Below are 72,089 nucleotides of genomic sequence, written 5' to 3'. Positions count from 1 at the left end.
ATCGTTTGGAATTTTTAATATAATCATTTTTATATATTTGTTGTTTGAAGAGCCTAGTCGCTAGCATTCGCAGGAGCCGCCGATGAAGCTCGACAGGAAGTAACATGTGAGGACGCCGGGATTTAATGAAACAACCATCCGAGGGTTGTTCGGACTTTAAGTAAACAACCCTAATCATATTCTTATTGCTCTGCTGTAAAACGGACCCGGCGTCCTCATATGAGGACGATATTTTTGAATTCCATTTTCAAAGACCGTGACTAATCTTTATTTAGGTCATCCTGGCCCCGGGTAGCTTGGAGAAATTAAAAGAGCGCCGAGAACCCGGCCCCTCAGGACGTTAAAGTCAGACGTCGATGATGAAAGGTCTTGCAAAATTAAGACGTTTCTCCCCGAGATGATGAATAAGTTGTCTGGTCGATTATTTCCAGAACCGGCCGCTGCTCGTGGCCAGAGCGGCCAGCCAGCATCAACCCAGCCGCGAGGCGTTCACGTCTGCGGGATTGCTGGCGGTAAATTCACCGTGAGTCAAAAAAAAAAAAGAAAAAACTTTATCTCCGGGCCTGAAAATATATCAAAAACCGCTGGACGTGCAGTTGGACGAAGACGACGGTCTAATAAAGACATCTTTGTTTCGCCCAAGTTTCGCCCCGGCAGCACCCCCTGGATGCAGGATTGGATGATTTGAACCGCCGAGGAAGACCGCCGCTTTTAAAATCCCCAAATTATAATTTTCACTCGCCGATTTTGCGTCTTCGGCTATAAAAAAAAACATAATTCTTCAGATGATTTTGAAAAATTTTAAGTCTATTCGACGCTTCTTTATTTTGGAGGGGCCCTCATTCCATTTCAAATACGCATTTTAACCGGATCCACTTCCACCAGCTGTTGCGAGATACCAGAAGCGGGGCGTGAGATAGTTGGGGAATTTCGCCTGTATGATCGATTAAAAGAAAAAAAAAACGTTATAAAATTCCGGCGACGAAAACAAACGACAGATTGTTTGTGTTTTCGTCTGGCAGCGGCCAGACATCCTTCGATCGTGCGCGGGGAGCCAAGTTCAAGTCAGATGTTGGAGTCAAATACCTCGGTTTTGTTTTGTTTTTTTTTCGTGAGTAGGCGAGAGCAATTTGGCTTCGGTTTTCAGTTTTTTGATGAGAAGATAATCAAATTTTTGCAGGTGGAGGTGGAGAAAACGGCGCATTCATCTTCCCCCGTATCAAAAAGGTGTCTGTTTTTATGATGTGATATGGAGAAATGATAAAAAGCAGGCTGGGGAGGCTTCGGGGCCCCAGCTGGGCAGACAAAAATAGAACCGTAGGCAACAAAAAAAAAAAAAAAAGGACAATTCTTTTTTACATCACATTGTGAACAGCAAAAGGCCAAAGACGGACCCCTGAGGAACCCCTGGCTCTGCCAGCAAAGAGCAGGTAATCGTATAGATGTCAGTTATTTTAGTGGTTTTAGTAACAGTCTGCGCTACGTTCATTTTTCAACTGAGGCTCGGTTGCCACAGCAACAGAGGCCCCCGTGTGCATGACAACAGTTTTTGGATGAAAACGCAAAACTAGCGTTGCATTGCAGCTGCATGGAAACAAATTCCAAGCCTTAGTTTCTGCTCCCATGTAGACTGAGGTGGACCATAATAACAATGGTGCAGAGAAAGGAAGTGCAACCAATTAACTTCTGGCCTGGGGACGTGCACTACGGCGTTCATGGGGATCTTTTTCAAAACATTAATACATTCAACTTTCGGAAAACAGCGTCTGAAAACCAAATTTGGCGTAGTTTGACCCGAGCATCCCCGCGAGGTACTTTGCCCAAAGCCGTTCCCCGGTCAAAAAGGGATGTACGGTATCATCCAGCCGGCAATTTCTGGGTCAAGCAAGAGCAGGAAGCACAAGGAGGATCCTACTCAGGAGCCACTTCGAATGATCCCTTGCAAAAGTCATTCATTTCAGACACTTGAAAACTCGTTCTTTTGCCCATGTGACCGACATTTCATGGGTTGAGAGTTGGAGCTGAAATGAACGCGACCATTTTATTTAACCGCCACCGCTAGTTTAGAGGCGGGCGCTGGAGTTGGCGCCGGCGTTGGCGCCGTTGCCGTCCAAGAAGAGTCAGGGAACAAGGAACACGGTGCTTTCTTTTACTGAGAATTTAACTTTAAGGCTCACCAGGGGTTTGACAACAAACCTGCTCTTTATTATCCACAAAAGGCGAGTTTGGACATTTATTTCTCAGAGTAACACAAAGAGACAATTTATCTACGACTAAAAACAACATGCAGCTGTTTGGACGTTCCCCGATCCGCTCCACCAACAAAGTCATATATCAACGGATTAAAATTACTCCCTTTAATTCCTAGGCATTACACAACATGCATCAGACGTGTTTGCCACGTTCGCGCCGCTGGAATTGCTTCAGTTTTCCACAACCATGACATTTTAAGTCCGGCAGCGTCGAAAAGAGTGACGCGAGAGTTGAAACAGCAATAAGTCCAAATCTACTTTGGATGACATACAGTGTTTTGTTAGATACTTTATTGGATCGCTTTTCTTTCCTTGGAACATCTGATATCGCCGGTTCTGTCGAGCCAAATGATTTTAATTTCAGTTTTGGGCATTTTTTTCTTTTTTAAACTGGATTTTAGATTTGGGGATTAGCAGTGTGTCATCCGCAAAGATGAGTTGCCTCGTCCTGGACTGTCAATAAAAAAAAAAAAAAAAAATCTCCATTTCTCAGTTTCAACTTGCTCAGACATTTTTAGGTTCTAGATTTTCGTTATTGGACTTCTGATTGGTTTGATCCGCATCTTATTTCGTGAACAGCTGTGAGGTGTCCTTTCAAACTCTTTTCACTTCCCTATTCCGCTCCCTCTCTCCTTCGCCTATGTTTCGCAGAGACATTCAAACTACTCAATCTCACCCACACCTACAGGTAAATTCAGTAACTTCACTAAACATGATGATTACCGTATTTTCCGAACTACAAGTTTTTTTTTTTTTTCGTAGTTTTCCCGAGGGTGCGACTTATACTTATGAAATAATTAAGCTCTCTTGCTCTGATGTGTGTGTGTCTTTAATATAACAGCGATCGTCACACACACACACACACGCCAACCAATCAAAATTCAGCGGGGGCGGGTCATGGCAGAAGTGCGTAGTGAAAAAAGAAGCTACCAGCGACTTCTGTACCAATGAAAATTGATCATTTCAACATTCGCGGTAACTTCTAAAAACAACTGAGAAGGGCTGAACAAAAATGGCACCGAAAAGAAAATCAAATTCTGCAGGTTACAAGCTGGAAGTAGTGAAATATGCAGCTGAAAACGGCAATCGAGCAGCAGAAAGACAGTTTGAAGTTAGTGAGAAGCGGAAAGCGGAGGTTACTCTTACTGAAATGAAGAAAACTAAAATAGCTAATCGCGGGCTAAAAGCTAGCTGGCCACAGCTTAAGTAACTAGTTCACACGTGGGTGCTTGAACAACATGCTGCTGGGAGAGGCTTGTAAACAGTACAGTTGCGTCTCTACACCCAGGTAGTTGCCAAGGAGATGAATATAAATGACTTTGCGGAAGGACCTTCCTGGTGTTACCTCTTCTTGCAACGCAATCGCCTCTCTATCAGAGCAAGAACGCCATCCTGTCGGGATTCAGAAAGGCTGGAATGATTGGAACTGCAACTGACGATGTCTCTGACGTAAGCAATGTACTAGTAGATGAGGAAGCGGCACATTGTCTACCTTTGGAGTTGGCGGAGTCGTTCAGAAGTGACACCGAAGATTTTGTTGGATTTAGAGATTAAGAGTGATACTGATTGTTTGGTTGTAGCATGTGCTATATGCTATCATTATTTGAATGACTCTTACCGCAATATGTTACGTTAGCATAGCCTAGCAGGTACGTTCTCAGTTCGTTGTTTATGCGTCATATAGGCTTTACTTGTTCAGCCTGTTGTTCTGTATTCTATTTTCATTATAAGTTGCCTTTCAAGATGATATGCTTGGTGTTGGATTTTATTAAATAAAATCTCTCCTACAAAAATGCAACTTATACTCCAGTGCGACTTATATATGTTTTTTTTTGTTCTTTATAAGCATTTTTGGCTGGTGCGACTTGTACTCCGGAACGACATATAGTCCGGGAAAAATACGGTATTTGGACTCCGGCATGTTATCTCTACCCGAACCCGTCGTGGTTTGATCCCAGCCTTCAGGAAGCTTCCGGGTTGTTTTCCTAGCTCTCCCTGCGGTTCAAAAATGGACTTCCCAGGTCAAGTTTAGAAACGTATCAACACCTCCATCTTGGGGGTTCTTGCGTTCACCAGATCTTGCGCACTAGCTTGATAAATGACGGTTCGTACGTCTTCCAAACACCTCCCAAACCCAAGCCCTAATTCGCCCGAGGGGTGCCGTGGTCTCCGCAGGCCGCCGTCAGATGTTTTTCGCCGTCCACGACGACCCTTCACTCCCGGGGAATCTGGGTGAAATTGAAGCGACACGATGCGGGGCTGTCAGGCGCATCTCAGCGGGCGTCTCTTTTCGGCAAAGAAAGAAAAAGAAGAAGGAAAAAAAAAAAAATCAAGGTTTGCAGCTTCTAGGAAGCGAAAGACGAGCGGGCCCGTCCCCTGGGAGCGATCCGTCTTGCGCCGACTGTCTTGTGAAGCGCTTTTTAGTATCAGGTGCGTCATCTTGAGAAGACATTCTGACATTCCAGGTCTGATGGCCCTTGAGATTCCCACGTTACAAAGGCCGGGTCGGTGGAACCAGGTGGCCGGGGCATGATGGCCGCACGCTGCGTAGAACTAAAAGGTTTTGCATGTCCCTGTGGGCGTTTCTTCTTTCTTTTTTTTTTTTTTTCGATATCCGTCAAAGATACTTTTCACCTCCGGCCCGATCCCTCGCCGACCCGCTCGCCGTCACACGTTGAGGCCAATTCTTTAACTTTATAAAGAACACGTGAACCCCGTTACCCCCCCCCCCTTAAGTTTGCGGTTAGCGGTTCCGCTTGACGCCATTCATAAAAGTCGCATCTCGGTTTAACCGATGAGCTATTATTTGGGTTTTTCTCATTTTGTCCAATCTGACAGTTTTTTTCATTTAAAAAAAAAACAAAAAAAAACAAAAAGCAGAAAACAGTGCAGAACGCAGCAGATTTGGGTTGAAGAAATGCCCTTAAAAATCGTGAAAACCATCGCATTTCCTCTGATCATTTCAGTTGGTTGTTCAGCAAGATGACCCATAACAGCACTATAAAGAATTTCAATAGTCTCTTATTTATGTATTTTTAATTTGTCACCTCACTGTAACACCTCAGCTGGACTGTACACGAAAATTCGTCCTTTGGCTCTGTTCATAAACCGAAATGTTTGCGAACCGAATCAATGTGTCCCATTGAAATCAATTTGAAATCCCATTGATCCGTCCTCCAAACCCAAAAAACACACTGCGCTCTTTTGAATCTTTTTTATGTGTTTACTTGTGGCAGAAATAAAGAGGGATTAAAGATAATCTTAATTATTACTTTGTTGCTGGTGTTTTTTTTTTCTTTTTGTGCCAGTACTTGTACTCACCGTTTCTTTCATCAAATCAGCAAAAGTGAAGCCTTCTTGCTAAAGTGTCCCTTGCTAACGCTACCTCCAAGCAAGTTCTCTTTCATAAATCCAAACTAAAAATCATTTTTCTATTTTTTTTAAGACTTTAGACCATTGCTCTGTTAACATCGTCTCCCCCTTTAGATATGTCAGCCATATTTTGCACATCTTTGTCCTTCAGGATAGCACAGATGGTTGACTTAGCCATGTTGTATTGCTTGCAGAGATCAGTTCCACGAACACTTTTAGCTATTAATTCCTTCTTCGGATCAACTGAAATTCCTAACTTCTTCTTCACATCACTATCACTATCATGATAAGAGCTAACTTACTGAAGAAATGACAAAAAAAGCATTATAACGGTAGAAGACAACAATGAACGATGTAAACAATAGGTGGTAGCATGCATGGCTACGGCTATGCTATGCTACGTCACATGGAAAGCCCAAGAGTTTGCATGTTTGTGTGTCAGTATTATCTTTTGTATGATTATGTTTTTATTATATTATATTTATTATTTCAGCATTCTTTATTATTATTAGAAGTAGTAGTGGTAGTAGTAATAATATTTTCACTTAAACTAAGTCCACTGCCGCTGTCGTAGGTGTGAATGAGAGGGTGAATGGTTGGATGTTTCTGGATATGACAGGTGACCATGTGATTGACAGGTGGAGGAAAGTCGGTTAAAAGAATTAACACTATTTAAGAAGCTTAAAAACACTTTTAGAGTGGACGACGGACAGGGTGGAATGATGTGGTTCGGCCACTAAGTTAATAACAGCGTATTTCTGTGTCCTCGCTTCTCGAACCGCTTCATTGGATTGCCGGGTAAAATCGACCTAAAATCGTGAAATTTTAATCCAGGTTGAAAGAGGGAGAGAGAGATGAGCCCACCGACGTGCACGCTTGAGTTCCTATCGCTCCGGAGGTTTACTCAGACGTCGGCATTCCCCCCCCAGAGGTTCTCGGTGGAAACTCGATATTTCCCCCGCGCGTCCCGGAAGGAATCGGAACTCTGTGATTTATTCATTTTCACAATTTGACACCGAGGCAAATATCAGACTTCTTCTGAATCAAACGTTTCCTGGCATTGAATATTTTGTCAGAAATATTTGTGGGTTTATTTGTGTTTGATTTTTTTCTTTTTTTTTTCCAAGTAAATTAACCTCATATTTCATTAAATGTAAAATGATGGCTTCGGAAAAATACTTGAGGTAACATTTGAAAATAAATGAATAAATAAATAATCATCACATGAAATGGCCCATAAAATTGTGGACATTAAAATTGGGGCCGAAACATTTGGTTTTCTTTAAAAAATTGTGAAAATATAGGGAAAAAAAAATCAAATATGGAAGAGAAATTAATACCTTATCTAAATTTAAGTAACTAACTAATTATTTCCATTTTTAAAATATTATCCATCTCATTTGGAATCAAATGTTAATGCAACATTTTGCATTTATGCGGTGTAAAAAAAACAAACAAACAACAGTACTTCAGATTTGATGAATCTACTTCTCTATTCGCAGTAATAAGGCGCCAATCCCGCCTCCAAACGCAGTTTCCAGATCCTGCAATAAAGTAAAAAACCTGTTATCTCTCTGTTAGCCTCCTGCCTGTTTCTCGTTTTCCACCATTGGAGATCGTAATTGTCCACGTTTTGTTCTCCGAGGTATTTCAACATGACTTATGGCTTGATCCTGAGACCCACACACACACACACACACACACACACACACTAAACACACCCTTCCTCCAGTCCATATGTTTCGACTTGGTTACAGTGTGAGTGTGCTAAGATACTTGTTAAAATGTGGTATGCAGTTGCTGCACTTGCTGGGACTCTTCTCGAGCCGTCTGATGTTTTCGTTCCTCATGTCTGGGGGGGGGGGGGGGGGGGGGGGGGGGCGAGGCGGTGGAGGTGTGTGTGTGTGTGTGTGTGTGTGTGGGGGGGGGTCGTGACACCCTTCTCATGAGGTGTTCAGCTTCCAGAGCCTTCAGATGGGAGGTAAAAGCTCCTCCAGAAGGGGGCACCACAGAGGACCCCCATTTACCCTTTACAACCCCCACCCCACCTCACCCTGGACCATTAGCACCAGTGGCTACAAAATATAACAACATATACTGGAATCATATGTAAAGGGTGTCTTCCTGCTAGCTCCAGGCTCTTACGCTATCTGCATCCAGCATGGAAGAGAACATCAGAACTTGGAGCTCAGAGGAGGATCTCCAGCCCATAGGACGACAGCCATACATGTTGCCCTCGTGTTGTTTGCATAAAGTCTAAAATGTAAAAATTATTTGGCAGGCTATATCTTTACTGATATATCCTTTACTGTCCATCATGAACTTTTATAAAATATTTTTTTAATATCTGAAAATTTTTAAAATCTCTAGTGGCATTGTACTTTATTGTAGTATACACTTATCTACCTATTTTCGATTGTCATCTGACTGAAATACCTCATCTCTGGATAGTATTTCATAATTTTCAGTATTATAATTTCATTTTTATCATTGCTATTATTATTATTATTATGCCCCCCCCCCCGCCGTGTCTGGGTGGTTCTCCATTTTCCTCTCACAGTCCAAAAACATGCAGCAGGTTCGGGAAAAATTGCCCCAAATGAGTGAATGAATGGTTGTTTGTCTATAAATGTGGCCCTGCTGGCGATCCGTCCAGGGTGTAACCCGCCTCTCACCCAATGGCAGCTGGGATAGACTCCAGCATCCAATGGCAGACGATGAATGGATTGACAGATTGGTGATTTTCACTTAAACTTAATCAATTGCCTCTATTATGTAAAAATGGAGCCAATCCCGACCACCATTAGGATTAGGGGCTGGCCGCATATGGATACATTCAACCGTTCACTCTCTCAAAAACACCAATGGATGATTTCATTTTTAATGAACTCTGTTTTATGGACCGAATATCAAGAACATGGAGAACTCAGGTAGGAGCAAAAAGAAGACATCAAATCGGAGCTTCAACCGGAAGCCCGGGAACCGGGAGAGCCATAAAAGCCAAATACTTCTAAATATATTTCATTGAGAGCCATTTGGTATTTTTAACGCCCCCCCCACAAAAAAAAAAAAAAGATGAAATGAATGTAAATATGTATATGGTTTTGGGATGGCTATTTGGTAGAGTGGTCACTTCTGACTTCTGACTACTGGTACTTTGGATCTTCAGTGACTGAATTGCACTTTTTGTAAGTTGCTTTGGATAAAATCGTCTGCCAAATAACTGTAATGTAATGTAATGTAACGTATAATAGATTAAATATGTCTTACTTTTAATGCAACCTCTGGTGCTGCATGGATCTGTTCGAAGCGACGCTTTATATTTGACCGTTTCATCAATGCCATTTTATCTTTGGATATTAGACATACCGCAGATCCAAATGCAAATTCATCTGTCCACGGTAAAAATTGTCTTTTTTTTCTTTTCACCATCTTTTCCGGGACAAGGGTTGAGCAGGTCAACTAGTTGGCGACACGGGCGACATGTGAAATTTATCCTCAAAACTAATTTTTGTTTACTTTAAAATGACACGGTATTATGAAGAAATATCAAAAGTATCTTAAAATCAGTTCCAAACTGATTTTTTTTTTAACTCAAAATTGTCTGCCATCACCGAAAAGAATCATAAATGGCTCGCGAGCCGTAGGTTTCTGACCGCTGCCCTAGAATTTCTGCAAATGTCCGAACTTTTCGGCGAAGAGTTTTGTCTGGAGGTCGTGATCACATGACCCACAGGGTGCGACGGCCCGAAAGTGAGGTTCAGTCTTGGCAAAAGGGTGCGAGTGCAGAGTGTCCCGCTGGGTTGTCTTGGCGAACCATCGCCGCCGCCGCCGCCCCGGTTCTAATCGTCCGGGCTTAACTGTCCCTGGCCCTACAGGGTGCGAGGAAAAAATCTACTGGCTCCGCCCGCTGCGTTCGACGGAGGCAAACCGACACCCAGGGCGAATCGCGTTGTAACATAAAAAACAAAAAAACAGAATTTACGATCCATCACCGGCGTTTTTTCCCACCTTCGCTCCTGCTCCACATTGTAGCCTAACAGAGTCGTTATTTCACGTCGGCGTTTCTCATGACTCCCGTAAAGCAAGAGAGAGAGAGAGAGCGTGAAGGCCAAATGCAAGTCGGCTCGAGATGGAAACTGAAGAACTCATCAAGCTCATTCATCTTGTCGGATGTGAGAGGCTCCAGAAAGCCAAGCGCGCAAAATGTCACAGCGGCTAATCCTCCCCATCACACCCTATGAATCATATCGGATAGCAGGTTAGCGTCACGGAGTGCAGCTGCCGCTCCGACGCCATGACGAGCCCGCGATGCGTTTGAGAAAAAAAAAAAACAAAAACGAGGGAAATCCGTCCGTTCTACGGCGCTGCGCCGAAAGAATCGGGCATTTCGGCGTCGGCCGCGGCGGGAGGAAGGGTCGAGTTGGGTGAAAGATGATATTAGCTCGGCGCAGAAACCTGCAGAAACGCGTTAAAAAAAAAAAAGTGGAAGCAAAGTCAGCAAAACAGCGCGAGCAAAAAAGGGCTTCACTGACGGGCACTTAACGAATGACAGGAGACGAAAGAATCGGAGGACGCTTGGTTTTTTTGGACGAGCCGTAATACACACTTGTGGGGTTTTTTTTCCGACGAGAAGGGGAAAGCTGGAGGCGCGATCCTTAGCATCTTCATTTCTGTTCCTGTCAGAGGAGCATGTTTTCCTCCAGAAAACACCTGTTAATCAAAACACGAGGGAAGACGGGAGCGCGTGAAGGAATACGAAATAGAAAAGAAAAAGAAACGATTAAAGCGTTTCCAGTCGAAAATGTTTTTATCGCCTGATTCGATGGCGAGGGCGCAGGCGGCGACCGGACAGGAAGTCAGAGGCGCAAATGGTGTAGCAGACGGTTGATTTTCAAAATAAACGACACATATATGAATTGCATGATTTCTTGTTCATTTTGATCAAGTTACTTTATATCCCATTTAGTTATAACGGCCAACATGTGATGTTGGCTGGGCTGCAAACACACCGCCGTGCTCCGTGTTAGTTTTTTTTTTTTTTCATTTTTAAGTCAATCAATTAGATAATGTTAATGTTTCGATAATGGACAATTACTAGTATTTTTTTTTTCAACTGTCTGTGATTTTTTAATATTTCAGTATTTTTTGTGTTTCTTTATCTCTGTTTTTAAATATTCTACCTATTTTAATTTTTCATCCCACTGTGATACCTCATCTCTAAATAGCGTTTCATAATTTTCAGTATGATAATTTTGCATTTATTATTACTATTGTTGTAATTCTTAGTGGGAGCATTTTCACTTAAACTAAATCCATTGCCTCAATCGTATAGGGCATGGTGCACTGTGTGACACCTGACAATGTCTCATCCAGGTAAAACATTTAATAACAGCTAATTTAAAGTCATGAATTGTTATGTATGACATATTTTTGATATGGGTAACATAAAAAGGGTTATAAGGGTTGAATTTAAAGGGAAAATCTTTTCTATTATTCTCAGTATGTATTATATATATATATATATATATATATATATACACACATACAGTTTTTATATTCATTGTTTTCCTCCGAATTTTTGTTATTTTGTTAATCGTAATAATCGTAACAACACATTATTATTATTGTCATATATGGCATTATTAAGTTATATTGTATTATGTTTATTATTAATATACCAACCAATGCTACTGCAGGTCATAATAAAAGCACCAATTAGGATAATGATCATTATTATTATTATTGTTATTATTATTATTATTATTATTATTATGAGAGGGGGCCGACAAAGCAAAATTACTTTCAGTATTCCTATAAATTTGTGTATTAAAATTGAAATTGAAGGGCTTGCATGATCACGAAAGGAATATTCAACCTTGAAAAAAATGAGTTTTCCAGCGGTCGGGATTGCTGCTTATTACCGCTTTATAAAGCACTGCTTATTACCGCTTTATAAAGCGGTAATAAGCAGGTGAGCCGGAGTTGTGGGACGGCAGGGAAACAAATTAAGGAGCCGTGACGTTCTGCAAAACGAGCATCAGAGGAGAGTAAAGATGTAAGACCAAGTGGCCTAAATGTAACACAGGTGGCACCGCGCGCACACACACACACACACACCCTCCTGGGGCTCATAGTAGCAGCCCATATCTAATCAATCCGCTGCTGTCATTCAGGAGATTCCACAGCGGGAGGAGGAAAGGGGGTGGATGGAAGGGGGGGTGCGAAACGACACCTTGAGCAAAGAGGAAAAAGAGCCTCTGATGTGTTTCACCTCCCTCACAGCAGTTGTTCGGAGCTTTCAAAACACACACGCACACACACACACACACACACACACACACCACTACTACCCCTGACCACATGGTGACCTCCCTCCAGTCACCTGCTGCTGGGACCGTGCCTAACCTGCCCTCCCAACCGGAAAATCTGCCGCCCTTTTTTTTTTGTTTTCCCCGTCAACGTGCACCTCCCGGCCCCGACGCATACCTGAAAGTTTCCTGCTTTGTTATTGTTTCTTTTCTGGCCGCTGAGATTGTTAACCGCTTTAAAAATATTGTTGTTCGGAGCTGGAAGAAATCATGCAAGGGATAGAAAAAAAAAACAAAAAAAAAAAAAAGGACATTTCCAAATTCAGAGACAAGGGGTCAGGTCTGCATATATCTGAATCATGTTTTCTTTCTTTCCCTATTTTCTTTTTTTTTTTTAAGCATTTTTTTAAAGACTCCCCCCCAGCCCTTCCCCCACCTCCTTTGACTTGGGACCAATCCTCCAAAAACCGCTAGTGGCTACTTTAGCCGCTAATAGCAAAGCCGTGCGGCTCGGGGGCCCCGGAGTGGCAATTCCCATGAAATCTCCCGATATTTTTTTCCATTTGTTCACCGTCCGCGATTGGTTCCGGTCGGCCCGATCAAAGGCGGCGGGGTCGGGCGGTTGCATGTGAACCGGCGTCCGCTTGCACTGACGTCCACAAACCAGAGTGAAATATGAAATATCGAGTTTCCTCTGGATGCGTGGACTTGTAAAAAGGAATCTCGGGGACGGGAGGGTTTTCACACCGGGTAATGTGAAACATTTGGTGCGGATTGTAGGCCTCGGTGGGCGGAAGGCAAGAGCCAGAATCCGTATGACGGCGAAAAAAGAAAAAAAAAACAGGAGCAGGCGGGAAGTTGGAACAACTGCAGGCGCGGAGACTTCATCAGTCTTCCTGGTGAACTTGGGGAGAGAAGAAGAAGAGGCGGCGGCGGCGGCGGCGGCAGTTCTCCGGCACGTCAGATTCGGGAATAAGACGTGGACTTGGACTCCGGGTGACAGTTACATCGCGGGGGCGGCGAGCGATCTGTAAATAGATCCGCGGTCGGCGTCCCCGCCTCGCTCCCCGGCCTGATCTCTTCTCCAGAAGACGATTTTTTTTTTCCCACGTTTTCTTGAAACTCAGCAGAACCCTCAATAAATAAAGCATAAATTACACGTCCTATTTCATCTTCATCCCGCTGAGCTTCCACATCTTCCTCCCCTCCAAGCTGCATGTCCACCTCCTATTTAACTTTATTTGAACGACAAATAAAGCATCATGTTATTGTTTTTATTTGTGCTAATCCAGGAAGAACCATGTTCTGTCACATTAGCAAAATGGAATACCCGGAAACCACGTGTCTTTATGATGATATATATTCATGCATTCATGCAGATATTTATTCATGCATTTATGTACTGATTCATCCATTTATTCATTCCGTCATTCACTATTTTTATTGTCTATCTTGCGCTCAGTGACCGAAGCCTATCCCAGCTGGAGTTGGCCGAGAGGCGGGGCTACATATATTTATATATATACATGTGTTTCCTACCTGAGGCTATCAGACTTTTTAATTCCTCTCCCTTCAGCCGCAGGGAATCTTAAAATCTAAAAAAAAAAACTGTAAATTGTAATAATTTATCTGTATATATGTTCATAACTGTGAAATATTTCATAACAGCTACATGTATATTTTTTTCATACCCTTGTGCACTCCTTATCTTTCACTTGTTACTTCAGACACTTTATAGTTTGTTTGTATTTCTTATTCTCCCTTTTTCTCTTATTTTTTACTGTTTATATAATTTTTCAACTATTATTTATTATTGTTATATTTTTCTTGTAACTCTGGCACAACAATTTCCTTCAGCATAAATAAATTTGTTCTCATTCTCAATCTTACATGCAATCATGCACACACATACATATGTATATATATCTATATACACCCATATCTAATTATAATAATAATAATAATAATAATACATAGGTTTTCTATAGCGCTTTTCATGATACTCAAAGACGCTTTACAAGTGAGAGACATTGATTATTATAATTATACATTATTTACTATTATAGCAAATATTTTGTATTTTCTGTAAATAAGGACACAGCTCATTAAAAAACTTAAATCTTATCTTCTCAAATATTCATTACATCTTAATGCAAACTATATATAGTACAATTAAATAAGTATAATAACGTATAATAATAAGTATATATATTTACCAACTATTTTTATTCTTTACTCTTTGTTTATTACATATTACAGCTTCATCTCTGACAATTACAGGTAAATTAGTTAAATCAATTGCAAATCAGTTCACTAACGGGCTCGTCTGGGATGTGTTTAAGTTGAATTTCCGGAGGTTTATATTAAATTTTTCGATTTTTAACGAACCAAACATGCATTTAACACAATTTTTCCATATGTAAGATAATAATAAATATTAACAATAATGAGATTTTCTTTACAGCGGTCTAGAAGTTGGGGTGGAAGGGGAGGGAGGGAAGGGCGTTGTAGAACAAAGGGCGGGTGAACAAACAGGAGAATCCCAACCAAATGGGCCACTTCATCATTCCGCTGCAAGATCGGCAGTAAATGTGGTGTCGGGTTCCTGCCGGGCTCCCCAGTCAAGGAAGACAGAGCGCAAAGCAGGCCATCTCCACTGTGTGTGTGTGTGTGTGTGTGTGTGTGGATGCACGAGGATTTTTTTTTTTTTTTTTTAACAAGAAATTACATATTGTGTATTTAAACAGAAGAGCAGACTGTGCTGACTGAGACAGGTGCTAGGGTGAGGTTGGAAGGGGTCGCCGACCCCTGGAGGCCGGACGGGTCACCAGAAAGCTGTGTAAGCAAATAAATAGCCGTCCGTTAAGGAGGCCGGGACAGCGGTCGCCGAGGGAGAGGCTTTATCTGTTTAGCAGACGTCCTCTCGCTCCTGAGGTGTTGCGGGGCGATGGGCCGCCGCCGCCTCCTCGCCACCAACAACTTTAAAACCCCTAATGACTTCCCGTTGTTTTTTTTCCATCCGCAGGGGGTTTGCAATAATCATTTTTGAACTGACTTGCTTCACACTAAATGCTACAATGCAATCGCTACATGTAACTTGCACACTAAGCCACAGATTATCGCTGAATTTAATTCGGCGTCAGACTTTTAAACCAACAGGCTTTGAATGACTCTTCCGATAACTCGTCTGGAGGTTCCCGCCGTCTGCCGCGCCGAATCCCCATAAATGTCTCCTGCTTTGTCACAGATGATGCTCTCGGTCACGGTATCTCACCAACAACTTCTCTATCTCTCCCCGGACAAGCCGACAACACACACACACACACACACACCTCGCTCATGTCTCTTCGTGACTTTTCGGACGCCACTTTTTCGGACATGTCGATGTCAAACGCTAAGCCCGCTGGCTCATAACTCAGATCTCAGCTCGTATCATAAAGCAAAAAACAAAAAAAAAAGATTGAACGACGGCTCATATCTCGGAAAAATTGATGCGCCGGTAAGTCAAGGTTCCGCGGTATTTTGTTTTTTCAACCTGGACGACAGGCATAGTTCCTCATCTTGATTCACGAGCAGCGGGAAACAGAATAAACGCGACGCAGACCCGCTAACCCAGCCATCGGCAAAAAAGCAACCAAAAAGGAGATGTCGGTTAACTTGACAGCGTAATAAATGAATTCATATTCTTTTTTAAAACATAAAACGACAACTCGCGTATCAGCGAAGAATCGGCGCGGGCCTCGCAACCCCAGGCCCGCCTCGGTGTCACATTTTGCCAAAAGGCAAGTTTGCCGTGACATCATTGGCAGTAAAAACTAGGCTAATGGCATGGAGCTAATCCGTTGCTATGGTTTCGCCTCGTAGGAAGTCATTAAAAACACCGCTGGCGTGCAAACGTGTAACATTATATCCTTCGCAGGCTAAAGATATTGTAAGTCGCTCCCGGGGCCGGGCCGAGCGCCGCCCGTGCGGACTGGACGTTTTATTTTCCGCCGAAATGGGAGCATAAGGTTTCATGATTTCATCTTTTATGGAGGATCCAGAGCCAGAGAGTCTTCCTCCCAGATCCTGACTCAGACGCCGATCGCGTCCCATCGGGTGTGTGTAAATAGAGCGTGTGAAAACACACACGCGATAAAAACTATTTTAAACCTGGGAAGAAGGCTATTATATTCAAAACCTATTCAAAGTGTGTGTGTTTTTTTTTTTTTTTTTGGATGAATTGCAACACTTGTTGGATGGTAACAGGAAATTTCCTCCCTGCGTTTATTACAGTCCCAAGTATCGCTTTTACGACTTCCTTTCTTCTGTAATAACTACTCCGGCTCCCGGACACCTGTTTTTACGAGATTTTTTTTAAATACGTGTAGAAAAAAAAAAACAAATGAGCGGGAAAACGAGAACGTCTTGAAAATTGGGTCAAAATGTTCAACACTGGTTATAAACGCAGCCTGTTCCAGCCAATCACAACACAGCGTCACCACACAAACATGGCCTCTCACACCAAAAGCATCAACTTGCACACAATGGTTGAACAAATGAATGTTTTTAAAGTATTTTCAAAGTTCTCTAAATGTCATTAACCTTCACGGTCACAGCTGTGCAGGAGCCAATCCCAGGCGGTGGGAGGCGGGGTTTAAAAGCTCACTGAGCAATCGAGCTACGAAATTTACCTTACGGACAGTTTCAAATTTTCGACGACCGCTTTTAGGGACAGCGGGAGGAAGACAGGACTCTTTCCTACGCTAACGAACGTTTTGTCTCCCACCTTATTGGTCGGAGTCCTCCTCGGGTTCGCCCCGGCTCCTCGGATGATCGTTGCATCCTCGCCCGGATGACAAATGTTCGCTAATGACAGCTGCACCTCGGGCCCCAGTGCCTCATCTGAATAGGGCCCCGAGACACAACGGCTGCATTTGTATCGAAAAAGACCTTCTCGAAACCAGAGAGCTGCGGATCAGATGTGTGATTACACCCCTGGGGCTTTCCAATTTTAATCTCTAACTTCGGTTGGATTGTTCAAATGTCTTAATCACATCTTGTGTCAATGTTATTTTTAACCAGCCTGTCGGTTTTGCTTGTGTTTCTGGCTCGTCGTCCCTTGAGGGAAAAAAAAAAAAAAAAAAAAAAAAAATTAGAATTACGATGGATGCTTTTTCCTTTTTTTTTTTTTTTTTTTCCTCTGAGTTTCTTACAGCCTCTGTGGATTTATGGCGGTTGTCATCGCGTACCGTCCCGGGCAAATGTCCTCAAAGTCAAATCAATGAGAGAAAAAAAAAAAAAAAAACAACTTTCCAGGTCTTTAACCAGCTGCGTGCAAAGCAGACGGCGCGGCGTTTTCCAGCTGGTTGCTGCATCTCGTGGGGGGGTGGGGTTGGAGGGGGCTACTTTCCCAACCCTGGGACGGCGCTCTTGAAGGGGCCGCGCGCACGCCGCTCATTTCCTCCACATCATTTAGCGCCTCCGTTGCACCTGGGGTCACCAGACATGGGCTTCTCAGTTACGCAGGTCCGGGCTTGGGTCGCAGCGCTCCGCCGCCGGCCTCTCAAACGCCTGGGATTTAGTTATACGAGGACTGTCAGCATCCCCGTGATTTAGGTTGTGTACGTATATTTTTACGTGCCTGTACATCTGGGCTACACAAAAAAAAAAAAAAAAAAAAAAAAGGCCTTCGGGTTTACATCCCGGGTCTTAATTTCAGGGAGCGCAAGCTTCAATGTGAGATGTATTAGCATATCGGTTTGAGATAAAAGTGCGAGTCCTGCTCCCGCTGAGGACCATGAGATGATCCCACCGTCCAAAAACAGTCGGATGGAAAAACACGAGCGAGGTATGAGTGTTTTCGACTTGTCCGAGAAGAGATTGAGAAGTTGCTGGTGAGCTAGCGTGAAAATCATCTGAGATGGATTGATTTATGGGGGATTTGGTGCAGCAGACAACGGTAACGTCAACAGATGAGACATTCGAAGCCTCATAGATTATTATTGAAAAGCGAGGACCTGCATTCACTCCGTCCCTAAATTAAGTTTAGTAAAATTTAACAGTGTGTAGCTAGTAAGTGATGGAAAGGGAAAAGAAAAGGAAATTCCAACCTCCTCCACTTCTCTGGGCATCTTTGTCCAACCTTTACATTACACATAACAGAAACCAGTTTCTTTAATCCATTTGTTACTTATAAAGTATGTTTTTCAAACCGATTTAACTTGTAAGTCAAGGTATTGCTGTAACTTTTTTTTACCCCAACCTGTTTGTTTTGCCTGGCATATGCAAAATCATCGCTCTCTACCTAAGACAGGCCAAACGGATTTCCCCAGGCAAAACCAAACGTTGGGAGAACATTAGCCGACGTGCTATGAGCCAAAATAACCAGGTGACAAAAACAGGCTCACACGATGAGCGGCTCACCCACGGCTTCTGGAAGCTTAAGATCCTGAGGTTTTAAAGCGACAGAGGTTCGGATCTCTCTGCAACCACAAAGATAAGAGACGTGCAGCCGAAGCCCGGTCCTTTTTAAACTAAACCGCTCTTCTCGATTGGGAGTCAGGTGGGCAATAGCGTTAGGTTGAAATTAAAAAAAAAAAAAAAAAAAAAAGAGAAATCGTGCTTCGCCAGTACCTCCTAAATCATCATCATCATCATCGGTTTCCTAGCGTTCGGCAGTTTCTGCTTTTCTGCCCACCAATCGTCGTTTCTGGAGGAAAAGACCCGACCGATTCATCGCTCCATCCGACGGCAGAGGCGATCAGTCTCAGAAGGCACTTGCAGTCACTTGCAAATTAATTTCTCTTTTTGATGCTTGTAAAAATTGCATTTCTTTGCAAATGCGACTATTTATGCATCCGGTGGGATCTTAACGCAAATATTCATTCATTAGCAATACAGCTAATTCTGCACCAAGGGTTGCAATGGTGCTGGAGCCGATCCCGACTGTCACTGGCCAAGTGGCAGGATTCACCCCGGACCCATCGCCAGATCGTCACGGAGACACGGATAGAGACACACAACCATCAACTCTGTCATTCACACGCTATATCGATTTTTCATTTTCATTGTGGGAGGAAACCAGAGAAACCGGAGAAAACCAAAGCAGATGTAGGGAGAACATGGAGACTCCACGCAGAAAGGCACCCTTGTTGGAAGTGACCCGTGGACCTTCTCGCTTTGTAATAATAATAATAATAATAATACATACGATTTGTATAGCGCTTTTCACGGTACACAAAGACGCTTTGTAGCCCAAACGCTAACCGCTGCACCAGCCAATCTTGTATATTTCTAATAAAATCATATTAACTGTCCTCCATCGGGTCCATCAGATACATTCGTTTTGTAAATAATAATCAAACCGGTTCCACACACACCAGCTCGCCACCGCCCATAATATGACACATGGTGTTTGAAACACCAACACACTTACAGCCTTTTGTTGTTGTTGTTTTTATTTCCCAACATGAAAAGAAAATGCCCGCGTCACGGAAAACACGTCCAAATGTAGCCGAAGTCAGGTCGGCGCCCGCCATCGCTAGGGATGAACTAGGATGAGGCCTTGCGAGAAGAAAGAGGCAGGATGGGGTCATGGCTAAACCCCCGCCATGGTCCTCCTGGTTCCACATCGCCGTGGTAACACAAGACGGTGGGAGAGTCCAGAAGTATTTGCGTGCGAGGAGTCAAAACGATCACGCGTTTCCATTAGCGTAGCCACAATCTGGCAGCGACCTCGCTCCCTCTTTTTATTTTTATTCTTCTCGCTCTCTCCTCCTACCACCTGCGGCGAGATTACCTCGCATGAAACGGATCACACAACCATTTGTCTCACATGTCAATAAAATATTTCCGCTTCGTATTTGGCGGGGAGGCAGGGGTAGAGGGGAAATGGTGGTGGTGGGGGCAGGAGGGCGGTATCTTTTCCAGAATCCTCTGAGTCAAAACCCCCCTGATTGGAAAGCTGTCTTATCTGCGACCTTAAATCAAATTTTTTTTACGTTTCAGTTTCCCCACAAGTTTCCTTCTCAGACGTCGGATGTTTGCTTTGTTCGGCAGACGGAAGAAAACAATGTGGTCGTGATGTTTCGAAGGCCCGCAGTTCCCCGACTGGCCAGCAGGGGGCGCTCGACCACGCAGGAGCTCGGGCTGGCCCTTGAAACATTCGCTGTATGGAAATAGCAGCTTGTCAAAAGGAAAGTATTTGTTCTCATGATCCGGCTCCCTCTGAGATTTTGGACAGAAATTGCTAACATAAAATGTAATTTTTAGTAGTCTATTTAAAAAAAAAAAAAAAAGGCAAGTTTGGCTTCTGAAGCGCCGTAACTGGCGGCGGAACTGGAACACTGAGTTTGTTAGCCGTCCAGACCAGACATTAGCTTCTGTCTTCCCTTCTTGTGTGGATTATTTTCCACCAGATGAGGGCGGCCAGAAGAATTCTCATTCCTTCAATTTAAGATAAGATAAACTTTATTGATCCCAATAGGGGAAATTCCTCTGTCACAGCAGCGTAACAGTTATAATGTCAAAAAAGGAAAATGAATATGAATATGAATATAAATAGAGAGACAGAAGATAGCAAGACATCCACGAATAAATACACAGCAGCAACAACAGCAACGACATCTGGGATAATAATGGATGAGAATAATAATGGGCAAACATAAAAGAACAGTGGGGGTGAAAACACACAACCAGAACTAAATGACAATATAAATAGAGTGACAATAGCAATGAATAAACTAAATAAACAAAAATATGCAGGATGTGTGCGGGCTGGGATCAACAAGGATAAGACAGAGTTAGGGCATGACGTAAATGGATGAGGTAGTGAGATTGTAGAAGCAGCACGGGTAAGTTCACGCCGGTCAGAGTTGTTTGCCATCAAGACTGCTGATGTACGATCTAATGGCCGTGGGCACAAAGGAGCATCTGAAGCATTCAGTTCTGCATCGGGGTGGGATGAACCGTTGGAAAGAGCTGCCCGTCAGCCACAGGTCGTCGTGCAGGGGGTGGGAAGGATCCTCCAGGATAGCTCCCAGTTTGTCCCTCAGCTTCCCCACTGTCACCGATTAAAGATGGACCAGGTTCAGTCCTACCACCGAGCGGGCTTTCCTCATTATCTTGTTGAGCCTATTGACCTAACCGATCCTGGCACCGCCCCACCGGCACACTATACTGAAGAAGAGTACGCTGGCTACCATCGACTGTTAGAAGGTCTTGAGGAGCCCACAACAGACACCAGACATCCTCAGCCTCCTCAGGAGGAACATCCTGCATTGGATGGTCCGTCGGGATGAGGCACATTTTCTACCTCAGACCGCCTTGCAAATGACGCCGCATACCGCCAAATCTTTTGTCTGACTTAGCCGATAACAACCGAACCGTCCTCTCATTTATCGGGAAGTCGTTGCTACATGGCTAACCCCACTAGCTTGCTCATGGTCAATGGTCTAAGCACGCTAGCTCTATAATGGTAAATAGTCTAAGCATGCTAATAGTGGTAGCTTGCTAATACTAAATGGTATAAGCACATCAGTGCACTAACAGTAAATGGTCTAAATGTTCTAGCTCGCTTATGCTAAGCGGTCCAAGCATGCAAGCACTCTAATGCTAAATGGTTGAATGGCCACCGATGTGCGACTCCTTTTCCCGATTTTTATTCCTTCGCACGTGGATCAGAGAGAGCGTCGCGGGCGTGAGACCCGCGTTTGCGGAGAGGACGCCTGACACACCGAGCCGTATTTATCTGTCAGCGTTGGCAGAGGCTGAAATTGACCCTCGCCGTTTCCACGGCACATCTGAGATTCGGGGCCTCTGCCTCTGCCGGGTGATTTATTGACAGAAATGATGATTCTTTACTATGCTGATTTCACTACTTGGATCATCCAATCCCCGCTCCCCCCCCCCTCCGTTTTCCCCTGGAAAGGCCATCCTTTATTTCAGAGTTTTTTTTACAACCTGGATCCCGCTCCCTCGGTTTGTGTTGGCCGTCACTTCGGTTATCCTCCGCGATGCGATTTATTTAAAACAGATAAAGATGGAAGACAGAACGTCAGAGGTATCATCCATCGCCATCCTTTCCATCGAGACTTTTTTTTTCCATCTTTTTTGTTGCAAATGTTTTAATGTAGTTGTAATGTATGTTCCCAGTACAATAACTTGTACGCTGTGACGGGTTCCCGGGAATCATTTCCACACGTGTTATTTGTCTGAATCAGCGAGTCAGTCCGCTCATAAATACTGTGTATATTTTTCTAAAAAGAGGACTTTTGTATCCGGTTTTGCGATCTGGAGCATTTCAATCCAAACAGCACACGAATGGAAAAGTTCCACTAATAGACGTAAATCTGATTTTTACTTTTTTTTTCAAGTCGGTAGCAAAATCTGAAAGCAAAGAAGAAATGACATTTTTCGATGTATTAATCTTATAGGGGAAAAAAAAAAACTCCACTGAAATGAGGAACTGAAGCGTATAGCAGTGATTGATGGCTCAGTCGATCATCAGACACAACTCATCGGCGACTAGTTAGTTAGCTCTCTGGCAGTTTTGAAAAGAAATAGACTCATCCAGGGGATGATATGATGGGATGTCTGGCGTTTTTAATGGGAAGGGCATGTGTGTGCGAGAAATCCCCACGGGTTTTATTGGATCCTCTCGGCGCAAACTGCCTCTAAATACCTTCCATTACCGGCGACAAATTGTTTTCTATTAAAATCGTGTCATTTGTCAAAGCTGGGGGAAAGTGCAGAAGATGGATTTTTTTTCTTCTGCTCCGGCGGGAAGGCAATGAAAACCCCGTGTGTCCCGTCCCGTTCGGATACTGTATCGCACACATGGAAGGAATCAGCGCCGCCGACAGATATTGAGGACACATGTTGCGCCTGCAACACGTGCGTCCGAACGACCGGCCCCTCGGCTTCCAGGGGCCCCCAAATGATTCGGAGCACTGGCACCAGGAATCAGGTTATTTTTTAATCATCCGAAGTTTTGGTAGGAGCCTCTCAGTTGGATTCAAGATTTTTTGTTGTCATGTACTGTACGTTGTTAGGATGTTGCTCAGTGTAATGAGCATGTCACATGTCCCTACCCGTCCCCTCCGATCTGCCACCTCTCGGCGACCGTCCACCCCATCACTCAGAGCCCCCGGCTGCCGATCCAACCGGTTTCGGTTCTTATCGGTCTTGGCTCCACAGTGGTGGAACGAACTCCCGAAAAAGGTCAGAACAGCGGGGTCGCTGCCCATCTTTCGCCGTGAGCTGAAAACATACCTCTTCACCAAGCACTATCCCACTAATCGCACTTAGCCCCCAATCCCCCCCAGAAAGAAAAAAAAAAAGGATAAAAATGAATGTATGTATGCATATAGTTCTGAGATGGCTATTTGGTAGAGGGTCACCTCTGACTTCGGATCTTCGGTGACTGAACTGCACTTTCTGTAAGTCGCTTTGGATAAAAGCGTCTGCCAGATGACTGTAATGTAATGTAATGAGCAAAGTGATTAGCATTAGCCTAGCTGATTCAACAAAACATACTCAACAGTGACGGTACCTTTAGTCACATAAAATGAAAATGTTTATTTTTCATTTTAGCATCAACCGATTCCTAATATCGTCACTTTGCCGCGATGGTTAGCGCCACCAACTCACGGCAAGACGGTCTCCACTGCGATTCCGACGAGGGTGCTTCTCTGTTTCTGGTAACACCTCAAGATGTCCTACCACAGTCCAAAATCATGCTGGAGGTTCATCAGAGATCCTAAATTGCCCAAACATGTGAGTGAGAGGTTAAATTAATGTGTTGTCCACAAAATATATGGGTGTTATATGAACAGTTGTATACCTCCACACCGCATATTAATGATTTTATGTCTCCATATGACATGTCAATGAGTGAGTGAATGGTTGCTTGTCTCTATAAGCGCCCCTGCGATCGACTGATCCAGGGCGAACCCTGCCTTTTCGCCCAATGACACCACAGATGGACAATAAATAAATGAATGAGTTTATGCCCAACAGAATCCCCTTTTCCGTCCTCTGGCGTGTCCTCGCCGACACATGGCACTGAGACCTTTACTTCTTCTCCCCCTTCCTTGTCTTTAACATAGATAATGGGTTCTGGAGCTGGAACCCTCCCGCTCCCCAACCCGCCCAACCTCACATCTGCGCGCCTGCGGAAATACCGAAATCCTGCATGCCTCTTTGATTGTTACATTCAAGATATCATGTGCGCTACCAGCTTGGCTGCTGCAAACCATTAGGGCGCCGGTAACTGGTGGCTTGTAAAACGCATTTGGAGATCCCGGGGAGGCGACCGAAGGGCACAGGATGGGGATTCCACATGGTTATCCAAGGAGACGATAAACAAAGGGAGAAGGTGATACAGTCGTACAGTGATATATCGTGCACATGTGGGATCTTGGAAGTGAAAAGACAAAAGGTTTGCAGGGGCCAGAGGGACGAGTTGGGGGTGGGGTTATCTGATTTATTCCGCACCTCAGGGTTTTTTGTATCCGAGAACAAGATCGGTTCAGTGGATCACATCGCCCGACATCCTTCATAGATTATCGTCCCCGCGTCGAGCCACGCCTCCTTTTATCGCAAAAAACCAATGAGACGGACCGTCGAGGCCTCTTGTTAAACCCCCTTCTCGCCCCCCTGAGCGGGAAAAAACACAAGAAATAAAAACTACACCAAAAAAAAAAAAAAAAACTCCAGCAGAGATTAATGCACTGCTCCGATCTAGATTCCAGATCCCGTTTGTTTTCTTTATGGCTCAGTGAGAAAAAAAAAAAAATCCTTTTTTTTTTTTTTTTTTTTTTTTACTGTCGGAGCCCGTTTGCACGGAAACGGCCGGGTCGTAGTCGCCGGGACTGACGGCAGCTGGCCCGGGCCAGGGCAGCAGATCTGGGCAGGTCATCAGCGGGCCCGGCCCACATCAAGGAGCTGGAGCTCTTCAAATCCTCTGTTAACTTTTATGGCCGGTGTTTATGCAAGGTCATGCACATTGACTTACACCTCTCTTTTATGTCGGGGTTGAAGGGACACATGTGTCAGATGAAATGTATCTTGTTTTCCCGCTTGCTCGGGTCTCTGCACGATTAAATTCCATTACTCTCGCTGTGTTTTGCATTTTTTTTTTTTTTTTTTTTTTATTATTCCAAAGTCCCCCCCCCCCTTCGGTCTGGTCCCAGACATTTGTGCTCCATCTCTGTTCTGAACGTCAGTCCAGTCAAAATATTTTTTCAGCCGTGACGAGCGGCGACATGTTTATGAAAGTTCGTTAAGGTTTGCTAGTGTCATCTGGTTTAGGAGAGGAATCACGGGGAATTAAACTCGGAGATAAACTGAGAAGTTTTATTTACTCCTTTAAAAAAAAAAACAAAAAAAAACACATAAATGTAATACCTTTTTGTGAAGTCGAGTCATGTCATGGGGAAAGCATAAATAAGTGTATACTTCTGTAAGAATAATATGCACATTAGAAAAAAGTGCTATGCGAGTTTTGTAGTTGATTGAACATGTTCAAGATAAAATCCAAATAAATAATAAAAACAAAGACCGGTGTATAACCGATATTGACCAATCCTGTGTTCCTTGTTTTTTGGATGTGTGCCGTCTCACGTTGATGTTCTTTCCAAGGTGGAAAAACACCTTTTACAAGGGCTGAGAAATGTTTGTAAAATTTTAAGGCTGTTTCACATGGGAGGGATAAGCGCTTACAACCGCTTTAACGTTAAAGGAAACAGGTAAGCGTCATTTAACCATCAGAAACCTTCTTTCACCTATTCCCTTCAGGGGTCACCCCCACCAACATCTCTCCTCTGCATCCTCTTCTTTTGCACCATCTATCTTCTTGTCTTCTTCCATCAAACCTCTGTTTTGGTCTTCCTCCTGCCTGCCAGCTTCAACCTCATCTCACTGTCCCTCCTCTATACATATCCGAAATAATCTCAGCTTGACTTTATCTCCAGAAAATCTTGCATGTGGCTGACTCATCACTGATCCTATCCATCCTCGTCACTCCCAAAGAGAACCTCAACATCTTCATCATTTTCTCCTCAGTGCCACTGTTGTCTTGTCCAAACCAGACAACACAGCTGGTCCCACTGCCATCTTCTACACCAACCAATAGAAATTGATTCCCCTTTGAATTTACGATGGTGGACAAAGTCAAGTATTACAGGAGTACAAGTGTTGATCCTTACCAGGATGTACATTGAGTCATAGGATGGAAGGGCAGTACCACAGGAAGATTGGGACGGGAAGCTATATGGACCTCGGCGTGGAGCCTTGAGGTGCTCCACATGTACAATATGAGAGGATAGGATAGAAATGTATGTTGGTTCTTGGATTCAGACTCTGTTCTCGGTGGCACGAGATCGGTCGATGCTTAGAATGCAAAGCTAGGTACTGTAAATACTATAATAACAATACTCTACATAAATCTGTATTTACCAGAGTGAAGAGACAGAGGTAGATATTTGTTGCCTTGGAGTCGAGCCCACTGCCAGAGGTCTTGAAACGGCCGTGAATAATACAAAAACATAAATATCTTAAGATGTTTGATCATAAACTAACTATTAAAGTTGGTCAGAAGATCAAAAAAAAAAAAAAAACAGAACCATCATGGACGCTTGCAGTAGCTGTTTTTTTACTGTACACCTGAGAAGGGGATATGATGGGCCCTGTGATATGCTACTCCCCTTCAGGGAATTATTATCATTATTTTGACTTAAATTACAGAAATATCCTTCGGTTTTAGTTTGGTTCCCCTCCCCGCTTCAGACAAAGGCCTTGCAGAATGAGCTTAACCGGCCAACTTTTCACCAGAGAATCAAAGAATGAATTATTCAGCTGAAGTTTATTGGCTGCCGACAGAAAATCCTGGAAGTGTAAAGGGAATTTGAAAGAATAATTCAACTGTTTTTCTTTCCCCTCTATATAAACATATTCCCTCCAGCTCCTTGACCTCCTGTAAAACCAATCAAAGCGGCAGCGGCGAGCGGTGATTTGTGTTCATTTTCAGTGTTTACACAGCGGCTCGTGGACAGGGCTTGAATCGGCCGCCGGGGCGGACGCTGGCTCAGAAAGGAGGACGGCGTCCCATTTCCTTGCAGGGGCCGCCAGCCGCTGACATGACACACACACACACACACACACACACACACACGGAGGGGGTTAGTGATACACAAAGCTGCCTAAGCAGAGGACGGTGGGAAAAGAAAACTCCCGGGCCAAAGGGTTAATCAGGGACGGGGTTACTTAAAGCGTTGTGTTGCCTCATAAGCAAACGACAGCCGTGTGTTCCCACCGTACCTCTTCATCCTCTATTTAGTCCGAGTGCCAAAGTTCCACTGCTTCTCCTTTTTTTTTTTTTTTTTTTTTTTTTTTTGCGTCCACTGCCCTCCTTCGTCTCCAGCCGGCTTGGATCCAGATTTTTATTCTGCCCAGGACGCAAGTTATTATTTATTAGTAGGTCCGATCTGATCGGCCGGACTTCACTTTCAAGTTTTTATCCTTTGCCCCACTGAGGCGGCAGAAAATGCGGCGTCATCGCCAGAGAGACGCAGAGTTGGAAGGACGGGACGTGAAGCAGAACTTAAATATCAACGTCTTTTGAGACACTTTGTCCAAAAACAGCCCGCCGACAGAGTACAAACTATTAATCTAGCTGTCGCCATTGTTGCTGCACACAAGCTAAATTCTGACGGTGCGGCTGCGGTTCCCCACGATGTTCCCCACCCGGTCCGATTTTCTCCAGGATTTACAGCTGACCAGAGTCGACACCAGTCGGCGCTAGTTGGGGACAGTGAGTATGGCTAGTCGGCGCAAAAACCTGTCGGCGTGTGAGGGGACGCGACCCAACCAAACTCCGCCGTCGATCAGTCAATCATATTTGATTTTCTGAGCCGACTCAATTGCAAAGTGAAAAAGGTAAGGCAAGGCATATGAACTGGAAGAAGACGGAGACGACAGGAATTAGCGGGGATTTCAAAACGACAATGCCAACAAGTAAGTCAAGTCAGATTTTACTTCTATGGTGCAATCACAAAAGAAATGTCTCATTACACTTTCCATGTGGAGCGGAAACATTTGACACATCCAAACTCAATGCGGGCGGCCTTCTGTCTCAAGGGAGAGGACCGACAAAGCCAAACTGAACTACAATAATGGCGGACAGCAACAGTTGTTTGTTTCCCGGGATGTCAGATGTCTTCAGTTGTCTGTGGAGGTTCTCAGTCATGGTGAAGTTTTTTTTTGCAATCTTCTTGTTCCGGTAACGGGACTTTAATTTCTTCACTTGAAGATGTTTCACCCTCATCTGAGAGGCTTCTTCAGAACCGCAGAAGCCTCTCAGATGAGGGGTTAATCGTAATTTCGACGTCTTTTCAGTTGGTCTGAAAAATCATGTGGTCTGTGACCCCTCATCGTTCTGATCCCCAGTCTTTCAGTCGAAGCCAGCGTATTACTTTAACCCCAAGTCTTTTCAACGCTGATAACCGTAGTTAGAGTTGTCACGCGTGTCTCCAGCTATATTTTGCCTCCACAGGAATAACTTGGCGTCTTTCCTTTCCATTTGCCCATCTGCAGGCCTTGGGGTGACACCTTAGTCTAGTCAATTCCTGTTCTTCAGGTTCTGCAGCTTGGTCATAAAAAAAAAAAAAATTCCAACCATCTTTCACAAAGCTTTAACCCAACAAATCGGTTTGTTCTTAGATTTGTCTAAGGCTTGGAGACCCGTTAACTAACATAGCTAACTAGCATGTTTTTTGGTCAGATCACTGGTCCTGAAACTGTTGTCCAGAAACCACTGATGCAGCCTTCCCCCATTGTCCCTCGATGAGATTGGGCGTCGGGATCTGTCACCAGAGACACACACCGGCAGCAGATGCGCCATCTGCAGTGATCGGATAACTCAGAGCGTATTGTCGCGCGAACCTGACCGCGCCGCGGCAAGAAGCCCTCGCGAAGATAGCTGCGTCTGAAGGCGAGTCTGTCAGGACGCCTGCTGGGCACATCAGGGTGTCTGCCTGGAAACTATGTGGGATGAGAGGAAGGAGGAGGAGGAGGAATCCCCGCCTTTCTCTCACACATGTGTTTCCATCACTTCAGAGGGCACTCGCCATTTCCTTGACGCCATCTTCCCCCCAAAATCACCACAACGCCAACCCGAACCCAGATATTCGCCCTGAAACAACTTCTTTTCCTTTTTCTTCTTCTTTTTTTCTCAGAGGCAGAAAGAGGACAGCTATTCCCACGGCACAGAAAGTTCCCAGTAACACACGCACTCACACACACTCACACAAACACACACACACACACACCTGTTTTTCTCTGATCCTCGGTAGAAGAAAAGACATCTCCTATCATCTCCAGACTGTGGGTGATGAAGTGCCGGTTGACTCATAGCTCTTTCCCCGAGCTTCTCTCCCAGGAGGTCTTATAAAACTGTTCAGCAAATACTGTGATTTAATCCCCCCAATAATACAAATATATATGTATATATACTTATAGAGTAAAAAAAATCTACATTTATTCGGTCCAAAACAGACTTACTTGATATTCCATCTCAATCAGAGGAGAAAACAAGTGCGAGATTTTATTTTTGTGAATCATAATCAGATTAGGATTTTTTTATTTTTTTATTTTTTTACCATATGCTATGTCTCTGACTTATTACAGCGTTTTAAGTAAATAATTGTATGCTTTTGTTTTGTTGTTAGGTTTTCAAATGTACGACTGAATGTCCTCATAGAAAATCCACCATTTTGCCCTTGCTTATACCCCAATGCTATGCATTTATTTGTTTGTTTACTCATTTTTTACTTATTTACATGTTGTGGCCCCTTGACATACTCTGTTATTTTATGTTTAAGTTCCCCTTCGTTTTTACAATTGAAAAAAAAAAAAAAGCCCCAAAAAAAAGATAATTAATACAATTACCAAAAAAAGAAAATTAGATTCCCAATTTCTTTCAAACAACTTGAGTCTATCAGGAGCTTAGATTCAATTTGTTTTTGACCTTAGGGAGTGTTAAACTGGGTTTAGTGATAACTATAACTAAATAATAACTGTTTAAAATTAAATAATCTCAAAGCGATGATAAAATCTACAAAAAAATACGACAAAATAATAACATTCATGTTTAAATCACATAAAAGAATTTCTCTTACATTGTCAAAATAAATGGAAAATAACATGTCGTCAAGGAAGGGCCACAGCAACGGCCCTGACATCGGCAGCAAGAAAGGAGTCAAATAACGACATTTGTGTTTTAAAGACACAGTAAAGCAGAATCACCACTTTGATAACTCGATCTCCCAGAGGTGGCCCCGACCCTCAGTGCCGCACCTGCGTCAACCCGGGCCAGGTTTGTAAAAGCTAACGTTAACTAGCTTCACTTTCCACGGCTGAAATCGTGAGATTGGGCCAAGTCGTGGTGCTCAAAGAGCCGCCAGGGGCCCCGGGGAAGTCTTCTTTACAAGGGGCCGGCCCTCCGAAGACCACCCTCGCTAACACACTTTTTACTGGGGGTGAAGCCTCATTTAACCGCCGGACCCCCGTGGGGAGGGGGGGCAAGGTAAAAAAGGGGGAAATTAGGTAGAGAAACAGTGGCACAGTCCTGTTCTCTTCCAGAAACAGGGGATGTGTCTGATGGGCCGCTGTCAATCTTGTCGTGGAGAATGTGCAGAAGGGATGGAAAAAGCTGAGCTTTTGTCCACTTTTGTAGCACTTGTATTTTTGCAGCACCGTTCAATGCGCGTGCACGGTGACCCATGTGTCAGAAAAGGTCAGATGTCAGTCTGTCTTCCCTGTAAATCAAATCAGTGACGAATTTCATTGTGAGAATAGATGATAGGCTGATGTATAATCTTTTAATACCATGCGATCAACGCACGCTACCTTTGTGATCAACCGGTAGATTGTTATCGACATAATGCTCGAGACGACGAATGAATGAATGAATGTAAGCTTAAAGTCAGATAATTCGTCATACGTCACGGTTGACGCGTTGGGAGTGAGAACAGGTTCTCATGTCTACATCAACATCAGTATCTGTATCTAAAACTGACCTAATACGAGCAGAGTTTGTATTTTCCATAGATTTCTGTTGTAAATGAGAAATCACGTTCCTTCAGTGACGCCGCACCCCGAAAATAGGCCCTTCCCTGCATTAGACACCCCTTTCGTGGGATTTTTCAACAAATCTGGAACGTCAAGTCTACATAAACATCCGTACTTATTTGTGAACCTAACCTATATAAAAGCATTTTCCACATCTTTCTGTTGGAAATGAGAAATCGCGTCCCTCCAAAACCCTGACGTTTCTCCAGTTTTGGTCGAAAAATGCAGAGAAACTGGTTCCGATGCCTTGGTATGTGGCGCCGAGGGAACCTTCCCTACTCGACAGGCCCCTGATGCATTAGGAGAGAGAATTTTTGAATTGATGTAAGAAATCAGTAAATTCCGCCGTGTTATTATAACAATCTAGAATTAGCGCCACCTGCTGGTGCTCGGGATGGAACGACCGATCGAAACCCGGGGAAAAATCCATCCGCTGTTCTGTATCTGGATCTCCGACACGAGGATCTTTTCCGTCGGGCTGCCGAACACGCCGGACGGGGGCCGACAGAAAGGGTCTAATCCGACCTCCGGACCCTCCCTTTCATCCACTGCGTTTACACATCCAGCGTCGGGGACAGAGACGGGGCAGCCAAACAATAAAACCGTATGACGGACATTTTAAGGCCGTCGGTGGGTGAGTTTCCGTGGATCGCGATGAAAGCTCGCCCACCCTCCAGAGGAACCCCCGCCCTCCTTTTGTTACAAGCTGTCCGACCGAAGCTCGACGGGGACCAGAAACATACGGGTCCGTTCCGGCTCTGGGCCGCGACACACACTTTGCTTTTCTCATCAAGCCACTCACTTTTGGAGTTAAGTGACCGCCTTCGTCGCTACTTCCATCATTCCATCCAGTTCCCGATGTAAAGCAGAAAGGGCCGACGTTCGGCCATATCGGCCAAAGAATGCGGACGGGTTTCCCCTCTAAATGGAGCCATCGGCCGTGGCACCACGAGGGGGCCGGGGTGGCAACGGGAGGAAGAGGAGGAGGAGGGTTGGACTTTATTTTTATGATTTCCTTTGAAAAATTGATTCCAATTTATAAGGGGCCCGGCTGGAGTGTCGTCTACGGTTCCACCTCTTCATGCTAAATCTTTCGGGCAGAAGCTTTTAAAACTTCAAATGCGGCGAGATCTGCTTACACGTGTCACGCTAGAGCCGCTTCCTGTCCGCCCAGGCGGCTCTGACTCAAACGTATGTTTTCGCGGATGGGAGAGGGTTTTTTTTTTTTTTTCCTCTCTTTCTCCACGAGGAAACGGTGGAGCAGTAAAAGGGCGCACACGCCGTCTGGGATTCCCATCAATCCCGTAAACAGGCCCGGCCCATCTCAGGTGGCGCTACACCATGATGCCGGAGTTGGATTATCTCATCTTTAACTGGATTGGCTGTCAAAAGAGCTCTGTTTGATTCCTTCGTTTATAGATTTTGACAAAATTGTGTGAGTATAATCTGCAGGAGGTTGCTCAAAAACTTTAAAACTTCCGCTTAAATAACAGAAAATGATTTGAAAATCGGCAATGACAATTCGAAGAGGATTACCGTGTAGGCGTGAAATTCACATGAAACAGTTAATTAAGATTAATTAAGATTGATTAGACAGCATCTGCAGCAAAAATGGAATTTTAGCAGAAAAGCTGATGAAATTATTTCTTGAAAAATTTTTTTTTTTTTGCTAAATATTAGCAGAAAAGGCCAGCGTAGTGGTTAGTTCTTTACCTCACAGAAAGAAGGTCCCTGCTTTTCTGCTTGAGTTGCCTGGTTAGAGGGTAAATGGTTTTATGTCTCTATATGATGACTGAATGAGCGAATGAATAGTTGAATGTCTATATTTGGCCATGTGTTTGGTCCAGGTTGAGCCCCTCCTCTCGCCCTCCTGACTGCGGGACAAGCGGTAATGATAATTAATGAATTAATCAAGAAATGACCTAAAAATCAGCAGGATCCTCGAGTTCACCAATAAGAGATTATGCTGCATTAATAAAATTAAAAATATCAAAAGATTCAAAGTTGTGCTTCTGTCATTCCTTGCCGCCTTTTAGACGGACCGGTCCTTCAGCCAACCTAAAATATTTAGGTGCCATGCAGAGCTTGATATGTGGAAGGCGATATTCGGGGGAGCAGGTGCCACATGGAGAAAGCAGAGACAACGGCAGATTTTACTCCAAACAAAAAAAACCCCGTTAGTAAATCCTTGATGTCGTTCTCCACTGGATCAAGTTTTTAAAGCAACTCCGAAAATTAGCATTTGTCCACAATCCAAACATTTTCCATCACCTAAAAAACTTTACTTGTATGTACAAAGCACCTTATCATGTCAATGTTATTTATCAACTATGCACATCTTGTATTATTTCCTCTATATTTGCATGGATTTTTTGTATTTTTTTTTTTTTTATTGTCCGTCAACTCTGCATATCGCATACCTTGCTGTCTATCCAGCTTCAGAGGAATCACAATATAAACGCTTGAATCCTTGAAAACCGTCAGAGCGAGCAAAACTTATCACGACAGTGACGCTGCGGCAAAAAAGTGCTAACAAGCAGCCTCAAAGTTGTTGGCATGTTTGCAGGGCTGCACACAAGAAAAAGTGACTGGATGTTTCTGAATCTGGCACCATGATTGACAGGTGATTGGTTCGTATTAAACCCCGCCTCTCTCACCCCAACGTCAACCGGGATTGGCTCCAGATCTCCGAACCCGTCTGCAGGAAACCCGGCAGGGAACCCTGCAAACCGTACCGTCTTTTGATGCCTGTGATTCGGCAGGAAAACGGGCCTCAGCGCGTGCTATTCATCCAGTCATTCATCATCACTATATCAGATTAGAAAGATAATCTGGGGCTGACAGCTGGTACCGACACATGTTTCCCCTTCTGTTCCCTGTCGCTCGGCAACCCCGGACGACTTTTTTCTCGGCGGTCCCTTCCAAAACAATTGCGGTGATTACGGCGATGAGGCGTATCAACACATGGTCACCTGGAAATTCTAATGGGGTTTCTCAACCTGCACATGCCGCTGTAATGGCCCACCGGGACGGGGAGGGGGGGGTCTTCCATATTGTTTCTTTGGAAGAAAAAAAGACTCATTGAAACCGTCTGTTCACATGAGAGCGGCGGCGCAGACTTCAGCTGTCAACACTTCGCTCTCGGGTCCAAAGGAAGCGAATGCTTTTCCCGCCTGCGCACGGCCGTTCCTTGGGGTTCCTGCAACACACTTGGCCTGTGACTGGGAAAAGGAGGTGTGTGTGTGTGTGTGTGTGTGTGCCGTGGCGGGTTGCTGGGAGATGCTACCTGAGAAGTGGGGGACTTTTGGGAAGGTTTTTCCTCATGCGAACCGCCAAAGTCATTAACATCACAAACGTATTCTGTCACGTCATTGGACGTAATGGGTTCCCCTTTAAATGGGGGCAATAATCACCCCCAGGAAATGTGGCTTGAAGGGTCTTTTTTTTTCTTTTTTGCCAGGGGTATTAAATCAACCTCTTTTATTATTGAAAGGTGCGCGGGTTTCGCTGCGAACGGCGAGCAGAGCCGGGGTCTGGGGCGAGCAGCTGAGGAGCACATGTGGAAGGACCTCCTGCCACCTTCCAAAGAGCCTCCTGATAAATTTCCCGCAGGTGGAGGCGTTTATTGCATGCCGAGATACTCGGACGCGACCATGTAGTTTCATTTTTATTTTTTTTTTCTAACCATAAACCTAACATTTACCCTGACCCCTAGGTCATGGCACCTTTGCGCTCGGACCGCAGCGTATTCGGGTCAAATCACGTTTACGTGTCACTTCCCTTTTTGCCCCACCGGGTGAGCTGCTTTCATCTCCGTGCATCTGACGCTGCGTTTTTCCACGCCGAGCGAATGGTTTCCAGCTCATTCCAGCTTAAAACATCACTCAATTCAATAAAAAACAGCCCCGAATGTTTATATGGCCGTGAAAATGGGAAAAACCATAATGTACATAACAGGAAACACGTCGTAGCCCTCGAAGGTACTGATGGGCAAATCCAACCTCCAAGGCAACCACAAGAAATGAAAAAAAACAAACAACCAAGCTTGGTTCATAAACGATACCATCAAAAGAGCCACAAATAGAAATGGATAAAATAAATGAAATTACTCAATAAATTCCCATTCCAATTAATGCATCAAAAAATACTGAAAATGAATATAGATATAGCTTGACTGGAAGTGTAAGCATAGCCTAAGTAGCAGGTTAATTCATTTAATCTTTCATTATGATTCTTAATTTTGGCAGGTTGTCCGCTTGTAGCATTTCAGCGTACATTGAAACAGAGTAGAATTAGGTTGCAATCCCAAGTTCGCTATGTTTTCATGTCATCTTTTATTGCACTTTGACCCACTTTGACCCAAACTGCAGCAGAACACTTAACACAGGGGTGCTCACACTTTTTCAGCATGTGGGCTACTTCTAAAATAACATAGTCCAAATGATCTCTCCACAACAAAAATGCAAAACATTCTTTATACGGGCAATGTATTGTTATGTACATTGCATAACCGCATGAGACAATATTGCACAGCACAAAATAATGATGTACATTTTTTCTGCTAACGGCTAGCCTTATTAACGATGACGTCACTCACCCGGAACGACGCTTCGGTCGCGGCTTCCACTCTTGAAGTTTGTTTTGTGAAAAGTAACTGCTGTCCGAACAAATAGTTTTTTGAGTCCCTTCACCTTTCTCTTTCTCAGCTCGCTTTTCGGCGGGATGTCCATGGCGTATTTTCCGTGAACAGTCAGAAAATGCCGTTCCACATGACACTTCTTTGGTATTGCGATGGAAAGACCGGCAGATGAAGCGAACGCACTTCGAAAATGACATCGTGAAAAAAGAAGCCCATTTCGCATGAAAGTGATGAGTCTTCTTACTTGGAACAGCCCCCCCCCCCACACACACACACTCATTTTAGACCCTTTCTTAAGTTTAAGAGAAAATAATCGAGGGCTAAAAATTGGCGCTAACTTGCTGACTAGCTTGTTAAGTTTTGCTGCACTTCGCGCCGTTGTTTGAGCATGCGCAGTGACCTCAGTGTCAGAAAAAAATCAGTTGCCATCTGACTGGCTGGCAAATTTATAAAGTAAATTTTTTGTACTAAAAAACATGTTAAAAAAACGTTTTTTGGATTTTTTTGGGGAGCATTTATAACATTTTCATTCATTTTAAAGGGGAAATTCAATTTGACATTTGAGCAAATTGAGTTAAGAGCTCAGTCACAGAACAAATTAAACTCATGAGTCAATGTTCCACTGAATTTTCAAACCAGCCCAACCATGTTCACTCAAAGCTTGTACAATTGCAGACTGCAACCGTGCTCTATGTGCACAGCAAATATGTGCAGAACATAGATAAAACTTGGAAATAAAGTAAACACAATTTATTCTGTATCACTTGGCAAAGCAACAAAGTGAGAGGCAGGTCACACCAAGCAGTAACTACAGCATAATAGTGACTAACACTGTTCAACCAATCATATGATGCCGTTTACTTAAGCAGCCAATCGATGTTATTAACTTGATACCATCTTAAAATAATTGCCAAAGTCATTTTTGGATTTTTTTTGCAAGTCCTGATTCAACATATGGCTCAGTTTTTTGTGTCCTCTGGAAAATTTTAAAAAAAATGACTCGGGTGATTATTATTTTACTAAGTCAACAAAATGCAGCTAACACTTTATTATGGGTAAACAAACAAGTGCGGGCACATCCGCTCAGCAAATGGAAGTAAGCAAAGAAACGCGGTTGTTTTTGGATGCAATGGTTGTCGAAGTTTGTGCGAAGGGTGACCTACAAATGAAAGAATTTTCATTTCGCGAGATTTATGTCGGCGGCACACCTCGGCGCTACTCATCTGCCACGCTCAAGGTTCCCTGGCGTTTCCCTGCCAGATGCCGGGGCCTGTGAAATATTACAATATAGCTGTATCTTTTTTGTATCGATATCCCGTCCGCCTGCATCCTATCAGGCCTCCCCGCCGCTAGACATCTGGACGACCTTCAGAAAAACACAAGCCGAGGAGATTTTTTTTTTTTTTTGTTATCAGCAAAACCACGACCGGATTTTTTGTCTTTTCCGCAAAGCTGGCAGGGGCACACGGAGACAGAGACACACAAGACTCGAGTTCTCATTGATTTGAATGTCTACATTGTGTAATGTTACTGTTTGGCTCCAGTGTGACAGGTGTGATTTGTATCGTGGTGCGTCACGGTATGGAGTGCACACAACACAACACACACACACACACACACACACGGTGGAGAAACAGAAGGTACTTACATTCTGGGATGGCCCAGATCAAAGATGGGTCTTCTGCCCTCTCGGAGATAGACTTACAGGTGATGTATTGGACGAGTCAAGTGTGACTTCAGAGGTGTTAGCCCCCCCGACCTAAACTCCCTGCCAACCCCCCCTCCGAACGCTGTGTCAGGCAGGTTCCCCAGTAAAACGCTTTCATGTTGCACCGTAATAAAAAAGAAAATTCCTTCACAATTGTACAGGTGGAATGAAATCCAGAGGGGCTTATTTTTCAGGGGGACCGGCTTCAGATTTCAATTTTTGACCTCCCTGTTTGACTCCCCCCTCCCGCAGCCCTCCTGCAGAGAGTAACTATCATCCGGTATGTTGCATAAGTGAGTCTACGCCACGCGTTCGCCGACGCCGTGGCGGAATAGATCGTGGAGGACAGGGTGAAAATCTGAGGAAAAAAAAAAACAAAAAAAAAACGCCTGTTTTGCTTTTCATTCATGAGTGAAGTTAGTTTTCTTTCCAGTGAACGCACCACACAGCGTGCCTCCAAGCCGCGCGGGCCTGCTGGTATTTTCCCGGGAGCTGTCAGACGGGCTTTTGATTGGTTCGCCGGCTGCTTCGTCTCCGTTCTTGGCTTTCAGTCTGCAGGGGTGATGTCATCCTCACCCATCCTCACCAAGAGCGGGGTCGGGGGGGTTCACGGCTCGGCCGTGACGCACTCCATAAATCAAGACGCTAGCCGCCGGATCACGCACCTGAGAGGTTCTACGAGAGGCCGACACACCAAAGCGTTGACCTTCTCATCAACACCTTTTTTTTTACCTGCTGAGAGTTCAAAAGTTCAAAAGTACGAGCGCTAGCTCAACGACGGCGCAAAAGAGCTCCACAAAAGATGCCTCCTCAGTTTTAGGAGGGATGCATGACTTATTCCAGTGTGGTGGAAATGTAAAAAAAAGAAACATCTTAAGGTCGTTTCATGTTTTCTATTTAATTTACAGTAATACCTTGACTTGCAATTTAAATTTGGTCCGTGCCCGAGCTCGTTATTCAATTTCCCTATGTATTGAATTTAATTTCCCCTTTAAAATGAATTGAAACGCCATTAATGCGTTCCAGACCCCCGGCTTTGTTTCACGTTTTTAGATTTCAAAAATGCACTTTGTCAATAGCAAATGATGTATAAAAAAATTATGAAACATAATGAAAAAGAACGCAAAGAAATAAACTGGTTTTACTAATTGTATTTACCTTGAAGAGCAGACAAAGATGCCAGCGGCGGCAGAGGAGTTTGTAGGAGTTTTTCATTTGATGTGTGTCTCTTAACTCAGCTGACTGGTTACACACTCAATGCTACAATGTGTTGCAAAATGTAACTTGCACACTTTTGCCACACTTTATCTGTTAATGTGAATGCCACTCCTCTTTTTAAAACGATCAAACCATCCCCGTGGCTTTGAATGACTCTTCCGATGCCTCATCCGTTGACGTTCCCACCATCTTCTTCACCAAATCCCAATAAATACGTCATTCCTTCTCGCAGATGATGCTCCTCACCAACAACAACTTCTTGCGGAAAAGGCAACAACATGCACACCTCGCTCATGTTTTACCATGATTTTCTCAGGGCCAACAAATGGCAGGTGGCATGTCCGATTGTTTTTAAACATCACTTCATGGACAGCGAGGGGACACTTCGATGTCAAATGCTCATCCAGATGGCTCAGTACTGAGATCTCGGCTCGTGTCATAAAGCAAAAAATCAAGCCACTGGTCGTGTCTTGGATAACTCTTAAGTTGAGGCACTTGCAAGTCAAGGTTCTGATGTATTTACTTATTTATATAAGTATAAACTAGGCTTTGTGAATTGTATGCAACAGACAAGATGGAAAGGAGTGCAAAGGCATGCAAACGTGTGCCTTTTGTGCATCTCCATTTCATAAAATACAAGTCGTGTGGTTCTCCATGTTCTTCCCCCCGTTCATTCTGGGGCTCTTTCCAGGTTCTTCATCCCAAATTCCCAAAAACAGACAGCAGGTAGACCATATGTAGGTGTGAGTGACAGAGTAATGTTTGGATCTCACGACTCATTACGTTGGATGTGAGCCGGTGCTGTTTGAGGGAAACCGTTAGCGCAGCAGAGTCCCTCGGTTTCTGTTTTGTTTTTTTCAGAGATAACAATCGAGCTCCAGTTTACAGGAGATCACTAGATTAGAAACAAAAACGACAGGCGTACATCCTTACCGGTCTTAAGATGATGCTTTTGGGTTGTGCAAGATTTGGTCCTTCTGTGGGTATCGGCCCAACCGAAAAAAAAAGAAAAAAATAAGGAATGGACTTGTCGGATAAGAAATAAATAAATAAAGAAACCCTGACTGCGGCAGAAAAAAAAGTCACCCGTCTGCCCCTGACATGTAAACAGGGCAGGTAAGAAATGGAAACCAGTTTCTTCACAGTGCGTTGTACAGGAAACACAATGTGCTGTTGTGAAAACAGAGAGAATAGCACAGGCTCTGTTGGCTAAACAGGGCCAAAGTTTCAGTGTGGCAACAGGTCCGTCAGACCAACTCCAAGGTTAAAGCCTCAAGCTTGGTGGTGGTGCAGGTGGGGGGGGGTCAACGGGTTTCCACTGACATCGGGTTATTTGACTAAAAGACAAAATGGGACTAGAAACATTGGTACGCGGTCAGTTATAAAAATGAATAGGATTTCCATTGAAGAACTCCATTAAAGTATTTCCTCGCAGGAGGTTGGGTGGTTGGAGGGGGACGGCTGTTTGTTTAATGAAATACTCTGTTTGGCGCTCCCATCACACCGCCCTCGGGGCATTCCACGAAACAGTTGGTCTGATCTTCGACGAAATGAAACACGAGTTGTGCGCGTGAAAGTTGTCGGCCGCCTCCATCACTAAACAGGTATTAGGAGAAAGGGATAGCATAGAATTTTATTGATCCTTCGGGAGACTATCCTTATATAACTGACATCCACCGGCTAGCATTCACACAATGGAAAAATATAAAAAGTAAACAGCTGTCATGCACATTTATCCTGTAGTGTATCGTAACTGATTTAATTAATGATTTTTGTTACAAAGTAGTTAACGTGCAGCAACTGATGCTATCAAAAAGAGGGGAAAGGGACGGTAAAAATAGAATATAGCATTTTATGGACGATATCGTGCTCTAAACATAGACGGGGGGTCATGTGAGTGGAGGGTGCAAAATTTGAATTTCTTATCAGCCCATGCAAATCAGATCTCTTAGGTGTTAACTTTGGCAATGGCGGTGTTTACTCTTGTTAGCGTTACAGCCAGGTGTGGTGGTCATTTATCAGGTTGTTAGTTAAATTACACTGGCGCTGTTTCCGCCTTCACCGTGGCAGCATAGCCCCCCCTCTCACACACACACAAACACACACTGTGAATAAATCAGGGAGGACGGCAAACAGAGGCAGACAGAAAATAAAAAGGGGGGTCATCGCCGAGCACCACGATTTCGTCTTTGCGCCGGCGAAACACAAAGCCTTTTCCCTCGCATTTACATGGATGTTTAGAATGGCAAATTCCCTGCAAAGGCACAGGTGGAGGAGATGCCAATGTTTGTTTTGGACACACAAAAAATAAAAGACACGTTTTTTTGTTGGTTGTTTTTTGGTTACCCTCCCCTACCCCTTTTCTCTAAACCGAAAGAAACAAGAGTGATGTCATGGGAACCGGGACGGTTACTACGTCGGCGCTGGAACAAAAGTTCAGTTATGTTTCAAAGAGCAAATGCAAGAAAAAGAAACGGACACATCTCCCAAGGATGTACGCAAAATGGCCACGACTGCTCCCAAACAGGGACGGGAAACATAATCCTGCGGCGAGAAAGTCCAGTTCAACCGGTGTTGAGTCATTTAAAGTGAAGAAAAACTTTGCCGTCTTGATAAAGGTCGTGTAACCTTTTCCCGTAAGCTGGATTAACCGTTTGAAGAACATGCTTTGAGTTGGCTCGAGTTAATCTCCTGTTGTTAAAACACCACTTGACTGTGACCCAAACGCCTGTTGACACTGACTTTTTTTTCTTTTTTTTCCATTTGTTCATCAGACCGAAGTGAATAAGTCAAACTATTGAGATTATTATCATGGAAATGTTGCTGTAGAAGCGGGGGATTCATCCATTCATCATGGATCCTGCAAACATGGTTGTTTGGGGGGGGGGGGGGGGGGGGGGGTTGGTGGACAGCGGACAAGAAGTAGCGTTTAACCTTGACTCTTCAACTGTCAATCACAAGGTCGCGTGGAAAGACATCCAACCATTCACTCTCTAGTTCACACCCTCGGGCAATTCGGAGTCCTCAGTGAACCTGCAGGCTGTTTTGGAAAATTGGTGGATAAATGGGATTGACAGTCAAGGTTAAAGCCCGCCTCCCACCCTATGCTAGTCTGGACTGGCTCCAGTAGCCACAACTGCTATCCTTCATGCAGGATAAGTGGAGCAGATGATGACTGAATGAATGAAATTCTTCCAAACTATTCACTTCTTTGGATTTTAAATGCACAACTATGACAAAAAAAAGGGAACGATAAGAAAGCTGACCCTTCTTAAATTAGTCAGTCTGTACCAGATGGGTATCAACAATGAAATGCTAACATATATTTTGGAATCATCCATCTAGTGGCGGCTATGTCCTCATCGGCACTGACCGATATTCACTCAGGTGCACCATGTGCTAATTTACAATTTTCGTCACAAAATGCTTTTCGGGGTAGACCGTGAGCCGGTCCTCACTGATTTATATCGATGCCTTTTCCAGTTGGTCTCCATGTAACCCAAACACATCGGGAGTGACCAACATTCGGCCCGATCATACGAGTCTGTTGTCATTTTGTGCAATTTATGTGAGGTCGAGCACCTAAGGAGAGTACAAAGTTGTTCAATGTTATTGAATATCTACAACTGCATCAAGGGTTTTACTGAAAAAATGCTCATAAACACATAAACCTCACAATATGGCGCCCACTTCGCATTTGCTGCAGAAGTTCACTTAAAGGTCCACCTGCCAGGTCATCAGCTCACTACTCCCTTCCTTCAACCTGTTTAAAGTGAGCAAAAATGGATTATTGATTAAAAATATTGTACTATTCGCTTCAACCATTTTTATTTTTATTTTTATTTTTATTTTTATTTTTATTTTTATTTTTATTTTTATTTTTATATAAACCCTGACATACCTGGTATCTATGTGTTGTCCCATGTCCCATAATCCTTAATAGATGTTTTGACTAAGCCTTCCATGACCTTTGTCACCAAAATGGGGTGAAAGTTTAATCCTCGGCCTCTTGTCCCCCCCCTCCGAGTCCAAATGGACGCCGGCCGCTCAAGAATTTACAACTATTTGCATAAACTTGCAAATGTGGCTATCATCTGAAGCCCCCCCCCGAGGGCTAAATTTGACTTTTTCCTTGGATGTTTCAATGTTAATCCCCCGAGGGTTGGGCCAAACTCTCCAGCAGCTTCCACTTGCAAATTGAAACTGGGCTGAATGGGCAGCGGAGGGTCAAACCTCTCAGACTCAACAAATCCATTTCCCGCCACTTGTCAGTGGCTGCGAAGGCTAATTGCTTTATTGGGTGTTTTTTTTTTTTTTTTTTTTTTACTGTTTTGTTGGCGCGGTGGAGCGGAGATTCAGCTGTCGGTGTTGCAAATGTCAGTTTCCGTTTTAAAAAAACAACAACATCACATCTCCTGCCGTGAGATGGTGCCTTGGGCTCCTGCAACAACGAATACAGGTGTCAGAGGCAAAAATACTTGCTCATGGCCTGGAGGAGGGGGCTGGAAAAAAGGCAGATCGTGTTACTCCGAGGCCGTGGGGAGCTTGTTAATATGCGCTCCCTGTATAAATATATAGACCGTATATATGTAAACGTCCTGACATTTTCACTCTCATTTGGCTATGTGTCTATTTATGTAACTAACTGGAGAGAAATGGAAAACGGTAGTCAAATTCTCTGATGCCTTTGCGTCAATAGAGGTGATCCTTGCAGCTGCTAATGTGTGAATGTATAAATAATTGGGGCGGGAAAAGGAGAAATAGTTGACACAAATACAGGCCCTGACTTAAGAACAATCACGTTATGGACAGTAAGAAAAAAAACAAAAAACATAGATAGATAGATAGATAGATAGATAGATAGATAGATAGATAGATAGATAGATAGATAGATAGATAGATAGATAGATAGATAGATAGATAGATAGATAGATAGATAGATAGATAGATAGATAGATAGATAGATAGATAGATAGATAGATAGTGGATACAGATGTTGTAAATTAAAGCTTTTTTTAAAATCCATGATGTGATTAATTGAGTGAGGGCTTGAATTTTTGTTAAAGTATAGAACATACACAATTGATATTAATAATTAGCATCATGATTAAATGATAAAAATCGTTTAAATACCCGTAATGTGATTAATCTTGAGGTTTTTTTACAATACAATATGTAATATTTCCATAAATATTATATTATATTATATGTGATCGGAAAAAGGTGGATAATGGATGGAGACTGTATAACATTATATATTATTGTTATATAATTAAATATATTATTTATATATCTAATATTGTATCTGTCATGATAAAAAATGATCAATGCATGATACAATACCCATGGAAATAAATACAATAAGATATTACAGCCATAAATGATCAATATATTAACAATATTGGTCAACCAGACTGTTAAGAAACTCCACAACTGAAAAAAAAGGAAGAAAACAGCGACGATGATAATAATCTAGTACTTGTTGTTGTTGCTGAAGTGTTATAAAATCTGATCTTTTCATTTGTTTTGGAACGAAGGTGAGTCATAGAATGGATAATTATTCATCCGTTATGAAACACGACGTGACCAAAAAGTCACAACCGCTCTTTCCCACACGAGTCGCCGTTCCGCACAAACGCACCGAGAGCTTCCATCTGGGCTAAACACCTCCAGGGAAAAGTTCAGGAGTTTGTTTGAGCCAGGAGAGCCCCCACCTACCAAACGCCTGCCTTTAGCTGAGAACCGCAAGCCTCGCGCCGCTATGGCCTGTTGGGCCAGACATCCTCGTAATTAAGTGGAAGCTTCTTGTCCAGAAAAACATCAACGCAACACATTTCTTATTGGATTACAAGGCGGTGGGAAAGAACGCGGGGGACCGGCCGGTGATCCTGGTCCCCGCTGCTGGTAGGGATCCCACCCGTTCCTTCACGCCTGCTGGTCGTCCATGCAAAATAAAGCACGCGCCATTTATTTCCAGAATCATAATAACCCACAGTTCTTCTTCTTCTTTTTTTTCATGTCAATGTGTGTGTGTGTGTGTGTGTTTGAGGTGTTTTAATAGCTTCTTAATGTCTAAAAGGATTGTAGCGTATCAGATGAGTCAGGAGTTACTGGCGTGACGGCGGGCAACGGCGGGACGGATGGTTTAACCTCAGCACCTGGAGAAGGGCTTTGGATAGTGTGTGTGTCTATATATGTGTGTGTGTGTGTGTGTGTGTGTGTGTGTGTGTGCATGTTACGGACTGGGATGAGTCAGGCGGTGATAAAGCAGTAAACCCAGCGACACACAGTCATGGCCGGGGCAGCCCAGTGTTATATGGGCAGCAGAAGAATAGAGCTTTTGTGTCGGTGCGGATACATTATCAATCTGTTTGCTGATGACATCATTGTTTTCATTTCAGTTTGATTTTTTTTTCCCCAAAAAAATATAGAAGCCTTGTTCCATGCTCCCTTTCGTCATCCAGGGAAAAAAATAAAATAACACAGATCCAAAGCAGCAACTGAACAGCTGTGAGTAGCTCATAAGTGCATTATTTACATAGATTAGGCTTCTGTCATTTTCAATCTTTTGGAACATCTATAATACAACGTTTTACATTTAACGTCCAATACGGTAAAGGACGCAGCCTCATGATCTCTAAAACCCAAAATATAAATATCCCCTTTTCAACTCAGTCTCTAACATTTGGTATATCCCAATAAAAGCATCAAAGAAGAGTCAATTCACTCAGAGTAAGACGCGGCGAGCAGCCATATCATCCGGAGAGAGGCTGAATTTATTCAAGTCCGGAGTTCAGAAATCTTGAAATTACGGTAAAATAAAACTTGCGTAACGGCTGGAATGAAAAGCTTGACATTTAACACGACGGCGTCGTCTGTATAAGCAACAAACACACTCAGTGACCTTTGCGCCGCCGTCTCTGGGAGCCTTGAAATGGGAGACGCGAAAGACGAGAATTCCCATGCAGTTCTGCCTTCGCGTGCGCGCTCGCCGGTGTGTGAGCGTGCATGTGCATGTATATGTGTGTGTGTGTGTGTGTGTGTGCGTTTCTTTTCCCACCATGAAGGAAAGTCATTGAAGTCTCTAAATGGCAAATGACACCTGCTTGTCCCAAACAAAATGCTACTGTTGTGAAGTACAACTGTTGATAAGAGGATGGAGGAGGGATGGTGTGTAAGTGTGTGTGTGTGAGTGAAAGTATGTGAAAGCGTGTGTGTGTATTCGGAGGCAGGGGGTTGCTAAGTCAACACTCCAGTTCACTCTGCTGACATGTTATATCTCACACTTTGAGGACAGGGGTACCGAAAGGACTTTCAGCAGATACTTATCAGTGGCAGTTAGTCCCAACAAACACTGTCCCCTCCTGCACAACAGCCAACTGCTGTCAGGGCATTAATATAAGCACTCACACAAACACACACACACACACACACACACACACACACATCACTGGGTAATAGTGAAAACAATGGCCTCTCTGTGCTTTGGTTACACTTCCAGGATTTGATACTTCAAGGCTGCGACTGTTGATGGGAAATGAATTATTGTTTCATTTTTGACGGTCCAGTGGTGTTTTCATACATTTATCAGCGTATCAGGCAATGGTGGGTGGGAGTGGGGAGGGGGTTCGAGACTCACATGAGTGGAATCGCCCTAAAATTGGGTGGCATTGATAAACGGTCGCCCTGAGCGACCACTATGAAGTATGCTGTTTTTTTCTTTGTGAAAATTTGTTAGACACATCAAGACAGTGAGGCTTATTTAAACGTCTTTGCGTGTAAACCATCTGATGTGGAATGTGTTTGGATACATAATGAAAACAACACCAAATCCCTCTTGACATAAACCCCAAATTACAAAGAATTGACCTTGAAACCCAATTAGAGAGATGTAAAATTAAGGAGAAATTACCAAAATATTACCTCTGACTCTGTCTTGAGGGGTTATTGCTCCCAAATTAACTTAAATGCAGTTTATTCCGTTAAATGAAATTCAAATTATAGCAATTGAGTGAAAATTCTACTTGAAATAAAAGAAATTTGAAAAATAAATCAACAGTCACCACGTTATGTTGTTCTAAATTTAATTGAATTAAATTTGATGAGAACAATTGAGTAAAAATTCAACTTAAATAGAATAAGAAATTTGAGAATTAATGAATAATGATATTGAAAACCTAGTTTTGACGGCCTCATTACAGTCACTATCCTGTGTTGCTCTAATTTCAATTCAGTTGAATTTAATTCAATTTAATGACAAATACTGAGTAAAAATTCCAATCAATAGATACATTCAGAAAAATGGAAAAAAAAAAGTTGTTAAATAAAGATGTCAAAGACCTGGTTTAATGGCCTCATTGAGACCAGACAGTCATCATGCTGTTTTTTTGACGCACCTCAAATGTTTTACTTCTCTTTTTCCAATCGAAGGAATGAACTATCGCTTCGCCGTTTTATTTTGAAAAGAACCTCGAACGCCTGTTTTAGGCCCCGTCCTATTTTTCGTGTTTCTTCTTCCCTTCCTTTCTTCCTCCCTTCATCTCGCAGTTCATCTGCTCTGATCCCCTTTTTGTTTTTCAGCTCTACATCTGATTTACACCCTCTTTGGTTTGGCTTCCTGTTTCGATAGTCAATAAATTCTTCAGTCTCCTCCTAGCGTGATTGACTTCGCCTGTTTTTCCCCCCCGCACGTTTTGACCCCTCGCTCTGTCGCGTTTGATATCTTTCGGCGAGCCTCGTGCATTTTCACCCGAACTTTATGCACATGTCCCAATCCCTTTCCCGAGGAACTGTCGTCTTTTTCCTTCTTCCCACATTTCTGCACATTTCTCAAGTTTTTTTTTTTTTAAATGTGTTTTTTGGAATTTTAATCATCACAAGACAGATATCGCGCAGTTTTCCCTGAAGCGAGACAGAGAAGATTTGAATGTGTCGCAATTTCGTTAAGATTCAAAGTGAATTGGTCCAGCGGGCAAAATTCTTTGTATATCTGTGAAAAGAAATCAGCACTTTACACAGTGAACTTTAAAAAGTAAAGTTATCTCTGAAATGGCTCGACAAGAAATATCTAAAAACCTCCATAAGTGCCACAAGTAGATAAAGAAATGGTTGCCATCGCAAGAAATCACCAATTAGATAAATAAATAAAATCTGTAATGAATTAGAAAAAAAAAAGTTATTAAAATTGCCTAAATACTAGATTGTGCAAAACAGAAAAAACATGAAAATCAATTACTAAAAAGTGATTGGCAATGTGGCATTGCACTAAGGAGAAATAACTACCAGGAGAAATGAGTTTAGCATATAATTAGCAGTAGAGAAATAAAATTAATATCAAATAAATTGCCTGGGAATGATTAAAATTGGCTTTCAAATATTTACCCCAAAATTGAGCAAGAAGTTACAAGAGATTCCTTGAAAATGAATTATGAATTCATTGTCTGTTGTTTTTTAAGTTTTGTTTCTTGTGTTTTTTCCAGTTCTGTTCTGCAGTCCATGTGAAACCCATGTTTCCAACAAGGACACACACACACACATATACACACACATACTGAAAGCTGTAACTGGAAAGGAATGAGCATCGGAAAAAAAATAATAAAAAGAGCGAAGCATCTTGAACAGATGAAACGATGCTGTGCTCAGATTTACGGGGCCATATCATGTTTCCTCCCCTGAGGAGCAGTTAGTACATCCACCCTGTCACATCCACATCGAAGCTGCGCTGCATCTAAATCTCGACATTCCTCATCAAAACGCAAGTACGGGAAGGGGACCGGTCGTGAAAAACAGCTGATCCGGCCCGAATTGACCACTTCGGCAGCATCTGCCAGTCACTCCTCACCCTTGTCTTCACCGTTACATTTGCAAATATTCAAATGTTTCTGATAGTTATCCTTATCGACAGCGATGCATCATCCTTTTTGTTTTTTTTTTTTTTTTTGAAGCCGTCCAACCGCTGGCTGGAAATGATTCTTCAATTCTAATGTTCTAAATAAAGAAAAAGAAATAAACTAGAAATCACAGAAGAAAAAAAAAATCTAGAATCACAAGAAACCAAAACCTTATTAGGTGACATCTGGGAATTATCTCAAAATACGCAAAAGGGGGTTTGAAATAACCGAACATTTTCTGATGCTTCTATTTTTTTTGGATCAGATTAGCGATTCAGAAGCATGAAGCTCCATTGACCCCCACTTTGTTAAGATAATTCTTATTTGTTAATAAAAGGAGGCTGTAAAAGGCCTCGGGGTGGAGGGGTGGAGGGTTACTCTTCTATTGGCTTGGCTTCGACAAGACGTTACGGCGGGAGCTTTGACCCGACGAAAACCCTGAAAGTCAAATAAAAGACGTTTCGGCGGAAAAGAGTTCGGTCTAATAAAGTTTATTGACATGAGGAAACATTGAGATACTGTTTAAATACTCTACAAAATAAAGTTATTGAACATGCACATGAAAAAATATACATATATATATATATATATATATTAGAGATATATATATATATATATATATGCATATACTGTACATCTATGTTACAGTAAGAAAATAGAGCTCAAGGTCTGCGTTGCACTTCCTGATTCACTCCTCAAACCCGCCACCCTGCCCACGACGCCCTCATTTGGTGCAGGGTAGGGCTGGAATCAGTGGAACGCCCGGCTCATCGCGGGCGAGGGTCTTTTCAGTATGGCCTCCACCGAGAAGGACAAAGACTCGCCGGAGGCCATCTTGGTCCCGAAAGGCTTGGACAGGAAGTCTTTGGCGTATCTGTCTGCGATCTTTGCGGCGCGAATGTCCTTGGCGGAGTTCTCCCTGTACTTACGCGCGGCCTCCTCCAAGACGTCCTTGCAGTACGGCGGCCTGAGCTCCGGCCCGGCGCCGCCCTTGTCGCCGAGCGAATGCTGGATGAGAGAGTGGAAGGAGTTGAGTTTCACAGAGAACTTGTCTTTGTTCGGGCGGTTGAGGACTTGGCTGGAGTTCGGGGAGTTGGCGTTGGAAGGAAAGGACTGTACGAAGCTCCTCTTTGGTGGGGAGAACGCGGAGCACTCCCTGACGACGGGCTTCGGATCGGCCCTCTGCGGTTCGGAGGCGTCCTGCGGGGCGGCCGCTCGGGACCCTTCCAGTTTAGCGGCAAGGGCGGCGGGGCCGGCGTCCTGCTCGGGCAGCTGGCTCTCGGCCGGCATCGCCTTGGGTTCCCAAACGGCTCCCGGCTTCATGTTCTGCACCGCCGTGGCGTTGAAGAGGCACTGCTGGTAGAGCAAGGCGTCGCCCAGGTTGTGCGAACTGCGGGGCCACATCATGAAGCCGCCCCGCGACGGCTGCAGCGGGTAGTGGCGGTAGGTGGTGGCCACGCTGACGTTGGAGGAGATGAGCTCCACGTTAGCCGAAGCGGAGGGATACTGCACCGACAGATCCAGACAGTTCGGGCCCAGGATGTTGCAGAGCTCTTTGGGCGGTGACTCCGCCGGGGCCGTCGGCGAGTACGTCGTCTTGTAGGCGTTGTACTCGGTGGCGTGGTGCACCATTCCACTGGGGAACAGGAGCGACGCCGTGGTCTGGCTCTTCTCCAGCATCTCTCGCTCTTTGTACTCGCGCTCCAGCATGATGGTTTCCAGCTCCTTGTCGGCGAAGGCCCTCCGCTTCCTCATGCGATCGCTGAGCGGCGGGGGGAGCGACGGGTTGGCGGCCAGGAAGGGATCAGACTGCACTGGACGGTATCCTGTCGTTAAAGAGACGCCTTTTAGCACATTCAATGTGTTTTAGATTTTAGCACGTGGAAAGAATGCGTGCAGAAAAACCTCAGCGAATGGAGATGACGACAAGCCACCTCTTCAAATTGGATACAGGAATTAGTAAGTCCTTAAAATAAATGTTAGCTTCCAGGTGTTTGACCAAGTGAGAATCCAAACATATAAACTAACGGAAAAAAAGAGCTTACTTCAATTAATAAAAACTTTGCCTGGGCATTTATTACCAATTAAATATGCATTTTTGCAGCTGCCTGAGCAGATGTATGACCTACATGTTTAGAATCAGATTCAGAATTAGAAAACTTTATTTGTGCCTGAGGGGCAATAGGGTTAACATATCCTATATTATAGGATATATTATAGGATTTATAGATGATGGGCAAACTACAGCCCGCGGGCCATATCCGGCCCGTTGGTCTTTTTTATCCGGCCCGCCAAAGATCGGTACAGAATTCATACTTGACGTGAATGATTGAATGATCAGATCAATGAATGTGGGAGCTCAAACAGGAGATTATTTCATTTTTGGAGCGACTTCAGACCACATGAGAATTTTCCTGAGTTGAATAACACAGATTGGCTGAATGAATGAGCTGTATGTGAAGTTACAAGGGAAAAAACAAGGGTGTGTGCATGAAATGCAAGTAAATGTCAGAGTCTTCAAAACCAAGCTGGCTTTATTTTCAAAGCAAATGTCAGACGAGTCTGATATGTACTGTTAACAAATGCTTTTTTTTTTTTTTTTTTACATATATGTATCATAGCTTGTCCTGACCCGGCCCATTTGTCAAATTTAAAAGTAAACGTGGCTCCCAAGCCAAAAAGTTTGCCCACCCCTGTCCTATATCATCCACCTATAACCAAATAATTACTCTTTTACTTTTAAAGACGTAGTATCTTAAGTCAGAGCAATTCTTCCTTGATGGATATTGGTTTACACTTTTATAAATGTCTTTAAAAACAATTAATAGCTCAAAGTGACTTTAGTACAATCCAATAACCATCTGTGCTGCAAGGTTTGATTTAAAACCAAAAACATTTGCACGTCCTTTCTCCCCTCATTTGAGTGAGACACAAAAGTCAAGGCCCTCTTTGATTCTGACTCTCTTTCTGTTTTAAGAGCCGGAGAGGGAGAGAGGTCAACGGAGAGGAACGAAACCGGCCTCCTTACCTTCCAGGATGCTCTTGGCCAACATGGTGGACGGTCGAATGTGTCGCTGATATATCGTCCTCCTCTCCGCCGGAATCTGTTTCCCGGCGATCCCTTTCTTATCCTGGCAGATTTGGGAAAACAAACACGGGCTTAGGATGGGATTTGAGTGTGTTTTCGTGATCCTTAAGCAATGCCTGATTTGTCACAGCCCGTGTCTGTGTTTGCGCAGGCTCAGCCAGGGCCTGAAAAATAATCCTGCTTGTACATCGGACATAAAACTTTTTCTTTCTTTTTTTTTTTTTTTCTTGCGGTGACAAACTACTGTTTTGGATAGGTTAAGGTGCAATAATATCTTCAACACTTTGTGTGGGATGCCAAAGATGAAATAACTTGAAATAAATTGAAATAAACCATAGTAGCAGTGTTTTAAAAATACAAATAATGTATTATTTTACATTACCTTATTTTAGAATTGACCACTTTATGTCTGTTCTAATTGATATTACTTATCATATCTTATTTTCTCCTTATTTATAGATACACTGTTATTGCTGCTGTTGTAGTTCTCTGTTGTGGGACAAATAAAGGACTATCTTATCTTATCTTATCTTATCTTATCTTATCTTATCTTGTTTATCCAAGATATCCCAGCTATTTAATTGTTTCTTTGGTGCCTTCATGTTTCCATCAGCAATAAAAGAACCTTGAATCTTGCACCAAGAATAAACATGCAAATTCCGCATTTCTTCAGCCAGTATTTATTCTTCACAGAAATACGAGCACCAAAATATTAGCGACGTAAATACAGTCTGAGCGAGCCCTGTGTGGTTTCTAGGCAAAGCTCCACCGAGCTCGGAAATGTTTCCAGCGATAATAAAACCGGGGGTCACGAAATCAAACTTTTTAATTTGGTCATTTGTTTTGGGCTCTCCTGATTCACACTCGACGCCTGACATCCTGCTGACAACCCCACCGTCACCCAGCCACCCCCTCCTCTCCACTCCTGTATTCTATACTTGAGGTTCGCCTGCGAAACAAATCAGAGACTAATAAGAGGAAAAAGGCCTCAGGTTCTTCCAGGAAACTGCCGTGCCATTGAATAAATGAGCACAGAAAAGTTTGGATCGATTGTTGTGATTATGTCAGTCAGGTATTTTTTAATTGTATTTAAATGTTACGTTTGTAGTTTGTATATCTATCCATATGTATGTTTGTTATATAGATGTATGCATATATATTGTTTATACAAATATGTATACATGTGTATGCCTGTGGAAGGGTTCGATGTGAATAGGGATACTGCATTGGCAATCCATGAAAGAAGCTCATATATATAAATACAGGCTATAGTGTTTGTATGATTTATAATTAATAGAAAAAAGTTTCATTTTTTTCTTTAAAAAATGAATAACCTTTTTTTTTTTAAACCAAAAAGAAAAAACTCTTCTGTTTGTTAGGTAATACGTCACTTCTCATGTGACATGTTTAATGTTATATATAGACAAATCAAATAAATTTAAAAATTATACATATATATATATATATATATATATATATATATATATGTATGTATTAGAGCTCATGTTAACTGGCTGCAAAGTGAGAAATCGAAGTCAATTGGAGAAAAAGTGGGCCGGGGAGCTTGTTAAACATCGGTAATGTTTGAATTGATAGACCTACAGTTTGATTTATTGCCTTGTCACGGGGAAAAATGCATGTCTAATTTCAAACAAATTCACATTTAAACACGTATTCGGGGGGCATTTTCTCATCCGTGGAATAGTTGTGGGTTTAGAGCGTATAATGCGGATTATTTGCTTTTTTTTCTTTTTTTGCGTTGCACTGCATTGCATCAGTAACAGTTGCACAATGAATAAATGTTTGAAGAGCACATTTAATAAGAAAAGTATTCCAGTGGTAGCAATAAAAGTTATTTTTCCCTTTATTTGTATGCAACTGTTGGGGTCACACGCCTAAAAACATTACTGGAAGAAATAATTGTTTATATTACTGATAAATTATAAACTTAAAAGAAAGTGATGACCTCCCTTTAAATTCTATCTTTTTCACCAAAATTTTGATAAATTATTAGATCTCTGCCAATGCAAAATATTCCTCTGCAACCTTTAGTCACATTTATTTAAGACAATCCCGCATTTCAACTTTTATTTCTTCATTATTTGTTTGGGTTTTTTCTTTTTTTTTTTGGAGTGCACAAAGGTGCACGGATGCTGCACGAAAGTAATTCCAATAAAACTCCACCTTCAATATGAGTTTTGTTTTGGCTACAACTTCCACTGTTTTGATGCCCCTGACAGGCAGTTCAGCTTGTATTAACTGTGACTAAACAGCCTTATCACACACACACACACACACACACACACACACACACACACACACACTACTCGAGTTGTTTTAGTTACACACAACTTGCCATTCGATTGCATAAGACCGAAATGAGTAAATCGCAGCTACTTGCGCGTCTTTGCATCTATGCGGGTGATTCAAATACGCAGAGGGCGAGACAGGCGGGCACGTACACGCACGGTCACTTCTTATAATATTGCACGACACGAAGCTGCGGAGGGGACACCCACGCTCATGCACGCACACGCAAACGCACTCCCAGCGTACCTCCGTGGCCTGCTGCCTCCGCAGGGCCACCTGCGCCGCCATCACCCGCTGCCGCTCCACCACCAGCAGGCAGTTGGCGCACTGGCAGTCCCTCCAACGGCAGAAGCGTTTGTGGCCCTTCAGGCAGGACACCACGCCGTGGTTGCGGCACCGTGCGCATTTGGGCGTGCGGCTCAGCTTCCTCTGGTCCCCGGCGCACAGCCCGCCCCCGGGGCCCGGCTTGTCTTGGCCCTTCGGCCGCCCGCAGTCTGCGCCGTCCGCGCCCGCTCCGCCGTCCTCCTCGCCGGGCGGCGCGGAGCCCGGGCGGCTGCCGGGCTCCGTCGGGTCGTCGCTCTCCGTCTCCAGGCTCTCCACGTCGATTTCGAACTCGCAACCGGAGCTGTCCGTCATGTCTGCAGGAGTCGCGGCTCCCAGCCGCCGTGCCTCTGCTAAGGAATAATAATGATAGAAAAAAAAAAAAACATAACTTACTTTTCCGATCACTTATCACGCAATATTTCCTTGATATTTCAACGAGAAAATATGAAAGTAAAAAAAAAACGAATTTTTGTTTTTTATTATCTTTCCTTATTGACAACGTGATTTTCCTGCAATATATTTACGTGATACGCTAACGGATAATTTTTTAAATACGATAGGGTGGAAACAAGATTCAAAGTGTAAACTGTCATGTGCGCAGTCTTTAAACGTGTTTCCCTGTACACTGAAATTTTTGTTTTTGTCACCGAAGCCAGATAGGTAATTTGGAATAAATAATAAACACACAGTTGCAGTCGGAATTAAATATACGCAACTACAGCTAATTTAAATAACCAGGCTACGTCCAATATAGTTCATCTGAGTTTAGCGCGCTTCTTGCATCCCCACGACCCCTCCCCCCCCCAAAAAAAACAAAAAAAAAAACGCAAGTTTACCTCCAGAAGGTCGCGTTAAAGTCCTGGTGATTACCGTGATTATCAAACGCCGCTCCCGGTGTCCGGTACCCACTGATGTGCGGCCGTGTCGGTAGTGACTCCGCCCGGTCCGACGCTCGTCTGACTGCCGGAGCCTCAGCGGCGCTCCTAAGAAGCGCTCCGCTCCCGGGCTTCCCCGCGACGATCTGATTGGCCATTGCCCGAGCAGGCGCAAACCAATGAGATTGCGCGGATGTTTGATGCTGCGCTGGATCTGCCCGGTAACGCTAAATCAAATTGATTAGCCGGCTAAGCTACGCTTCGTTGCTAGCGTCAAGACAAACCGGTGACAATGTTTAGATGAAACGAAAAACTTTTTTTTAATTAAATATATATTAAAGATGTATTACCGTTACGTCACGGAACCTTAACATCTAACGTAAGAGTGGCTGATTCGCTGGGCTACATATTAGCTGATAAATGTAGAGAGGTGCATTTTACTCACTATGCTTGACTGTTAGCTCATTTGTGGGGTCAATACATTTAAACAGTCGAATTCTTAAATCTCTGTCTTTTTTCTTTCACCTTTACCTTATAGTTTGGTTGGTCTGGTAAAAAGGGTGTTTTTAAAAAAGCATTCTCAATTTGTTTTGTTTTGTTTTGGTTTTTGTTTTTTTTAAGTTAGACCTCTCAGTACATTTCATGTACATACATTCAATATTCAATATACATACAATACATTCCCCTTGGACATGGGAATGTTGGTAAAAAAAACCTCTGCATTATGTTGGCAGATTATGTTTTAAACAACTGCAATTCAGATAAGACTCAGAAGAAGATTCATTATTGTGTTTTGCACATTTCTGCACTACGAAAATTGATTTAAAGCAGTCCTTTTCACTGCACAAGTATGCTTATGAAGAACAATTCAGGAAACGCCCATCATCATGACACTTCATCCTGAACAAAGATTCCCATAGTGGAGGTTTATTTATTGCAATTAATGGATGGAGTGAAAAAGGACACAAAGATAGTTATTGTGAGAGAGGAGGATGCAGAGGAGACGTTTAGATGGAGAAGCTTTCTGTGATAAACAAAGAATAAACAAGTGCGGATCACCAAAATGTAATAAAATAAGATTAGCCAAGCAATGTATTATTATCATTATTATCATTATTATCATTATTATTGTTGTTGTTGTCATTGTTGTCGCTGCATTTAGATTCTTTGAAAACAATGCCAATAATAATCTTCATCAGTGACCTGATGATTCATCCATTGTTTTTCCATTTACTCGGCTCAGTCACCATCAAATTCATACAAATATTGGGTTGAGGATTGGTAATGATCTGAATCCTTCTTGTAAAGCTTGCTAACATTGCCAGCTTAGTTTTAGTTTAGATATTTCTTTTAATGGCCCATTGATGGCTATAAAACACTGTTTGAGCAACAATCATTAATGAGGTCTTTTTACAACAGCTGTTTGTGATGTGTATATTACAGGGTAAATAAAGGAGTAATAAATTTAAATCACACTAATGTTATTAAAAGTCACACCCATGTCTTTTACAGATACAGGCATGATGACTTACAACATTACTTTTGCCCTTGAATCAATTTCATTTTATAAAATATTTTTTACAATTTTACATTGTAAAATTTTAGAAATAGCACAACCCTTAGAAAAACGGTGTTGCTCAGAGACGTATTCATGATGTTTAATATTAAAGAATGGTAAATATGAAAGCGTAGATGGGCCTGTGTGTGTGTGTGTGTGTGTGTGTATCACTGTTACATTAATAGAGGCAACCATATTTGAGTCTTGTTAAAATATAAATAGACATTATTATATTATTTATTCCACAACACCTGTTCTGTGAGCATACCAATACACATATGATAATTAATCACACGCTTATCTTATTTTCACAATAAACTGATTTTTTATACTCACAAACACAAAAACAGAGGCGTGCTGACCACGTTGCCATGGCGACAAAGTAGCGGCATCCTCTGATGTGCGGTGCAGTTCTCGGAAGTAGATGATGATCTGTGCGTTGGATGAGGCCACCTGAGGCCGAGGACGGTGTTTTCACAACAATCACACCGGAACAAAACGTTCAAAACAAACCTCAGTTCAAACAGTTGATTTCCCATTTAAGAGAGGATAAATGAATGGAACATGTTTTTTTACATACGAATTTTTAAAGAAATTTTAATGGTAGTAGTAGAAGTAGTGTATAAGTTTCCTATTGCCCCCGCGATTACGAAAATGTGTCTGATTATAAAACAGTCGCACAAAATGAAAAATTTCTGATTCGTTAATTCATTCATTATCTGTAGTTTATTACCTCCACTTCCGGTCCCATCCTCTGGGTCGCGAGGGGACTGTAGCCAATCACAGCTCTCACCGGAAGGGGGCGTGGCTAAACCTGGCGCTCAACTGTCCATCACAGGGCCTTTCCGTTGGTCGAAATAAGTAAAAAGTCCGGCATCCCGGTGTTGATCCGACTATTTCTTGAAAGAAAAAGACACCGATCGCTCAGTTTTCACTGATTCCAAGGGTGTTGAATGATGGAGGTGGCCGGCTTTCTCTTGCGGTTGGTTGGGTGACGTTTAACCCGGTGAAAAGGTGTTAGGCTTGCGACTGACGTTCGGAGAATTAAATTCCCGTGGATTCCAATGACAACCTGCAAAACGAAATAAAACGAATTTTAGCAGGAATTATGTTCGTCTTTGTTGGTTTACGGCTTGCTTTAAGTATATGTGCGTGCTCTTCATATATGTGATTTTTTTTTTTCTAAACATAAATGTGTCTTGGTTTAAACATTTATGTAATTCCTCCAATTTCAAAAATATTTCTTTTTTTTGCTGAATACATTCTTTTTTTAATTTTTATTTTTTGATTTTCCCAGCCAATCTATTATCCCCTATAATTTGATGTTTGCCTTCTATTCTGTTGGCTGGAAAACAAAATAATGTTCATTTATATGAATATATGCACATTCTGTGTTATCATTCCTGTACCATATAAGAATATGCTCTTATCACAGACTCATTACAAACAATGTTTACATAAGGGCTCGCCTTGAAACGTGTGGGCTTCATTCATTTTTACATCTATTATTACAAGAGGCGTTTTAGTTTTCAGTCGGTTTATTTTAATTTCCTGTGTGTGTGTGAGTGTGTGTCTAACAAGGTGCAATGATTTAAACACATGCGAAAAAGTACAGGGCTTTTGGGCGAAAACTCAAAAATGGGCTAAAGACAATTTTCCATTGTCACCAGTTTCCTCCTCAAGAGATGACATAACATTTGGTTTACTGTTAAGCAGCAAAAGAGATGAACTATGTGTCAATGTTATTTTAGGCCTGGCCAAGTTCTTCATTCACAAAAACAGAATGCAAAAGTGTTCCCCCAATTTTACATTCTTTATAAACGATTTTGAATTATATAAAAAAATCCTTAAAACTTATGGAAAATCCAAAAACCAAAAAATATACAGTTTGATGTCTGAGATTCCTTGTGAACCACCAAGTTAAATACATATTTTATTCCCCTTGCAATTTATTAATATTTCTTTCTTTTTTTAAAATTTACCTCTATATTTATTTAGCCGTTTTCCTTTATTTTCTTTTTCTTCGAGCATTAAACATTTCCCACACAAAAAAAGATTTATGTATAAACACTCTCCTGCTCCCCCTCCCCCCTCCTAAGCGATCTGTCGCATGTTGATGACGTCACGGCCACAGGTGCAGCTTCCCTCGTCTTACGACCGGAATGCTTTGATCTGCCGGCGCGGAAATGCGCGTGCACATGCGCAGACCCTTCAGGTGGATCCGTGCGTGTTTGTGCGTGCACGCGTGCATGTGTCTGAATGGAGGGGGGGCCTTGAAAGGGTTTCCAGGTGCCGTTTAAGGAGCTCCCTGAAGGAATCCCAGGCATCTTTTTAAAGACTGCCCTCTCAGTGTCTCAAGGGATGGAGACCAGGTTCGGGGGGGTTCCATGAATCCTTGAGGAAGATCTTTTTAATCTTTGAGGGAAACATCTGATTTCATAAATTAGCTGCGGGAGCTCCGTTCTTCTGTTTTTCTCGGCGCGACGATACGCAAAGATCCTTGAGCAGAGTCCGAGCATCCTTGAAGGAGATCCAGGTGTTTGCAGAGACATCGCCGGCTCTCCTGGGAACCTTCGGGGCCTTCCAAAGAAAAATAACAGTTGTTTTTTTTTTGTTTTTTTTTTATGATTTTTTTAATAGATGAAATGTGTTGCTGAGGGACGTCCAAGAGTTTATGATCCTCAGGGGGGTTCAGAGGGACCATTTTCGGGTATTTCTGAAAAATGTTTGGGTTCTCCTCAAGGATCCTCAAGGGTTTTTTTTTCCTTGAGCGATTAAAGAGCGCCATAAATCATCCCAGCGCAAATCCTATTCATATTTTTAATATGAAGATGCTGTGAATTTGTTTAAAAGCCTCATGACAGGAATATGGCTTAGTTGATTTCCAATAATGTTTCACGTTGAGCTGTTTCTCAACGGACATGCACGGTTGGGTTGGGCGTGCGAGGCCTGCGTTCGGCGGGTCACGTGACCATCTGATGGAAACAACAGCGTCCGGTCGCAAGCGTTAAAGTGTAACCGGAGAGGTGCATTGTGGGATGGCTGTTATTTTAATTAGCTTCTGATGGAGCGCCAACTCTTGCAGCTGAGTAGAAAAGCAGGCGCAACAACATTTGTCTCTGTCTTAGGGGGCTCGACACGCCGACCTCGGCGGCCTCGCACACACACACACCGCGGCAGGAGACACACACATATTGGACCAAAATGTCTCTCATCCATCTGAGATTACTGTCTACTTCAAAAGGCCTGTGAGTGTCCCGGACAACTAGATCACTGTCGAGGCCCAATGGGTTTTTAAGGGTCCTTAAGAAAACAAAAAAGAGAGAAGAAGGGGAGAGAAAAAAAAGGTAAAAAAAAGATATCTGGATTTTCTGAAATTAGTTGTTTCACTCATTCTTTTTTTGTCAAAATTAAATCATCAATATTTGATGTCTTGAAATTTACAAGCTATTTTTTTTTTTATTATAAGGAAATCCATTTTATGTAACAAATAGAATAACCCCCACCCCCACCCACAACCCCCGGGGGGGTTTTAAAAGAGGAGAAAAAAATGTAATTTATTAATTTGGTCTTAAGAACAGGTTGCACCAAAATCTGAAAGCAATACTCGAGATGTCTTTAGTTACTTACCCGAGTTTATGCCAAGAAAAAGGGAGGCCATATTTGTGAACATTCAGAAATCTGAAAGAAAACATCTGATTTCGTGAAATTGGAAAATAAACATATAAAAATGAAATGGAAAAACTAAAAATAATGACAGAAATGAAAGGGGTAAAAGAGTATGATTTGCCAATTTTGGTTATTAGAATTACGATTATCATTCCATTGAATTGAAAATACATTAATGTTTTAGGTAGAAAATGTGATTACATTTAAATTATTATTATTACTATTATTAATATTATTATTGTTGTTGCTCAGTTTGGACTTCAAGATGGGCATCATCATGCATTACCTCGTTGTGGCCACTAGAGGGCGCTATAGAGCAGGTAAATACAATTATTTTTCCGGTTTGACCCTCTTTGATTTATCTTTATTTCATTTTATTTGATGGTAAAGGCATATGGTCTTACTGGTACTGGTTCAAATGTTATACCCATAACAAGATAAATATTAAACGTGAATAATCCATAACTATGTCAGGGGTTAATTCAATGTATTAATGAATCTTCTCCGGATGGATATTTTTAATTTAATATATACCTTGAGTTATATGAAGCACGTTTACATTAATTTTTTTGCAATGACGTTTCACAAGTAATTGATGAAGTTTTTGCTGAAGTTGTTTCTTCTATCAAAGAAAGCTAAATAAAATAATCCCTAATATCAAACAAAACCAAATAATGAACATTCCAAGATAAGATTCACATCTAAAGAACATCTTTATACTGTTTGACCTTATAAATCATTTGATACTGATGAGGTAAAATCGAAGTTAGATTCAGTGAGACTAATATACACCCATTTCTACGGATAATAAGCAATAAATATAACATTATATCAAAAATTGCAGAAATTAACTTTATCTTCCCGAATCAATCCTATTTTGTAGCTCCGCTGACACCCAATCATCCATTGTTCTTTAATGAATTTGTTTTATTCTATTCCAACCCTAATCCTTTATCCTATTTTTCAAGTGATTATTTCTTCAATGAATTCCAAATTATCTAATTTTAGTTGTGTATTTTAGTTCGTTTTGTATTGGTCTCGCAGTTTCACTGGAAGTCGCGTCGTGTGACGAAAGTGTCCGCTAGATGGCGCCCTTCGCCGGGCCTGCAAGCACGGAGAGCCGCTGAGAACCGGAGACGCACATATCTCCTATTTGCGTGAGTTGGAGAAAATAAAAATGTTCTAATGCAGTTTATGTCTGACTGTCAGACATTTTTTTTTCTCTTTATTATTTATTTGTTATTTTTTTATTTATTTTGATCCCATTCTTTTTTTCATCTTCACTGACCTTCCACATTTTTTGCACATTTTGCATTTCATCTCAGATGTTTTCCAAACATTCCCGCAGATTTAAGTCTTACACAAGAGACTAAGATTTATGATTTTGATTGATTTCTTGTTGAGTTTCAGAAATATTCTTCCTGCTTTCATAAAATGTTTGACTATTGTTTCAAGATGTCACTTGCTATTGTCTTTAGTTGATTTATTTGTTGATCATTTTAATTATTTCCATGTGGTTACATTTCTCTGATGTTTTAAGTTAAAATATGTTCTTATGTACAAGTGATCTATTGTTTTTTTTAGTATTATTATTATTATTTGTCGTGTTTTTTTTCTGATCAATTCTTGCTTCTTTTTTTCTTTTAATTTTCTCTGGTGAAACTTTCCTATTTCCCCACTTCTGAGTTGATCTTCAACCAATGAAGAACTTTTTCATTTCATTTTCTGTTGAGTTTTTTATTTTGCAGAATTTGAAGTTATTATTTCTTGTTGATTTTCAGATATCTCCTCCAAAATATATACTGTAGATAGATAGATATTTTTTTTTTTTTTTACAGATTAGTTGACTTTTGAATCATTCAAAAATGGTATATATGCTGCTGGTCTTCTGTTATTTTTTTTTTCCATCACCTCTCAATCGTCTTTGGATCAGTTGCTTTTCTTTATTTTTGACTTCATTCTTGTCTGCTCTCAATCAAATTCTTTGCTATTTCTACATAAAAGTTTACAGATTTTCATAAAATAAACATTCAATCGACTCTAAACGTTTTGCAATATTCACCAAACAATATTTAGTTGAATTTAAGTCTTTTTTTGAAGGCAATTATAGGCTATTCTTACTGATTTGCTTTCATATTTTCTCTCCTGATTTGAAAGTTAACTTTGTACTGGCTGATATTTCACCAAACATTTGTCACTATTTTAAGATCCATTTTTCAAATTAATTTTCAATAACTTTTTTTTTTTTCAATTAAAAATGATCTGATATTCACATGAAATCATGGTCATTTCCACTCCATTTCAAATAGGATTTTCAGTCATTTCTTTTCTTAAATCTTTCTTAAAGGTTTTCTTTTCAGTTCTTGATATTTTATAAATATTTTGAGATTTATTCAACCATTTTCTGAATTACAAAAATTTTTTTTTGTTAATTTTCACAAAATATTTTGACATATTAAATCAGCTGATTTCCGTCTCCTTTCTCATAATTTTTTCCTTCATTCATTGATAAACTTCAGTTTATTTTTGGCCTGTTATTATTAATTGTGTTGCCAATTTTAAAATGTTCCTGCTCCCATGATTGGCTGATTTCCAGCTTCACACCTAACTTTTCATTTCAGCAATTTTTGCCTCAATTTGTGATCTTTATACGTCAATGGTTCCAGTAACATTTAACTGTTTCTGCGCTGAACTATTCAACCAAAAGTTATCAATTCCTTAGCTGATGTCTGTCACGTGTTTAATGTGACGTCTTGTCGATCATCAGTTTGTAACTTCACAATATCCCCATGTAAGATCATGCAAGCATACAAGAGACTGCATGAAGTGCCTTATTTTTTCTGTTTTCAAATAATTTCCTCATCGGAATTGCAAATACTTATTTGACCTTTAAAAAGTGAGTTCCAGGCAATTTCTTGTCATTTTTTATCTGTTTTGTTTCAGAGTTTGTTTTAGACTTTAAGGTATTTTAGAGATAAATCTTTTAAAACCTTCATTCAATTTTCCCTATTTTTGCTTACTATATACGGCATATAAATATTTGGCCTTTCTTCGGGTCAACAACAACTTCTTGATCATTTTCATTGAATTTTTGACATTTTCAAGTCTTTGTTTGTTCTTTCTGTAATTTGTGCACAATTTCGGGAAGTTGCTGGTCTTTTTCTGATTTTTGAAAATCAAAATTTTGCTCATTTTCAGGTCTTCTACCCAATTATCAATTCAAAGTTAACTTTGTATGATAACTTTTACAATGTTTAAGTAATTTCAGTAAATCTTTTACTGTAATTATTGCTGAGTTTATATTATGATTGTTGTTGTTATCATTTCATGTTTATTTTCTCTTATTTTCGAAATATTTCTCTTTCTTGCATGCAGATTTTTCCAGGTGTAATTTGATACAAAGTATTTCACATTTTTAACTATGAACGCCTCAATTCCCAGGCCATCCTAATGATATAATACAGAATCATGAAACACGGGACGTGATGATAAACTGTCTATTGTGCCAATAGATGGTATGCATGAGAGTGGCATCAGAGTTGTATCTCAGGCGTGGGAAAGATGTAAATTTCAGGACACATTATCAATAGTGTACAATTGAATCACAGGGTGTTTGGGTCTTTCAGAACTAGACCCGGTCATCAATGGTGACCAGATACAGTGTGTCCCGTCATGAGAATAGCCTTGTTTAAATGGAGCAGTCCACGGGACTATGCAAGGCAGGGGACGTCCTCTTCCTCTTCCCTGAGTAAAGCCTAGAGCTGAACACATACCTGGTTAACCCTCGTCCTGGTGGGTTGTGGACTAGGTTCTTAAGTGCTGGACGGGTTGGGGGGGGCGTGTTGGTGAGCGGGTCATGTTAAGGCTCTTTGAGCCCAGCAAGGTCCTTCTGCTTGAGCCATATCCAATGGCTGCTTCTTCTGGCCGCTTCGGACTCATCTGTCTGTTGCAGGGCGTGTCAATGGATGCCAAGGTCTTTCAGCGGCCTGATGGGGGAAGAAGTCAAAACAGTTCTAGATACCGCTTCAACCGAAGAGTTTTTGTAATTCATCCTCGTTCGGTGTCAGTTACCAGCTCTGTGTGGCGTAGTTTTTTGCGCTCATGGGCCTCTTCTGGGGAGTTCCCCTATGGGACAATGAAGACCAAAGTACCACGTCTGGTCTAAGGGAAGTGGCTGCCATCTCAGGTGGACTGACTAGCCGCCGTGAAATATCAACTGGCATCTTCCAGTCCCGGGCCATGGCTGGCTGTCTACTTTCTGGTTTGGTATGGGGATGGTTGGGCTTTTTCGTCCCTCTTGGATGAAAGTTTGGGTAGGGATGAAATCGGTTGATCTCAGGGGCAAGGAGTTGGTAGTAGTACTCTTGCTCTCAAGAGCTCCCGGACTCCTGATGACCCGGTTGTGCCTCCATGCGTTAGGCTGGTCGCACAACCAGTCAAGATATATTTGTGCGTCGGAGTCCTGGAGTTGTTTGAAGTCATCTGGAGTCTCACTTTGAAGCACTTGTACTCTTCAGTGAGGCTTGTGATAGGCAACTCGAGGACCCCTTTGCGATAGAGCTGATATTAATCCGACAGCTTGGGACACTGAGCCACTTCTTCACGTATGAAGTCACGGCTCGCTCTATCTTCTCAACAGTTGTTATCGGGCGCTCGTAAATAGTGAGTGGCCACATTAGGAGAAGTCCAATTTGCAAGCATCAGGGCTTGTGCTTCCCTGGCAGCAGGATCTTGTTGATTTTTTTCCAGACTACCGATGATGTCCTGACTTATTTGCCGCACTTGGTCTTTGCCCCTTAGGCTTGCGTCGTAACGCCTGTCCAGGCTTTTGATAGGTTTCTCACACTTGGTTGGTGTTGGGCCATCAGTAACGCAGAACTTCACATCTTTAAACTTTCCCTTGACTATCGAGATGTTTCGTGACTTGTATGGCTTGATTTTCATCCGGGCCCACTTGATGTTCTCCTGCTGCTTTTGCAAGTTGCCGCCTGGTGCATGCTGTGGTAGTGGTCAGAGACATGTATGCTCGGATAGGAAGAAGGCGGATCACGTTCTCGGTTTGCTCAACCCCAACAACGCATCTTGAGGCCCCGATGATGACCTCATTGGCCATTCTGAAGCCCAGGGATGAGATTGTACAGTCTGCCATGATGTTGTAAAGTTGGCCATTGTGAAGCAGACTTGCAGGTCTTCAAAGTAGGCTTTTACTTGGCCATAGAGAGCTACTAGAATCTGAAGGAAGTTGAAAGATTCCCAGAGGAGGTTATGGGGAACTGATCCAAAGTCATTGGCATGGGTCAAGGAAGATGTCAAGGTAATGATAATAATAAGAAGAAGGGAATAAGGGAAGAAGAAGAGGAAGAAGAAGAATTATTTGTAGTTAAATCGATAGATTTTGTTTATCCACAAGTTGTTTCTAATTCACACTTAATTCCTTGCTGAGAAATTGAATATATTTCACGCTTTTCCTGCTATTTACCCAGAAGGATGTCGTACCTTTTATTGGTGTATTAAATTTATTTACGCAATTCATATTTTGAGGTCATTTTTGCCACTTTTTTCTCTTTGGTTTCCTCCATAGTAATAACAGTCCTTGCAAATATTTAGTGGATGTGTTGCTTTTTTCAGATATTTTTGCTCACCATTGAACATTTGTATTATTTCAGTTTTTAATTAAATTGCTAAGGAGATTTCAAGTTTATGTTTTTTTTATTTTCATGGGATTTCTTTTTCACAGTTTTGGTGACATGGTTTGTTTTATTATCAGTAGCTGGAAAGTCTGCGTTGAGGATTATGCATAGATTTATTTATTTACACAATTCATATTTCAAGGTAACTTGCCAATTTTTGTTTGTCTTTCGTTTCCTCCAAAGTAATTAAAAGAAAACGTTCACTGGATGAGATAACTGAAAATGATATAACTGAAATATTTATTTCAGTTTTGAATAAATTTGTTTAGAATATTTATTGTTGAGTAAAAAAAACAACCTTGTCTTCATGGGATTCTTTTCAGCGTTAGATACTGCTTTTCAGTGGATTTTTTTTCTGGGTTACAGGGTCGGAAAGCGTGTATTTTTAAATTTTTTGAATATTTACATGAATATTTCTTTTTTTGATTGATTTTTTTCTAGATTTTAGTAGAAGTCCCGCCTTCGGGGCGCATCAGTGACGCTTGAGAACACGGTTCTGATGGAGACTCCAGGTTTATTAGGACGGTGATCATGCAGCCACCTTTGACATGCGGGGCAGGAAGCGGCAGACAGACTTTCACAATAAAAGCCGGTCTGTTACATTCATGTTTTTTTTTTTTTTTTTAAATCTTCACTGAGTGGCTGGGGGGGCGTCATGATGATTGCGTGACCCCCCTCCCCCCCTCCAAACACTCACACACACACGCGTAGTCCTCTTATTTTAGGTCGGGTCCATCCGATTCTAGCTGGAGGAGCTGAGGATGCGGGAGTCCGCGGAGTCGGAGCGCTCCTCGTACTCCTCCTCCGGGGAGGAGTAGAGCCCCGGCTTGGGGCCGAGCGCGCAGCCCTCCTCCGGCGCGCCGACGCGCGGCTCCTCGGCGGGCCTGGCGGCCAGCAGCGGCGTGCCTCGGAAGACGGAACCGGCGGCCGCGGCGGCGGCGGCGGCTGCAGCTGCGGCTGCGGCGGCGGCGGCGGCCGAGGAGGGCGAGGAGGATGACGAGGAGGAGGAGGAGGAGAAGGGCGACACGTAGTGCGCCGCGGAGCGCAGCTGGTACTGCTGCTGCAGCGCCACGGTATTCCACAGAGTCACGTCGTTGTGCACGAAGGGCCCCGACTGGCGCGTCAGCGAGTTGCGCAGCATGAGCGGGTACCGGGCGGCCTGCGGGAAGGACGCCTGCTGCGGGAGCGGGACGCCCGGGACGCCCGGCGCGCAGTCGGACGCGAAGCGCAGCGACTCGGGCACCCGGAAGGCCGAACCCACCGACCACTTGGCGGAGGCGGACACCGGGTGGTACGAACCCAGGCCGTGCTCGAAGGGGTGTCCGTTGTGCGGAGACGCCAACGCCAGCGCGTCCGGGTGCGGGTCGGCGTGCGTGTGCGTGTGTGCGTGCGGGTGAGAATGCACGCCGCCGTCGGGCCCGCGGCTGGAGAGCAGCACCTCGATGGCGCCCACCAGGTCGCCGCCGCAGCCGCGGAGGATCAGCTCCAGCACCGGCGGCTTGTGCGCCGGAAAGATCTTCTTGAGGACGTCCAGCGGCGGCCGGTTGGCGCGGAGGCTGAACGGCAGGTTCACGGAGCCGCCGAGGCCCTCGATCAGCACGCTGCGCTCCCCGGGGCTGCCGGGGAACTTGCGCGGACTCTCGGCCTTCGCCTCCCGGTCGGCTTTGGCGGCGCCGTAGCGGGGCTCGTCGGCCGGTGGGGGCGGCGGCGGCGCGTCCGGAGGCTCCGGCGTGTAGCAGGATGTCGGCTTGGACTCCTCCGGGGAGCTGACCGGCTCCTGCTCCCGCTCGCTGGAGCTCCCGCCGTTCTCCGCACCGGACGCGTCGTCGCCACCGTCGTCCGGTGACTCTGGGTGGAAACACACACACACACACACACACACACACACACACACACACACACACACACACACACACACACACGCACACGCACACACACACACACACGGGGGCAAGATCAATCACCGGCCTTCTCTTTAAAATCACGAAGAATGACGAAATAAAAAATAAGCGACCGATCAGGGTTTTTAAGCTGTTTTAACATTTTCTCATAACTGTACAAACACACGAACTTTTGGGTTATTTTGTAATAATATCAATCAATAAAAATGTACTTATAATGGTAGTATTATAAAGCGTTGTATTCAGGGTGCCTTACGACACTAAAGGACTCTGTAGAGACATAGTAAAGTAAAAATAAAACAAAAGTGTCAAACCCGGCCTATTTTTGTATTTATTTTACTCATTGCTATTTATTTTCGACATTCTATTCATATTGTTGTTTAGTTCTAGTTGTGTATATTTTTAACCCTCACTGTTTCTTAATGTTGCCCATGGTTATCCTGACGTTGTTGTTGATTTTGTCCGTTGTCTATTTATCTGCCGTCTATTTATTCGTGGATTTTTTTTCTTGCTATCTCCCGTCTTCTGACTTTCTATCTATAAGTATACTCATATTTATATTCATATTTAATTCTTCTTTGACATTATAACTGTTACATTGCTGTGACAAAGCTATAAAGTTTATCCTATCTTAAAAGGATCTAAAAATTAGAATTTTTAAATTATTTCTTCTTTCTGATGATTTAGGTGCTTTGGGGTTTATGTGGCTTTTTTTTGGGGGGGGGTTCTAAAAAACTTGAAACATGACTGATCAATTATTTTAAGAAGGTGATGATATGTTGATTCTTGTTAAAAAATATTTTTTTACCGTTTTTTTTTTCAAATGAGTGTCCACTTTTCAAAAGCACTTTTTGCCATTTTAAGTTAATTAAGATTTTATCCATTTAAAATATATTAGATACCTCATATAGAATGATTGTCTAAGCAAATGCCTTACTGACTTTCAGATTCTCTGTTGCTTCTTTCAGATTTTATTTTGTTAAATTTGTCCGTGATGGAGGAAAAATGAGAAAACAATGTAAGATAAAACTATAAATAATAATAATAAAACTAAAGCTGTGAGAAAAATAATGAAATAAATGAAAAAAGGGACAACTAACAGGAAAAAAAAGACGTCTTTCTGCGGAATCACTGACGTCACATGGGAAAACCCGAGCTCTACATCACCTGGCATGTTGCCTGGCAACGTCTCATCCGCACGGACATCCCACGGTTACCTGCGACCGCCTCTTACCGGAACCGGGGAAAATTCGTTAACGACGCTGAATTAATTCGCTGACACTAACAAGGTGCTTTTTATTTGTTTATTGGAAAATAAATTGATTTAACACCTAGGATAGATAGAGAGATAGAGAGATAGAGAGATAGATAGATAGATAGATAGATAGATAGATAGATAGATAGATAGATAGATATAGATAGATATAGATAGATAGATATATATAGATAGGTATAGATAGATAGATATAGATAGATAGATAGATAGATAGATAGATAGATAGATAGATAGATAGATAGATGAGAAATGTCTTCTTCAAAATAAAACATTCCTGTTTATCGTAGGGTTTTTTTTTGTTGTTGTTGTCTGGCTTTTATTTTTTCCGTTTTTCTTTATTAAAGTTTTCAGCAAACAAAACCCAATATCATCGGACCCTCTCTGCTGTTTGGTCCTAATACTAGATATGGGGGGAAACATTGAAGAGGTTAAACTTAATATCTGAATGGTCAGTGGAAATCAACGAGTGACGATGTTTCTGCTCAAATCTGCATTTTGATTGATATGAACAAACCTCGATAGTATTTTTTCTTTCAAGTTTCACTTCAAACTTTTCTCCGAATTTTTCGAATCATACTTTTATTGAACTTTATCTTGTGAAATAACAAATACTGGAGCAGGATATTGTCGCCTTCTTAAAATAACTGCCTGCCATTTTTTGACAAAAAAGATTTTTTGCTGAAATCAACTCCATATTCAATATATCGCTTTTTTCTGTAACTACTGAAAAAAATACTGATGATTATTTTGAGAAGGCAATGATGTTATTTCTAATTTTAAGTAAGTTTTTTTTTCTTTGAAAGCTATGACCATTTGATCATTTCAAAGGTGACTCATTTATCATTTAGAGTAAACTATGATTTCATCCGTAGAGAAAATAATCCATGATAAAAATTCTCGCAGGGTTAGTGTCGTACTGACGTCCACATTATTGCCGCTGATTCTTTCCAGTTTTACTTTGTAAAATGAGTCTATGTAAAGATGAAATGTTTTTTTTTTTTACTTTTCAAGCTACATTTAGTTGTTCAAACCATTTCTTGATGCCACATTATAACTCGATTGGAAAGAGTAAAGCGGAAAAAAACCTTGGGAATAATGACATGATTGTTATACTTGTAGTTATTATAATAGGAATTGTTACTATTAAAGGCGCCTTTCGAAAAGTTTGGGATACAAATAATCCGTCATTGATTGTTGATCATCAGATCATCTTCATCCCTCCGTCCCGGCTGAGTTTGTCGTCCGCTGTCATTGTTGAGAGACCAAAATAAATGTAATAAATGAAAAAAAAAGAACAACATAAACGAATAAACAAGTTAAAAGAAGGGGGGCTTCCTCCCCCTGTTCCTCACCTGAGCAGGTCGTGGTGGCGGCCGCCTGCGCCGCCTCGCCGCCGCTCCAGCGCAGCTCCAGCTCGTCGGTCCGGGGCGGGGCTCCCTGGCCGCCGTCGCCGCCGGCCTGCAGCCCCATGGCGGGCAACACTCGCAGGGACTCCGGGATGAGACTCTCCAGGCTTTCGTTGGCCTGCTGCCGCCGCAGCGCCACCTGCGCCGCCATCACCCGCTGGCGCTCGATGATGAGGATGCACTTCTCGCAAGTGCAGTCCTTGAAGCGGCAGTAGCGCTTGTGGCCCTTCAGCCACGACAGCACGCCGTGGTTCCTGCAGCGCGCACACTTTGGGGTCCTCTGGAGCGGCGCACGGGGTTGCGACACCGGCGCGCCCATGTATAGGTACGGAGAACCGTAGCCGTTCATGGCGCTGGATGGCTTCCTGGCTGTATGGATGGATGGATGGATGGATGTGTGTGTGTGTGTGTGTGTGTGTGTGTGTGTGTGTGTGTGCGTGTGGGGTCGACACGGGAGTGACGGCGGGAGTCGCTGCGACACACGCGTGACGTGGGGTAGGGCGGGGACGCGGTTTGGGGTTTGGGGTTGGAGGTGGGAGGCGTGGCGTGGCGAGGAGGAGCCGTTTCACCTGACAGGCGTCACCCGTGGCAAGGGGAATATGTATAGAAGGAAAGAAAGAAAGAAAAGAAAAACAAACAGAGACACGAGAGGCGTGGACCCCCCCCCCCCACCCTCCTGCGAGACTCTTGTCTCCCGTGAAACGGAAGCGCCCGAAGTTTCACGACAGTCAAAGTCGCTTTACGGCTGAGCTTTTCTCACTTCAAATCACCAAAGCAGTTAGCGAACAATTCTGCTCTAATTAGAATTTCATATTTTATATATGAGTTTCGTGGCTGGTTTAGTTTGGTGAGAAATTAATAGACATTCGTTTAAACGGTTTCTGTTTTTGTTTGTTTTGTTGTTCTGGCATGTTTTGTTTTGTTTTTGCCAAATGTTTTTGAATAGGGTCAGGAATGAATCCATCATGATTTGGAAAGAAGGTCAGAGAAGCCAGACTGAGATGGTTCGGTCACGATCAGAGGAGGGACAGTGGATAACTGCCGGGCAGGAGGGCTAAATAAAAACCAAAAAGAAGATTTATGGACGTAGTGAGAGAGGATAGGGCTAGATGGGGGAGGTTGATTCGCTGTGACGACCCCTGAGGGGGGCAAATATTTTGAAAATAATGATCATTTTTTTCTTCAATGTAAAATGTCTCAACAGCATTGCACTGCACCATGTATTTTGAAATCAAATATTTCATAAGGGCTTTATCTTGAGCAATGGGATTTAGGGGGGAAAAACATCAACACTAGGCATGAATCGATCAAAATCGGCGCGACCAGTCGATTGAATTTTAACTAAATATGGTTTCATTGAACGGGCATGATTGGTGTTGATGCAAATTCCATGTTTGAATTCCACCTGGGAGTCTAAGCCTGTGGGTTTTCTGTGCCCTCCGCTTTGCCTGGCAGGCCCGTCCTAATCCCGGCGCGGCATAACTGAGCCGAT

General features: G+C 42.7%; 2 protein-coding genes across 7 annotated transcripts; both read right to left on the bottom strand.

Annotated features, from left to right (window-relative positions):
* Positions 1-48,975: 48,975 nt before the first annotated feature.
* On the bottom strand, positions 48,976-55,174 carry dmrt2a (doublesex and mab-3 related transcription factor 2a). 6 transcript variants are annotated; one of them, XM_086169490.1, is made up of 4 exons: positions 55,059-55,174; positions 54,145-54,572; positions 51,529-51,631; positions 48,976-50,326 (listed from the first exon to the last, which is right to left on the bottom strand). In XM_086169490.1, the coding sequence occupies exons 2-4, from the start codon at positions 54,532-54,534 to the stop codon at positions 49,251-49,253; spliced, it is 1,569 nt and encodes a 522-aa protein (XP_086025616.1). In that variant the 5' UTR covers positions 54,535-54,572; positions 55,059-55,174; the 3' UTR covers positions 48,976-49,250. The 6 variants fall into 6 exon arrangements, with proteins under 6 accessions (XP_086025616.1, XP_086025615.1, XP_086025613.1 ...); XM_086169489.1 differs by having other exon boundaries at positions 54,145-54,569; XM_086169487.1 differs by having other exon boundaries at positions 49,147-50,344; positions 54,145-54,569.
* Positions 55,175-66,756: 11,582 nt separating this feature from the next.
* Positions 66,757-70,946, bottom strand: dmrt3a (doublesex and mab-3 related transcription factor 3a). The gene is made up of 2 exons (XM_086169158.1): positions 70,544-70,946; positions 66,757-67,862 (listed from the first exon to the last, which is right to left on the bottom strand). The coding sequence occupies exons 1-2, from the start codon at positions 70,944-70,946 to the stop codon at positions 66,757-66,759; spliced, it is 1,509 nt and encodes a 502-aa protein (XP_086025284.1).
* Positions 70,947-72,089: the final 1,143 nt, after the last annotated feature.

This window comes from Fistularia commersonii, chromosome 22, assembly GCF_037954325.1.
Source record: "Fistularia commersonii isolate RoL2024-O1a breed Wild chromosome 22, RoL_Fcom_v1.0, whole genome shotgun sequence".
In the NCBI taxonomy this organism is placed as follows: Eukaryota; Metazoa; Chordata; class Actinopteri; order Syngnathiformes; family Fistulariidae; genus Fistularia; species Fistularia commersonii.
Note: the sequence above shows the minus strand (reverse complement) of the source record. Positions and strands in the feature narration are given on the sequence as shown.

What these genes read in the sequence shown, in the direction of transcription:
- dmrt3a (XM_086169158.1), bottom strand. Translation starts at nt 70,946, where the DNA reads ATGAACGGCTACGGTTCTCCGTACCTATACATGGGCGCGCCGGTGTCG. An exon ending in CGCCACCACGACCTGCTCAG is followed by an intron (nt 67,863 to 70,543) that starts GTGAGGAACAGG and finishes GTTTCCACCCAG; the next exon opens with AGTCACCGGACGACGGTGGC.
- dmrt2a (XM_086169487.1), bottom strand. Translation starts at nt 54,534, where the DNA reads ATGACGGACAGCTCCGGTTGCGAGTTCGAAATCGACGTGGAGAGCCTG. An exon ending in GGAGGCAGCAGGCCACGGAG is followed by an intron (nt 51,632 to 54,144) that starts GTACGCTGGGAG and finishes CAAATCTGCCAG; the next exon opens with GATAAGAAAGGGATCGCCGG. An exon ending in GGCCAAGAGCATCCTGGAAG is followed by an intron (nt 50,345 to 51,528) that starts GTAAGGAGGCCG and finishes ATGTGCTAAAAG; the next exon opens with GCGTCTCTTTAACGACAGGA.